At 38.2% G+C, this 60,948-nt stretch overlaps 3 protein-coding genes across 5 annotated transcripts in view; 1 reads left to right on the top strand and 2 right to left on the bottom strand.

Annotated features, from left to right (window-relative positions):
• Positions 1–415: 415 nt before the first annotated feature.
• LOC139135260 (TBC1 domain family member 25-like) lies at positions 416–31,381 on the top strand. Of its 2 annotated transcripts, none has more exons than XM_070702558.1 (4): positions 416–571; positions 11,395–11,504; positions 22,219–22,370; positions 24,292–31,381. In XM_070702558.1, exons 1-4 carry the CDS (start codon positions 518–520, stop codon positions 26,004–26,006), a joined length of 2,031 nt encoding a protein of 676 aa, XP_070558659.1. In that variant the 5' UTR covers positions 416–517; the 3' UTR covers positions 26,007–31,381. The 2 variants fall into 2 exon arrangements, with proteins under 2 accessions (XP_070558659.1, XP_070558658.1); XM_070702557.1 differs by having other exon boundaries at positions 24,088–31,381.
• A 5,958-nt stretch (positions 31,382–37,339) lies between these two features.
• On the bottom strand, positions 37,340–53,458 carry LOC139135257 (protein delta homolog 2-like). Of its 2 annotated transcripts, XM_070702554.1 has the most exons (6): positions 53,199–53,458; positions 50,961–51,044; positions 50,386–50,499; positions 49,363–49,476; positions 48,851–48,949; positions 37,340–38,488 (listed from the first exon to the last, which is right to left on the bottom strand). In XM_070702554.1, coding segments are annotated over exons 1-6 (687 nt in total). In that variant the 5' UTR covers positions 53,200–53,458; the 3' UTR covers positions 37,340–38,213. The 2 variants fall into 2 exon arrangements, with proteins under 2 accessions (XP_070558655.1, XP_070558656.1); XM_070702555.1 differs by lacking the exon at positions 48,851–48,949 and having other exon boundaries at positions 38,118–38,488; positions 53,199–53,452.
• Positions 53,459–60,494: 7,036 nt separating this feature from the next.
• LOC139135258 (uncharacterized) overlaps positions 60,495–60,948 on the bottom strand; it is a 9,260-nt gene continuing 8,806 nt past the window's right edge. The window contains exon 7 of the mRNA XM_070702556.1: positions 60,495–60,948. This exon is cut by the window's right edge and continues 2,086 nt beyond it. The gene's annotated coding sequence lies outside the window, so the exon portion shown is untranslated.

Genomic DNA, 60,948 nt, shown 5'->3' with positions numbered 1-60,948 from the left:
ACGCTTAGCATTCGTGTAATCCTTATCAAGTTTTTATACCGTGGAAATAGCTGTACTTAACATGCGTGGAAAAAAAGACACATTGCACATTACTTGGCTTCATGACATCATAATGACATCAAAGGGTGAAATTTACCTGTGAACACAGACAGTAACCATTGCATGTAATTAATATTTTATGACGTCAGACTCGTGTTTTCTGTCAAAGATCATAACACTCGAGGGATGATTAACAGGGTTGACGAGCATTTCAAACCATTCTGTATACGTGTTGTGGGAGAGCATTTTTCGGTATTTTAAAACCGTTTTTAAGGGAGAGGGGAAATCGATGATGCATTTAGTCTAAAAATTTGCTATTGGCCCTCCCTCCTCGGCTGAAATGGTATCTTCGAAACTGTGACCCATTTGACGTCACATGATATTATTACGCGTGCGCTGAATGAACTCGTGAATCTGACTTGCAGGGAAGTGGATTCACCAGCAAACCCGAACAGATGTGAGAGAAAATCGACCAAGAATGGCCACCGTTACCTCGCCTGCCGATCGCGAGGCAATTCGAATACGGGTTAAGGTGAGACTTGTGCAATTTTACTGCGGTTTTTGCTTTTTTTGTCTTCAAGTGAACGTAGTCCTGGTCTACGCGCAAACTGCGTCGGCGTAACACGGGCCCTACGAAACGGTAATGTTGAGAGGCCTATCATAAACATTACACACTGAGTAGTTACACGACTGTCGACAGCCGTCTGCGCCGCGCTGTTGTGTTGTCCGTTGAACATGATATTTTTCACCCAAAATGTCTGTCAGTGAGTTGGTTTTTGTGCCGTGTGTTCAATCGGGCACATTCGCTTGGTTTCTTTCCGAGACAGCTGTATGTAGTTACATGTAAATGTGCGGTGCTGCGTAAACTCCCGGCGTTGGCGTTTGTTAACTCGAACACCTTTCTGTCCGGGATGCGCAAGATACTAAGTTCTACAGTTTCTCAAAATGCAGCAAGGATCCGATCTCCTTTCATAATACTTTTAAGCTGTCCACTCGACTGTCTATATAATAACGAATGTGACAGAGACCGTTTTTCGTAACCATTTTGTCCCGCGTCCTGTCGAATGTCTAATTACACGGAACAGGACATTGGATATGAATGTAAGTCAAACAGTGGCTGTCGTGTCGCCTGTGTCGGTATACGTGTCACATCGTCGAAGCAAAGCTCCCGACAACTCCCCGTATGCCTCAGCTTCCTTACACAAACAACACAATTACAATCTCATTTCCTTCCCGTATAATTACAATTATTCCGCTACGGTCACCGCTGTCTACCATCTAACGGCCAGGTCGGGCACCCTTGTTTACAAATTACACTTCCTTTGTAATGAGAAAAATTATTGCCAGGTATTCCCCTGCAGTACACCGATAGAGGATGTGCATATGTTGCTTGATTAGCTACCCTTTCCCCAGACAGTAACCATGTCTGATGTCTACCAGTATGGATTAGAATTTTGGCACTCACACTATTATGTATTTTTCATAATTTACCAAGTTTGGCAATTACGATTTTAATATAAAAATGAATTTTCAATGAGTGTATTCACAATATTGTAGACATTGCTGGTTGTGGGTTGAAGGACTGACTCTTTCCATACACTTAATTTTATCTCACCTGTCTCGGGTGTCGTTCAGTTTATTTTAACACTCAAGTTACTGGTCACCTGTACATCATCTCTAAGGTGCGAATGCTATGTACAACTTTTACGCAGAATCTCCCAGACACACAAGCCAGGTTTCAGGCATTGCAGCAGCTTAAAAACACTTCACTGTATTGACTGTAACAGTATCAGTCATGGATATTTTTGCTCCTGTGTGTCACATAGATCCAAGACAGCTGCCGTCAGTTTAATTTGAGAACTGATATCACTGTCTATTCACTGCAATGTGTACCCAATGCCATGTAATCTTCTTGTAACCATGCCAAACGGTGTACAATACATCTTTGAACCATTTGACAATGTAGACTATCACTATCAGTACCTTAAGTGTAATTTCAAAAAGGGCATCAATGAAAGATGACAGTTGCTCAAGTTGGTATTCCCATAAAATATTAAATTCTTATGTGCGGGTATATAATTTATATTGCCATCATCAATTTCAATTGGTAGGCTGTGCATTGTTCACATCAGTGCTTTTGTACTCTTGGTTGTCTATAGCTCTCTATGCCAGGTACATGAATAAATGTAAGAAGTATAAGTCTGGTAATGTGGAATGGTTTGGCCTGGATATTGTGTATGGTGATGCGTTTATTTTAACCAAGGTCCCATATATCCTGATAGCAGATTACAGTATTGACCACTCAGTTCTAGAAAAATACAGTCCGGTATATTTATGCTCTTGGATATTTGTAAGCCCATTAAAGTTAGGAAGAAATGTGAAAGAAATTCTTTCATGGATGTAAAGCACTTGAAGATCACAAACAATAGGTGTAAACTGTTTTATGAAAATTGACCCATTTGTCTAGGTTAGAGATGAAAGGTCACTCTTCCAGTTGGCCTAGAATGATAAAGAATTCACTGACACTGAATAGATTCAGTGATTTGCCAGTGTCAGTTTTTGCATCAAGATAAAGATCATTAGAGAAAAAGAATGCTGTGCTGTCCCTATGTAATGAGTTGATTCAATTACTGATACAGAGAACATTGCACTTTCCTTCACTTCAGGGCAGGCAGATCATAAGTCCAAAGTGGTTCCCTCATCACACACACTTCTAATGTGAATTCAAAGTGTGACTTTGTTCTAGATGATAAGTCTCTCTGTCAGTGTAGCAGAAATATTTTGAAAGCAGATATCCTTAGATCCCAGTCCTTTTGTCTGTCATCTTAATGATAGACAGAAGAAAGACTGTTGTTATCAAGATTTATTATTTTTTAAGGATGTAACATTTTCTACTTCCCATATGATGAAAGTTGAAGTAAAAGCAAATTTAGAACACGTCCATTTAATGAACTAAGCTAGAGTGGATAGCAAACTAGATTCCAACCATGTGTGAAGAAGAAGATGTGTGTGTATGTGTGTGCATGGAGCTAAAAAATTTAGCTCCATGGTGTGTGCATGTGATGATCAGTGTCAACAGCCTATAGTGCTGGAATAGTTTGAAGTATTTGACTTACATGTACAAGGCAAAGGCTAAGGAAAAATTTATTTGGAATTGTTGATCTCAGTCACTGTTATTACATGTACTTCTTTCAGCTAGGTCATATTTTCAGTTGCTGCACAATGTTTTAGGAATTGAAGAGTTTGTGGTGTTGTCACTCACAGAAAGGTTCTGTATTACCAGTAGTATTTCTATAACAAAAACCAATTTGCATATATACATACTGGTATGCATTGCATTCCCCTAGTGACCTTGATGACCCATTTACCATCTCAAGGTACCAGTACTTTTCACCAGTAATTTTTTTTCTCCCGCTGATTGAGACATTATTTCTATTCTCACAAATTGCTTTCTGTCCGCCTGCCCTTTGGCCCAAACTTTGTCCCCTGTCTTGCCATTTAAAAGCTAGAAAGTTGAATTATTTATGGTCATTATAATTCACAACATCATAGTTTTAGTTGTGCTAAAATCTATCTATGCATTATTTACAGGAGCCTCCAAATAAACTATATAGATAATGATATTTGACTGGAGTTATGGTCCACCCTGTTGTTCCAGTAGCACTTATGTTAAATCAAATTATCATTTGATAGCCAAGTTTAGCAGAAAAAACTGTGGACTTGTCAGGTGTTTTGCAGCTGATATGGCAATACACTGAAGCAATTCCTCACCGTTTCCCTGTGAGGTGTGGACTGACAAGGGAGAAAGTTGATGCTTAAACTGCTGATATTGGATTCACATTTTTCATAGGCCCTGTCTCTATCAGCCTTGTCATGTATTGAAGTGGTATTGAATCTGTTATTGTCGTATAAATCTATAGTGATTCCAATGATATTTTGAATGTTTAAGATCCTATCAGTGTGGGACTTTGCATGCACAGTAATTTCATGGATCACAGCATTCCTCTGAGCAGTGTTAGAGCATGATGATGTATCAATGAAAATCATAATGTTAGATGTAATGTGCAGATTTAGTGCTTGTTCCATTGCAAAACATAACAAATGCAGTAATATGAAAGTATACTATATCAGACACTGTTGCCTAACCATTGGTGATAATCTTATAGATGGTCCATAGACTAAACGGTAGAGTATCATGATACAAGATAAACACATGCTTCTTCAGCTGCTAGATTGGAGCTCAGCTGCATGTCTGTCAGCTGAATGCCTCTCAGCATGATGTTAAATTTGAGACTTCCAAGGCCAGCCGACTGTAACCAGCTACTGTTGATACTGTGGTTACAGATGACCTGCCATTAGGAACAATAGGTGATTACTGTCAGGGTTTTCAAAATAATCCATCTCATTAAACTGTTATCTGATCACCATGATCTGTCATTGGCTATTTAGAGTGTCCTCTGCCTTCCTTACATTTACATCAATAGAAATCTGGATATTCTCATGTGTAGCCTGCCTTAGCCCTATGTTTGAAATGCAAAGCTATGAAATCTTGAGGTAGAAATTTTGGATGAATACAGTAGATGAAATATTATGATCATCATATGATGTTTTAGGATTGATGAAATGCTGTGGTATAGCTTTTTTTGACAATTTTAAATAAGGTCAGAGATCTTGCCATGGTATGCTGGTAATTTAAAATATTAATCAATAAATTTGTTCTTTGTGTTGCATGGTTCTTTCAGTACAAAGGGTCATGCTACATGTACATGTATATAATATTTGAACTTGAATGTGGCAAACTTCCTGAGCCAAAACTATCTGCTGTGCTGTTGGTAACTTTAGAAATACATGTAGTGCTGACCGCAATTTCAGATTTGTTACTTTATATAGCTGGACAACACCGCTGCCTGCAGTGTCATTGTTGTATGTGTGGCTGTTGTTGCAGCTTACAGTCTGAGCCATAAATTCAGATGAATGAGTGTGACTCTTATTATCCATTGTAACACTAGCACATTTCATTGTCATCATTCTTGCGTAAAATGTGGACAAACATACATTTTTGTAAAAGACATTTTCGATCAGCTCTATGATAATAATATTGTCTGGATCACTGTTATATACATGTATGTATCAAAGCGTCATGTCTGATGGAGGATGAAAATATTGGAGCCGTTGGAAAATTACAGAAAAGATTGAAAAATAGTGTGAGGGTCACTTTGGAACTTTCAAGTGAAGTACTGTAATCAACTCTCTCTGTTGAGATATTCATTGAACTCTAATTGGTGTGATAATTGACGGGGAAAATTCACAACAGCAAAGGAGCTGGTCAGTATGTAATGATGTGATATGTTTTGACCATAGTCCTTTTAATCGTCAATGGCATTAAGATGAAGATGTACGGTAGCTGGCATGACAGTGTTCAATCAAAGTGTGTGAAAGGTTGCATGATAGCAAGACACAAGATAATGATGACATGTATGCAACATATTTCATGTGTCTATGGACTAAAGTTTGTGTTGTGTTTGGATACACTTTCTCTTTCAATACGCGGGGTGCAATTATGTAAAACAGGCAGTATACAGTCTTTTGGTGAACCAACATGGCATTCCAAGTCAGGGCCGACAGGGAAACGCGCACTTGATACTTCCTTACAAGCATTCACAATAGAATGACTTGAAGGAAATTTTGTGAATTCCTTACTGGACTGATGACATTTCTGAAAATATTAAAACTTAAAGTTCAAACAAAATAGATGTAATATAACTACAGTTTTGATTTTTCCAAAATAAACATTACAGTACATAATCAGACAAGCTATTTTGCACCAAATGAATCACTTTTGAAATGGAGCTAGTTGAGGTTAGTTTGGTTTTTTAGGGTCATCTAAATCTGTAAATGAAGCACACATGCACTTCTGACAGAATTCAATTTGGTAATTGTAAACTGAAACCCCTTGGAGAAAAACAATGAACACACAACTTGATGAGTAATATAGCTACACAACTGAGAATTCATATTGTGCTTCTGAAAGGTAAAGTCTTTATATACATGTAGGATGTATGAATGCTTTCTCCAGCACCATAGGTATTGGAATCTGCAATTGTATAACAATTTTGTCTATGAAAGTACATGTATCATGATTGTGAAGGGTCTCAGAATATTACCATTCCATCTTGTAAAGAAAGTGTACTGTCAAACAGGCACACCCATCCTGCAATGCTACTTGGACAACGCTGTTTTCACAGGCATGTATAACATTTGATGTAAACCCCACTTTTTCAGAAATTTGACAGAATGTGAACTAGTCCATATTAACTACATAGGCATGCAAATCTTATTCGTCATGTTGAAATACCAGTACTGTTTTCACGTTCCTCACTTGCAGTTTCTCCAACAATCCTTCCATCAAGGACCCTCCAATCTATTCCGAGTAGCTGTCCAGGGACCGGAATAACCTTTTGTTTCCATTTATACCAGTAAACATGACAATCACATATTGCCAAACATGAACAGCAGGCTTGGATTATTTGAATTGGATCCATTTTTAGATCAACGTCATGGCCACACATTGTCACATGTGAATAAACAGACAGCAATGATACTCATTTATAAAAGCATATTTTTACAGAGTAATGAAATTTCAATTTATTGCCATATTTATCTGATGGCAGGATTGTTTCATGTCATCAACACAAAATATAAATACACAGGAAAAAATTAGTAGCTTTCAACTGACAATAAACTGAATGTTTTCATCATTTTCCAAATAGTTGAACTTCGCAAAGAATTTGCTTTATAGTAAAACAGTGACTGCTCTTCAGCAGTAGAAGTGAAGTCTTCACTAATTACATCCGGAAATAACTTGGGAAGATTTTGTACCATTGCTGAGAAATTCTAATGCAGGCTGACACGAAAACTTTGCATCCAGAGAGCTATAAATCCAGACCCTTCTGTACTTTTGAAGTTTTTGTAGTTCATCACAAATCTAAACAATTGACCCATGTTGGCCAGCCCGTGTGTTGAGGAAGTCATTTAATCATTTTCAAAGGGAATATAGTGACTAAAGGATTGGTATCGTGATGCAGATGCTATACCAGTTTTAGATATGAAAATTCTTGATCGTTGTCAGGAGTTTCTGATAAGATTTGATTTGTAGCAAATGTATCATGGAAAGCAATAGTCATTATGTTTCTAACAATGTATTTATGCATTTATCAATGTGAAAACAGGATTTTGGGATGGAATCTTTAATTACCCCTGCAAAGCTAAGGTTAGTCACCAATCAGTGTGAACAATACACTCTATTATCTCTAGAGCACAGTTTCTTTTTGTCACAATAGTACCGGTGAAAGCATGAGTAATGCCATCAAGCCGGCCAGATATAAAGATCTTTGGCTTACAGAAGGAAGTCTGCTACAATTCCACCACCTACTTCAGACACTGAAACAATGAAAAGCTGTCAACTGTTGATTCCAGGATATCAATAAGGAGTTGTAGACTTCCCATTTTATCTGAAGACTCCATTATGATCGTGTCAAACCTGAATTGAATGAGAAAGCGGCATCCAAATTTGTATGGCAATCAGTGAACAGCCTGATTTTCATCAGTCAATATAGGAAGTGATATGAACTTCCCTTTCTATGTAGAATTTATGATGTCTTTGATGAGTATGACTAGCAATAAGATCTATTCTATGCAATGGTGTTCTGTAAAGAAAATATGAAAGGAAAATATGAAAGTATCAGCATAAAGTATATGATGCTACTATGTGAAGTTAAAAGGATATTTTTCTACAGCAGTTAATCTTTCATGTCAAAAAAGTCCTGGTAAAATGCCTTTTTATCAGCCAGAAACTAAACTGTCATTGATACATCATGGGCAACCTGGCTCATCATGCATTTGTTGTCAAGGTTTTCAGTTTGTCAGAATACCCATCAGTTTGTTAGTGTGTATCAGGGTGTATGTCAGAAATATCAGTTTTGCCAGTCAGAGAATCTGAAGGGTATTTTATGATGACCTCCATTTCAATGCTTAATACAGATGCCAAATTATTTTTACTGTCTCATGAAATGACACAAAAATTGACAAAAAAACAATGCTGGTCACACAAAGCAGCTGTTTCCGGTCAGTGACACTTGTAGTTGTACATTTCAGCTGTTGACAATTGTTTCCATTGTCCCTCATTGATTACCTTGCCAAATCTAATCTTGAAAGGATACTTCTAATCAAGGAGCTTGGGATCAATTACAGTTAAATTGAAGGTTAACAGTGACAAAAAAAACATGTGAGTAACAATACAACTATCATAAGCAGTGATCCTTTCGTACATCTGTTACCTGTTTGGGAGGATACTGAGGATCACGTGATCAACTCAGTCTGATGCTCAGTGGTAAAACCATACCCTATTGTTTCCCGTAAAAAGGAAGTGAAAGGTGATGGTGGTGGTAGCCAGCTTAGTCTAAACATTCTTGCAAAGTAATTATTTTGTAAGTAACAGTACATGTAGTTATTCTGAAGAAAATTTAACAGTGGTTGTTGTTTGGATTTTGAATTTTGAGGTACCTAAACAAATTCCACTGTTGAATGTGTTTTCACGTTGCTGGGTTCATGGTTAGGTTGCCACTTGAAATTGGCTCAGGATTCTGGTCAGGATAAAACAATAGGAGAGGTAATGGTCTTGAGAAGACCTGCAGGGGGTATAAACAAAAGGAAGGTCAATCCCCTCTTCATGGATGAAAGGAAAATAACAACTTCCAAGGGTGTTTTGGGCAGAGACCCTCCTACCAAAATGATTTGGTAAGGGAGACTACCGTATGCGACGCCGACCTAACCAAGCCTTACAGACCGGATGATGGGGAAATAAACACAACCCAACTTTCCATCCAAATTTCCAAGTGTTTAGATGCAACGTGGATACGCCAGTTACAAAACTGACTTAAAGTTCAGTTTCTGCTTTTCTTTGCCCGGTTGTAATTCTGAATATTCACAATCTTCAAGGAATCTTCAGGGTGATTGCCCTCGTACAACCTAGTCATTTTCCAATGGTCACACTCTGTACAATTTCATGAGATTAATAAGTCAAACCAACCTTTCAACTTCTTCACATCAGTCCATATTAAGTGAATATGTGACTAATTTTATTGATGTACATGAAAACAACACAAGTAATTTGCTATACAGCATTCTAACAAGTATACACTGTAGTAGTTCATCTTTTTGCCAATTCAGAGATGTGTTCAGGTATTGTTGACCAGCCATATGCTGTTACTCACATGTATGATGGGGCTTCAGATGGACAGGTGAATACCATATGAAACTGCAGTTATTATACTGTGTTCAGACTCCATGAGTTTTTTCAAAAACAGATCAGAATAGTCTGTCGTGTTGTAAGGCTTTTTATATTCATGAGAAAAATTCGTAAGAAGGTATGAACATACTGTACGTGGGAAAGATTTATTGATATGTACTTCCAGGAGACTATCATTATAATACACCCATGAATCACTCTAAACTAGATGTATTGTAAATATCACATGATTGTTAGGTCTTAAAGATATTTTACTCTGTTCTCAAAATCCTTGTTTAGAAAAAAACATTTTATGTATAATTATTGTTATGTTTTCCCCCAACCTAACCAAACCCACCTGCACACAAACTAACAGAGTAATGTCTGCATGTTTCGGATTTGAAGATTTTGGAACAGGAGTGATTTGTGTCTGTGCAATTATGCTATATGTGTGTAGTATGATGGATGGAGGGTCAAACCTTGAATACCTAAGTTTCCTACAGGAAATATTTAGCAAGCGTGTTTAGCAAGCCTAACAGAGAACAAAAGAAAAAATGGGAATCAAGACATGAGTCAGGTAGGCAGGTACAAAGACCTTGGCACGAACACAATTGAATCATACCTTCCTTTATCATTAATGTTATCCCAAGCAAAATAAATGTGATAACAGATTAAATTCATCTTGCAAAACACTTGTTTCATTCAATATGCTGTAAAACTAAGCACAGTTATATAAATTGACTGGGATACTCAAATTTGGAAAAGGATATTTACCAGGACATTGACAGGAAAATCATAAAGCAATAAACAGTTGCTACAGAAGGTCAGTCACAGCAATACAGCCAAGTGTATGTACTCTTTCATTCCAGGAAAATCCATCAGTCAGTTGACATTTTCAGTATTTAACACTATTACTGTTCATTAAATTGTCTGTTGCATAACAGTTATTCTGTATGAGCTCCTGATTTGAGCTGCTGTTTGTTTTTTATGAAAATCCATACTTTTTTGAGATTCTTCTGCATCAAATGAATTATCGGGGAAGTCCTTTTATGTCCTATCTCAAAGTATTTCCAAAATCCTGACAAGGCCAAGACAATAATGTGGTTTTATTTTTTAGATCAAATATCGACAACTGTTTACAGCATTGTCTATAACAGTAGTTAAGCTATAGTTAATATGTGGATTGTCTGATGTTCAAAGCTCATTATTTTCCATCCATCCTGCTATCTGAATGATTTATGATCCACTGATATTTTGTAACAATACTTGATGGATATGTGTGCTAGCATATGTTCATCAATGTCGACAACTGTAAATGAACTGTTTTTGAAACTCATGATGTGGATCACCGCTGACCTAACATCATTGACGAATCAATGTTACCCATATTCTAATTTTAAACCACAATGACCAAGGTCTAATTTAGTCAGCTGTAATTACATTTAACGAAGCTGATCAGATAGCAAACAATTCAGGTGTTATAAACTGCTTGCATCAGCTGACTTCATTTCATGACACTTGACATTTTGTCAGGTAATCGTGTCAGTATTGTTTTGTGACATTGCTATAATTTGGTTCATGTATTCCCTTTTAATAGCAAGGACAAAGTTAGCCGGTTGATGAAGGAACAATTGGTTGAAATCCTTTTTGGTGCTGGTTTAGTGGTTTTTTAGCAAGATAAAGATGAGAAATTTGTGTTCAAAACAACAGTCTCAAAAATAAATACCAGAATCTCAAAAATAAATACCATGATTCAGAATGTTAGTCTCATTGAACCATATTGAATCTAATGGAACTCTTGGAAGATTGTTTTATTTATAAGTTCACCAAAAATTGGCAGAATTCAGTCTGGTAAATGTGAACTATAACCATTTGGGAGAAAAAAGATTAATTGACCAAACACAGCAGTGCTGTCTTTTCCACTTGGCAAGCTTCAATGAATTGACTACACATACATGTATCCTGTAGCTGTAGTTATGTACAAAATATTAGTCCCTTTATCTGTGAATCAGGTAACTTTCAAATTTTGTGGACGGAATACATTATTCTCTTGTTCTTCTATTTTTCAGAAATGTTCGGGATTGCTTCAGCCGGAGTACAGAAGCTTTAGTGTTGACCCACAGCTCACAACTTTTGAAACTTTGCAACAACTCCTAGCAAATGCATTCTATCTCAACAAGTAAGTGGTGGCAATTCCAATCCTTCATCTTCAGAAAATTTATCGTTTGTATGCAATCCAGAATTTCCAAGGAACTTTATATCAGCTTCCACATGAATAGTGAGGTGGCTGTTTTATGCCAGTACTGTCCAGTGTTTGAATAGTACACAGTAAGGATGCATTTCGGGGTGGTGGTCACAACTGGGGTAAAATCATCTGCAGATGGACATGGTGATAACATATTTACTCCTGTTACGATAGAATGTTGAAAGATTGCATGGTCTGCCTACTACAGAAGAAAATATATCAAATCTAACAAGGCAAAAATTTGCACATCATTCTGGATTATGCCTACTGCGATGTAATGGTTCACACCTACATACATGTACTTTGTGACTATACAGTGGCACTGACTGGGTGAAGATATACTCTCCGTAGTTGACTGAGGTGCCAACTGAGCATGCCCAGTGTGCCCACATATTTTCAGTTTGTGTGGTTTGAGGACAGAGCTCGCTTAGATTTATCTGATGAATAAATAATGAGTAGTTTTGATACATCAATGGTAATGTGATGCAGTCATTTTCCCAGGAGTAATAGGCCGTGGTCATTTCAGCGATTTATTTTGTGACGGGGATTACCGGTACTCCAATTGGTTTTGAAATGAAATATGTACTTTTTGCATACGTGTCAAATGCTCTAGGAATTTGAACCTGAGATAGAGGTATGGAAATGTGTGAAAAAATACATAATCTGCTAAGAAGAAAATACACACACACGCACATGCACACCTATATGCATGTAAGTGGAGTTTGAAATAGCGTATCATCTCAGCGACCCTATCAAATAACTGTTCTGTATCATATCAAAAGGAGCTCAGGTAAAATATCAGGGGGCAGTCAGGTTACATGGACTAGGCTGACCTCCCCTTGTAATAAAACACTGCCCATATCCAGACAGGATATTCTAGTAAACCATCTTGAGGGTAATTTTTGCTGGCTAGTGAAAGGAAAGGAAGATTTGTGTAGAGAGAATGGAAACCCAAGTACTGACTCTGGGGCCAGTAGATCTGACTGTGTGGACGGTAGATCCTCACTAATTGCCAGAGTTAGGGCTTCAATGTCTGTTAGCATAAACATAAAGCCTTTGACATTCCAGCTGGTTACTGTCATTAACGTCACTTTGAGTCAGACGATTCAGAGCTGAGCAGAAAATCTTTGCAAAATTTTTTTGTGTGTGTCTTCACTCTGAGAGACTGTTGAACAAGCACACAAACAAACACCCTGCATATTGCAGTATTGGGAGTCAATTTAGGCCCTTGTGATATATACCGCAGCAATTTGCTGGTTCATTCTAATCAAAGCTTGTACAATTTGTATTGAGAAGAAACACACATATACATCACCACAAAGATGTTGCAAAGTTTAATCTTTCAATCCACCTATCTAATCAGACATCTGTGTACTGTATATTGAAATTGAACATCACAAACAGATGGATCTTGTCTATGCAACAAGGAGGGCTGGATGCAGCTATTTCACAGCCAACAGTTCCGCTGTACAACCAGCAAAGTAACCATGGCGAGAGCAATAGAACCATTTCCCCATTCTGTATTTCCCTAATTCTGGTATATTAAATTTTATCAGATGTATACTATGTTTGGGAACACCATCACAAAGATGTTGCAAAGTTTAATCTGTCCATCAACCCTTCTTGTCAGAAATCTGTCTCTGTACTTTATATTGAAACAGCGCATCACAGATGGATCATGTCTGTATAACAAGGTTTATATTTGGTACAGGATTTTCATTTCCTTTTCTTTTTTTGAATTTAACTGTACTTTATATGATTTCAGAAATGAACCTCAGTTTAATTGGGGTAACCTGTTGATTCATGAGTTAGTGAATAAATAAGTAAATAAATAAATAAATAAATAAATAAGTATTGTGATTGTTTAACTTTTGGAAAATTTCAAATATCGTGATCTAAGGTCAGGTCTATCGAAGAGAAGTATTCCTGCAGGAAAAGGTGATAATCTTGATGATATTCACATTGCCCTTTACATCCATCATAATTGGATTGCCTGAATTAAAAATATTTTCTCTCACCAGTGTTTGCTCATTGTAATCAGGGTACATATGCTATTGATGTGTGTTGATTGGCATGTCCATGGCAATCCTGAGAGTGACGTCCATTTGCCAGGATTTTGACCGGAATTTAATCATGGAAGGCCTTGCCATCAGTGTTTCAGAGACCTCACCATAAATGTCAAAGTTCTTACCCCACCACTGTCATGAAAATGTCAGAAGTTCTTGTAAATATTTAGAGAGTATGGATGTCTCAGGTCCACATAATCATTCCAGCTGTTCTTTCCACGATGTCTTTTCAAGATAAATAGGTCATACTTTCTACGTGTCTTTTCAAGATAAATAGATTATAATTTACCTGTGTGGGAATAGAATCAGCAGTTCCTAAAGTCATTAATTTTAATTGAGTTTATACCAAATTATTTGCAGTTGTCTGTATGACTGTCTCTTGTTTTACTATTTGAATTTGATAACTTGGTTTGCTTGTAGCGCAGCAAATACAATGTATTTTGCTATTACTGCCAGTTGACAGAGTCTAGGAATATCATTGTAAATTGGTTATGAAGAATTGTAGCATGTATAACAATCTTCATGTTTAAAGCAATATCATGTGATACTTTGTAGCTGTCAAATATTACTATTTGGGCTCACAAAGTACGCTAAAATAGCAAATAAATGGGTTCCAAAAAGTGATTGCACCATTTCATACAGAGCAACGATTTCCGTGCGGTATCTTGTGAAAAGGCCTGTGGCATGGTGGGGACGTTGGTTGGTTGGAGGTAACTCGAAGAAAAAAGTCTGGTATAGTTTCATTATTTTGTAATCATGTTACATTTAGAAGTGCTGTTGCATAAAGTGACGTTGACAGAAACACAGATGGCGTACATTTGTATACTATTAAAAATACGCAACTGTACATGAGTAAAACCTGTGCTTGGTCTTGCTTGAGTGAAAATCCATGCCAGATACAGGCTACTGAGTCTGATGTTTATGCTGTTCAGAAATGCTGGAGGTTAAGAATGGACTGTTCCACAGTCTTGCTATTGATGGTACTGACAATTTGCATTCCCTCATCAGAGCTTAGAAGTAGGATCCGTCTCATAAGAATCAAAGCCAAAAATTACCATATTAACCCCAATCCTCCCAGATAGTATCATCTTCCCTTGTGCCAAGTCAGTAAAAAGCATGTTGAGGAAAACCATGCGTATTTTCACCAACTTGGCTTGATATGTTATTGCAGGTTTGGTCAGTAAAAATCAAATTTATATTATATAGGTATTCAGGACCTTCAAATATTGAAGTTTTCGTTCAAATGTGACATAAAGGACCTCTTATGCCTCACTGGTTTTAACCAGCTTGACCTGATGGTGACATATGAATTTTGCGAGATAAGAGTTACAGTAATATTTCCTATGGTAATCTCTCAATCATCATAGAATTTTTACAGAGTTAGTAATTTACGAGGACCACTTTGACAACTTTGAAGACTTTGTAAAGTCAGCAATGCCAAGTGTTTTACCATTGAACTTCACTTAGAATTCTGTATTTTATCTTGGATAATGGAAATTTTTAAAAGCTGTGCAGTCCCAAACTTTATTAATAATAACAACAACAACAACAACAATAATACAGTCATTATACTATTCACTTGGTCGAGTCCAACCATCATTCATTAAATTCATTGATATTGATGCTACAATGTAAAAAATCATTCATGCAGATATGGTGAAATGATGTGAAAAAATTAAAAATAATAAGTATATTGCATGCATGTTTGTAGGCTGTTTTGAATGATATTACTGTGAAGTTTTGAAAGGACATTCCACAAAGAAGTCGGCATTTGGCAAAAATTCTGAGGTCACAAATGTCTAAACATTTTACGCAAAACATGAAGAAAAGCCCAAGTGCACATCATATGTTGCCACAACATCAGCTCTGTCAAGTGAGATACAAAGAATTACTGATTTTACCATAACCTGTATTTGATATTGAGATTTACAGTAGCAAGGCGAAATGACAGCTGAGAACTTTGGTAATAAAAATACGGATTTATCAGGTGATACATCACGTTAATCATACTACCTCATACAATCTTATTACAATAAGGAGAAAGCTCCCTCATGTCAGTGCAATGATTTTATGTACCGGGTAATACAACCCAGAGTGGTCCAGCTGCCCGTAATTTGGTGAACATGCTCATGTCTAGATCTGCATTTTGTTCATTCAGAAACAGCATGTGCGTACATCAGTGTCGTCTGCACTTTCATTGAACTCTGAACGATATTTTTGTTATGTGTTTGTCAGTGTCGCTGCAAGTATATGACAACGATGAAACACGATTGATGACGTCTATAAAATTTTTGTTGTCCATGTGTTACATATGCAAGTCTATGGGGACATATGAATGTATGTGTCATGAGGTAATGTGAGGTTCCCCACAGCTGCTGCATATTAAACAGATGCTAATCACACTCACAAGCGACATTCTCCATCTCAGTCCACATCAGTGAAAGACTCCGAAGCTAGCAATACTCGTCTATTACAATAAACTCTCATTAAATTTCCACTTTCAAGCCTGTAAAATATGTTGTCAGGCAACTAAACTATCTATATCAATGTAATGAGATACTGTATAGTATATGACAAAGCCAATGTGGACTGTGTACAGCTTTTTAAGCCGTCATATGGTTGAACGCTCATCAAAAAGACTGTACACAGACTATAAAGGATCGTTTCTATCAGTACTTTGCAGTATTTTACTTTAATTTTGAATGTCAATGACAAATTAGTTTTAGCTTGTTCATTTGAAGTCGAAAGTCAAGAAGAAATTAATAATTTGGTGATACTTTCAACACATCAGCAAATGTATAATAGACCTCAAGCCCTTTCAGTTGTAATATATGCCGAATTTTTCCAGCAGAGCACTCTTCCAAATCAGTGAATGTTTCATTAGAGCAAAATAGAAAGCTGTGAATTTTATGAAGTGTAGAACATCTGGGCATGTAAATTCCATTGACCTTTGAGGAGAGAATTTCACTTTTACCTTAATAGCAGCCTATATTTCTTTCAATCATACATGTACCTTCAGAATTTACCAGTAGTCCAGTGTATCTCAAAGGGTAATGGGTCAATATTATCACACTTAGTGAAGTTGAGTATACACACCCAATCTTCAATGAGATTTTGCAATCCACACTGTTTGTGTTCCCCCCCCTAGTCCCACAACTGAGGAGTGACGGTAATTTTCAAAATCAAAGTTACCCCTATGATGTACATGTACCATAGTTAGTGATTGTGAACATCAATGTTTGTAGTTACAGAGCTGTCATTGACTGAAATAAATGTACAATAAATTCAACTTTATCAAGAGAAGATTACCGGAAAATTCATAGTGACTCTACTGGGACTTTAAAGTAATTTGGTACATTTCTAAACCATGGAGATCAAGTTCAAACTCTGCAGAATGCTATTCCCACAGAGAGGGAGATTTTAGGACAGTAACAGGCTATACAGAAAGTCAGTGTATATTGATGTGTGAAGCCTATCTGATTTGAAGCTATGCTTTCTAATCGGTGAAAATTCAAGGGCAATTGATTTTTTGCGCTTAGAAAGTCCAGCAATTGATTAGAAACTGCCAACAATGAACATATGCAGGATTGAGTAGGCGTGGGCAATAATGAAACATTTCTACTCCATGGAGATTGAAATAGCTCAATGACAATCATAGTTGAATTGTAGCATTGAAGTTCTAGATATATGTAATTTACGCAAAGAAATGCCGTTATCATTGTAACCTGTATAATTTTCCTTTGTATGACAGTGAAAAGCTGTCTGGTGTTCTCACTGCTTTTGAACTTGCTTTCTGTGGTGATTGGCCATGGCTGATCAGAAATTCCTGTGAAAGTGAAACGAAGAGTGACATGAGAATAAGAAAATATACTTGTTTTGGGGAACAAAAGCAAAGATAAATACCAGGGAAAGTTACAGCTACATGTAGTGTCCCTTATATTGAAAATATTATTCATATTTCATGGATATTAGTCACCAACACCAAGTAATGAGATAGGAATGCACTCTGATTTATGAAAATGAGTCATGAATTTTCAAAGTGTAATGAATCCTCTAAATTGAATATTTACGAAAGACATAAAGATGTGCATACTTATACCACTCTAGGTCATGTGACCTATTGTTCTTGCAGTGCATTTATTCTCGTAAACTCACACGGTTCCTATTGTATTTATGCAGATTATATTATCGGCCACACTTTTTCATTTGTTGATAAGATATCACCACACTTTTATGAATAGCGATAATTAACATATCAAAAAAAGAGTGGTGATAACTTATCAACATATGAAAGAAAGGGTGGCTGATAACAAAATCTGCATACAAGTAGAAACCACCTGAAAATTCAGAATTCCAACCATTCATACTATACGCATATACAATGAACACAAAAAGCCACATAATTTTTGAAAGGCATATAATTGACAGACACTGTCTAAAAATGGATATTAATCTTTTCGAGCAATATACAATGAACACAAAAAGCCATGTAATTTTTGAAAGGCATGTAACTGACAAACACTGTCTAAAAATGGATATGCATCTTTTTTTGGACCATGTTCAATGCGAATCAGAATACAACCTGCAGATTACTTTAGACACATAGAAATACACAGTGCAACTCGGCAGAATTGACTCAGAAAACTTTCTCCCACAACTTACATTCTCCATCTCATGTGAACAGCGGTGCTTGTTTTTGTCGACCCCGATACCACGTCTATCAATGATTTTCATAATTCGGTCAATTGTATGGTGGAAATCCTAAAAATGTGCGTATTGGGGTTCATAAAATTCAGGTCTCGTCGACGACATTCTACACTCAAATACCGCAGAATGGTACGACACAAAGCTCTCAAACTTTGCGATGGATATTCTGTCCCATCCGCTCGACGAACTTCAACCACGAAACGACAAAGCAAGAATTGAGTTCCCTCGCTTCGATATCATACGATAGTGCAGGCACAAATGTAAACACTTCACTACTTCCACAGCCTGATTTACTGATATGTTCATTCCTCATCCGCAGGTATCGCAGACTTTAACATCCCAATTATTCTCCTCGTGTTCTGTGGCACACGTAAACATTGAATTTTAGCAACATTTTCCGCGCCGGCTAAAACTGCAAAACGTGATTGCTCTTGTGTTTTGGTCAGGGTGAATGCTTCCTCCTCCGCTATTTCCTCGTTGTATCTGCTTTATCATATTGTGACACAAAACGTTCAATATCGCTGTCATAGTAGGAAATATCAGAGTATTGAGCAGCATCCATGTCTACTCTCCAGGAGCCAAACAGAAACTGAGAATTTTAGCGAGGGCAGTGCACGTGATGAGAACGTCATGAACAATGAATTGATTTCAGCCAATCACATTAATCTCTAAGCGTATGAAACTAAAATAAGCCAATCAGAAAATAATAGCCCATTTAGCACCACCTGCGCTTGCAAGGGACGATTAGAAAAAAAAGAAGGGAGCCTGTATAAAAGAGCCAATCAGAAAACTGTTTCCTTCCTCACAGATGCTCTTTTTAGTCCCCGCGGACGAAGTCCGGCGGGGACTTATAGATTGGGTCCCGTCTGTGCGTCCGTCCGTCCGTCCGTCCGTCCGTCCGTCCGTCATCAACAGTTTCTCAGACACTGCTGAACCAATTTTGTTCAAACTTGGCACAAAGGCATAGCACTATAACCTACAGATGCATGTCGATTTATTTTGTGATACGATCCAATATGGCCGCGAGGCGGCCATTTTGTTGCGATTTTTCATGTCTTTGGACCATAACTCAAACATCCTTGAACAGATTCTGTTAAAACTTGGCACAAAGGCATAACACTATGGCTTTTATATCCATCTTAAATTATATCACGATACGATCCAATGTGGGCGCGAGGCGGCCATTTTGTTGCGATTTTTCATGTCTTTGGACCATAACTCAGACATCCTTGAACATATTCTGTTCAACCTTGGCACAAAGGCATAACACTATGGCCTACATGTGCATGTCAAATTATTTTGCGATACGATCCAACATGGCCGCGAGGCGGCATTTTGTTTGCGATTTTTTCATGTCTTTGAACCATAACTCAAATATCCTCAAACCGATTCTGTTCAAACTTTGCACAAAGGCATAACACTATGGCCTACATATGCTTGTCAAATTATATTGCGATACGATCCAATATGGGCATGAGGCGGCCATTTTGTTGGGATCTTTCATGTTTTGGATCATAACTCAGACATCCTTGAACAGATTCTGTTAAAACTTGGCACAAAGGCCTTCATGTGCATGTAAAATTATTTTGCGATACGATCCAATATGGGCGTGAGGCAGCCATTTTGTTGCGATTTTTCATGTCTTTGGACCATAACTCAGACATCCTTGAACCGATTCTGTTCAAATTTGGCACAAAAGCAAAACATTATGCCCTTCATATGAACTCCACTTTATTTCATGATATGATCCAATATGGCCGACAGGCGTCCATTTTTTTGCGATTTTCTCATGTCTCTGAACCATAACTCAAACATCCTTGAACTGATTTTGTTCAAACTTGGCACAAAGGCAAAGCACTATGGCATACATATGCATGTATCAATTAACCTTGCGATAGGATCCAATATGGCTGCAGAACTGCCATTTTGTTGGAATTTGCATGTCTTTGAAGCATAATTCAAAGGTCATTAAACCCATTTTGTCCAAACTTGGCACAAAGATCAAGCACTATGGCACACATACATGTATACATGTCAATTTACTTCGTGACATGTTCCAATATGGCTGCCAGATTGTCATTTTTGGATTTTTTCATGTCTTTGAGGCTTAATCATATGCAAATATTCCTTATCCAATGTTGTTGAGACTTGGTACAAAGATAAAGTACTATGGCATATTTATGCATGTCTACTAATTTTGTGCTACGATCCATATGGTCAATAGACAGCCATTTGATTTCAATTTTATAAACATAGGTCACTGTCCTTCAATGGACTGATTTTGTTTAAACGTGATATGCCTGCATTCTTTTGCACATTAATTTGTTTCATAATATGATCCAAAATGGCTGATTACAACAACATACCTGATCCCATACCATTTCGAAAATTCCACCAAACCATGTGTATAGTATGTGCTGTCATGACACTAGAGGCAGTGAGGGCATCGTTATGTGTGATTTAATCAAAAGTTCCTTTAGTGGTCAACACCGGCAGAGATGAGTCTTTTATTGAACGTTCCTCAGATTACTTTATTATGCAAGTCACAGGCCTGATGCACCCGTTGCATCAATGTCATTCCACAGCTACCTAGACACCAAAGATTATAACAAATGGACAAGCGGGGACTGTGTCATCAACGATGACTTCTTATTACTTGGTTCTAATTCACATATAAATGAACGGTCATCATTCAAGTGACATTCGAAATAATGGCAAAGGCTACCATCACAATTATGGCCAAATTTGTGTGTTTGTCGTGGTATAAGTCGGTTATCACAACTCGTAACAGTGGGTTTACGGTTGTTATCACAACACTTTTGGTCATCAGTTTGTAAAAGTCACGAGGCCGCAGGCCGAGTGACTTTTACAAACTGATGACCAAAAGTGTTGTGATAACAACCGTAAACGCACCGTTACTCGTGCGATAACCTATACAAATATTGGTTGATAAAGTATTTCATAGTGACATACACCCCCTCCCCTTTCTGGGAGATACCTGGAGAAAACACTGCATTTGCACATACACATCATCCAACAAACAAACAAACAAAGTGCAATCAAGACAGTGTCACACAACAAAACAAGACAGCGATATAAAAATCAACCATTTTCTCTTCTCATAATTAGCATAAAGAGTGTGTAGACATGAATCAAGTGAACCATCTCTTAGAGCCACAGGCAGAGTCAAAGACATGTACTTTACATGCAGCAGGTCTGTTCAAGAATAGTGACCAAGATTTTCTGAAATAGCGTGTTTGGTTTGTTTTTCCACCTTTTCAATAGAGTCTGGAGAAATCCATTTGGAAGACTCCCTCTTTCCCACAGAATGTGTCACTGTGTTTGCTTTGTTTTTCAACCTTTTGAATAAAGTCTGGAGAAATCCGTTTGTTAGACTCTTGCCTGCAGATGCAGTTTGCTTAATAATAATGTGTACCTGGCAAAGTGGTCCAGATTATCAATGCCAACGTGGTGCTCGGATGTTTACTGAGACTAAATATTGCAAAGCAGATAGCATTGCAAAGTGGTGATCTATAGATAGAATCCGGAAATGTAGTCAAGTGTTTTTCTGATAGCAAATAGTTTAAAAAACAAAAATATTAAAGTATATCTTTATATGGAAAACTAATTTCATATTTGAGTTGATATGTAATTTACCCTCTACAAGTGATTGTGATAATGTATGTTGAATGTATTGTTGAAGCTTGTTTGGTCCAGGATCAGCATTTAGGTCAAGTGTATGAGGTTATCGAAGTCAATTCCCATCTTCAAAACTTACGGCCATAATTTTGACAGTGTGTACACTACAGTTATTGATGATTTCCAAGCCAGTGATAATATCAAAATTTTCTCTTCTCCCGTCTTGTAATTTTCAGTGATTTTACGATAAGTTACCTGTCAAGAGATGAGAAAGGTGAAGAGGTGTACCTGTCTCTGCTGTCTGACTGGGATGTAGACGCTGCTTTTCTCAGTGCATCACAGCCGTACTTACAAATCAAAGTCGACACGAAACCATTCGATGGTCCAGGTAAGCACAGGGAATAATAGGAATAAGAGGTCTTCTCTCATGTTTGTGGTGAAAAATTATCAAAATTTGCTAATACAGTTACCTAGACATTTTCTAGCTTTGCAAACATCAAAATACTGTCAAGTGTTCAGGGGCTTGCACACTGGTTTCTGGCCCTGCAAGCCCCAAACACCACAGAGGCTTTTGTATTTATTGATCAAGAAAACTACTTTGCGGTTGCTGAATATGAACCAAAATCCATACTGTTCGCGACTGTATGTTATATTATGGGAGGTCATTTGCAGCAAAATGTGTATGAACTGTGATTTATAGAAATGTTCATATTAGAGTATAGCAGTGGCACAGTCAAGGTCGTATGCTCCTCGAAAGTGAAAGACTTAAAACTTTTGCTGAAAATTTCCTAAACAACACTTTCAGCCATTTTCTTACCAAAACTAAGAATAAAAATCTAGGGTCACCATGCAAAATTTTGTACTAGAGAAACAAATTACCCAACATTTAGCGATATTTGAAATTCAAAATGGCAGCCATCTCTTTGTTTTAAACTCATGGGAAAAAATTAAATCTTAGATTTTTGAAAAACTGAGACAATGAAAATTTTTCTCTGACCAAGAACTTGTAAATGAGCCCCCACAAACTGAAAACAAATGCAGAAATTTGAGAGTTTAAATATCTGTCCCCAAGGAGCATTCTATCTTAAATGTAAGAATATTTGGGAATTAAATATATCTCATTGAAAAGATAACAGAATATCATTCAGTACAGTTACAGCTGAGGTGATAGTTTGCAGCGATAGCAATGTGATTTTCTCCAGTACATAAGTAACTGTCATAGTGTAGTATAACCACTGACATTTCTAGACGAAGTCATCAAGTGTACAAATGCAGAACGTTGATAAGATAGCAATGCTGAAACCACTGAATGAACACTACTGCAGAGCTCCAAGGATACGGATATCAAAATCTACCTACAGCTTTTTTTTCCAAATTATTTCCATCAATCCCCTCTAAGACAGTACCTTCTGACTCTTCCCTGTGCAGCAAGTCATTATAATCATTGCTTTTTAGTTGTTATCATTGCTTTTTAGTTATCAATGCAAGGCAAATTTCCCAAAACGTCATTCAAAATTTCCTTCTGAAGTTTTATCTTCAAACTCCCAGTCTGCATGATATTAGTTTTGATGACATCTTTGTGTATTAAAACAATGCCAAGGTGAATTGATAGTGTACGTAACTGTCCTCTTGGAATTTGAATAGAAGTCTATTTTAACATCATCAGCATAGTACGATGAAACCACTTCAGCAGAATGTGTTGTGCAGCTTTTGATGTTTTCACACAATGTCATTTGATGGTACATGTATATATATATGTCCCATGCATACACACATCTGGAACAGTATTTTCATATGCTGTGAAACTGTATCACACATGTGTCAAATTCGGAACATTTTTTTTAAGGATGTTGAATTTCAAATCAGCTAATGACTGTATATGTATGTGCATAGCAAATGTTGTATGGAAATGGTGTAGGTAATCCGCTTGCATGGTAGAAATTGCTATAGATGTAGAGAAGCATAATTTAGTGTGCTTGCCGTAGATAACATCTGCATGACCCACCTTATCGCTTCCATGTTTCCTCTACTGACATCTGTAGTGTGCATGGCTGTCACTTTCCTCTTTCTGTGTCCCCTGTGTATATGTCTGTGTGTATCTGTAGGCTGTCCTGCTCCTTCAACATCAGAAGACAACAATGACATCAGGCAAACAAGACACTCTGACTCCTGGCATATACTCACTCTCAAAGACTGTGACACAGTCAAACCTGCGATAGCAAAAGAGGCGTTTGACTCCGGGAGCTGGTCTCTCCTGGATACGCAAGAGCTCTTGAAAATCACTGATCAGTCCCACGTTGATTCCGCAGGTCTGGAAGACTGGGACATCGTCAACACCAAGGATGTCGTCGGCAGCGGTAACATGAAGGAGCGCAACATGGTGGGAATGCCTCTGGTCGGAGCCTTCGTGAACCAGGTAGAGAGAACCATCAACAGAGTGCAGCGTATCTTCATCACCACGGAGAGTGAAGATGAGATAGCCAAGGCTGCAAGACCTCCACTGAGTGATGCCGACTTCCATAGGTTCTTGGACCAGCAAGGTAGGCTGGTGAAACCCGAGGAGTTCAGGTTGCATGTCTACCACGGCGGTATAGAGCCCTCGCTACGCAAGGTGGCATGGAGGCACCTGCTGAACATCTTCCCAGATGGCATGACGGGAGAGGAGAGATTCTACTACCTGAAGAGGAAAGCCAACGAATTCGAAGACCTGAAAAAGAAGTGGCTTTCTGATGAACGCGAGGAAGTGAAATACATTATGAACATGGTGCACAAGGATGTGCTGAGAACAGACAGAATGCACAAGTTTTATGCTGGTGGTGATGAAAATTTAAATGTTAAAAAACTCTATAATATACTCTGTACATATGCGTTGTCACACCCAGATGTCTCCTACTGTCAGGGCATGAGTGATATAGCGTCTCCGATACTCTACGTTATGAAAGATGAGGCTCACGGATATCTCTGCTTCTGTGGAATTATGAACAGACTGAAGGGCAACTTCATGCTGGATGGAGTTACCATGACCCAGAAATTTGAACATCTTGCCAAATTGCTTGAGTGTTGCGATCCCGACTTCTATGTGTATTTGAAGTCGCAGAATGCCGACGATCTGTTCTTCTGCTACCGTTGGCTGCTGCTCGAACTCAAGAGAGAATTTGCATTCCATGACGCTCTGTCAATGTTGGAAGTGATGTGGAGCTCCTTGCCACCGGATTTCCCGGAGGGTGAACTGGAACTCTCCGGCCCGCCAGCACCACTGTCCCCCTGCTTGTCGCCAACTGATAGGATGAGGTTCAGGTTTGCCAGACAGAGGTCGTCTAGTCAGGTCAGTAGCTGCCCCAGCAGCCCCAAGTCCACAGAGACGTCGTTCGATGACAGCAGTGCCCCAAACACACCAAACCAGGTGTCAAGTAAGGACAACACACTGGTTTTGAAAACCCTGCCAAGCCAACGAAGTCGTATAGACTCAGACAAAAGCGAGGAATCCGGCTATTCATCCAAGACCGCATCTGGGCTGCAGGTTGTCAACCCTGATAATAATTGCAATAGCGAGGGCCTGGTGCTATCAGAGAATCATTTCAGCAGTGAAGATGATCAATCCGTGAAGTCCAAGTCAAGTAATGGAAGCACCAGCGTTCCCCACACTCCAGAATCACCGAAGGCACCTAGTGTCACCGCAACTAACGGGAACCCAACAAACACGGCCCTGGCTAATCTACCCTCCCCTCAGGAGTTTGGCGGGGGAAATCCATTCATGCTGTTCCTGTGTCTGACACTTCTACTGGAACACAGAGATCACATCATAAGCAATCAGCTGGACTATAATGAGACCGCCATGCATTTCGACAGAATGGTGCGCAAGCACCACGTGGAGAAGGTCCTCCACCGTGCTAGAACTCTGTTCGCGGACTACCTCCGTGCCGAAATCATCTCATCCACCAACGATGACAACTTGGATAGTCACAGCCCTGTCAAGAAGTCCATCAGCAATGAATCCAGTGTTGTCAACGGAGAATCCTGTTAACCACGAAATATAACATAAGCATTCATTTCACAAGCTTGTAATCTGAACTCAACCCAGTCATTTACGCCATTCTAGAACTTTTGTTTTTGATGTGGTTTTACTTATTTGCTTGAGTAGATCACATTTCAAATATTATTGACTTTGCCAGGGTCAAAGGAAGTAGTGTATATGTATACATTGATGTCCTCAATATGTGTACCTGTATTAGTATTAGACATTTACGTTCAGTTCACAGCTTCTGTAATGAATCAGCCATACATACGGTAGTACTGTCTCAACTGGGACTACATAACTCAAACAAGTTGTCTCACGGGATAAGTATCTATGTTTTAAAACCAATGAGATGAAAGCAGTTCAAGATGATGTTCTCAAATGCTATTCTTCTTTTAGACAACTGGAGTTTACAATTTTTGGATATCCCATCTTGGCCTATTTCTTACAAAATTTCAAATAGGTATAATTATACTTATGAGAGCTTTATGCAATTTTGATAAGAAAAATTGTATTGTCATTTTTTTCTCATACGTCCTTTGATAGGAAAATTTGTTTCTGATATTGTATGTAATAAGCTATTCCCAGCATGAAGATGATATGCACTTTATGCAAAATCTGAGTCAAATTTTGTTTTTTCATTTTACATATAAGATTACAAGTACATTGATTGTTGCACATCTGATAATATTTCACATCAAAACATTCATGTAAGATAAAGCATTTAGGACCTACCCAACATTTTGAGACATGATGAATTCACATAAATTATCTCCCACATTTTGCAATACCCCTTACTCATAATATGTGTTTTTTTTTTTTTCTCCAACATCCAACATTTACTCAGTGCTGGTACATGGGAATTTTTTCCTCAGTTGTCCATGGTTGATGAAATGGGTGAATGCTGAATGGGCCAATGCAATCCTTCATACAGACCAGCATCTGTAGTCAGAATCAGAATGAATTAAATAAGTTATTATAACTTTCTCTTCTCAGTACCTTCCTACCCTCATCCTGTTGATGGCCGTGACTGCAATGATTAAAAAAAAAAACATGAATAAGGTAATCCCACCCAACTGTGACTTTGACAGGGTCAAAGGTTAAAGACTGAGTGTATGCTACAGGCAATTGTCAGACTGAAATAATCCTAAATGCATTGAAAGTATCCCCTTTGAAGAAATGTGTATAAATCCAGACTTCAGTTGTCAACAGTAATAACAAACTGAGTATGTATACAGACTGTGTAGATAATTGAAACTTTGGACATTTCATCATGCTTTAGGGAGTTGAATACAATTATTCTCATTGAGTTGATCTTTTCAGGTAAATATGAAATTCAAGATTACCCATAAATCCAATGGTGATATGTATTTGTTCAAAAGGCCAGATAAGTTAATTGTGTTGAATTTTGATATGAATTCATTTCATCTGTCTGTTGAGCCCATGCCATCTTGAAAACTGTCAGAAATTCAAGTTAAAAAGTCCTCGAGATAGTAAGTGTAATTTGATATTTCAAGAGTAAACGTCCCCAATCAGACTATTGATGGCTGCTAACACAGACGACAATATCACTTCAAATGAAACTCTTTGAAGATAGCTTAATATGCAACTTTGCCCAAAATTAAGCATACTTTTAACTGAATTCAACCAGTCGTTGCGAAGTCTCCCCCAGAGAAAAAAAATAATAGGAGTGTTTATTAGTTTATGGTACTCAGCATGGCACTGGCTACCTTTGCAGTCATACATCAGTAAGGTAAGACATTATGTGTCCCCCAGTGGTGATACAGGCACACACTTGAACAACTCAAAAACTGATTTATGTTTGAGCAATAAACCACACCCAGCGATGGTATACCATTAAATTTTGACCAGTTAATGACGTATGTGCATGAGCGATAGTGAGTACATATGTGGAGTGAACTTGTCAAAATCAAGTGATATACCCATTGCTGAGGTGGTGAATTGCTGTTATATCATAATATTAAATTGAAATTATGGCGTTAAATGTCAAAAAGGGAATTTTTCTCTAACTGAGAGCTTGTGTCTGCTCCAATGGTACTATATTGCGAATATGGCACGGCTTTTGTAACATCTCCACCAATCAGATCACAGTATTCTGGCCATCAACTGTCGTAGATTTGTTTTATGCCATTCACATTGAACAGAATTTTTCCTACAAGTTCCAAAGATCTAACAGTTATTATTCAACCATATTATAACAAGGTAATTGTATTATCAGCTTTTGACTCATTGTCAAACTCATTTGTTCTCAGTTATTTATTGTACATGCATGTTCATCAGTTTTCCCAATTGTTAAGTTGAAACACATTATATTATGTGCAATATACATTATGAAATACTGTTTTGACTCCAACACCAATTACACATTAAACATGTGCATTATTTCATAGTTTTTGTTCCATTTATCTCAGTATACCAGTATCAAGCAACTACCATGAAACCTGTGCTTACTCACAGATACCTCTCTGAACAGAACGCCCTCTCCAAAAACAAAACCAGTCAAAAGTTGAGTAGACTTTCTGTTTGTCTATTTATGTTCTTCCATCCAAGTTGTCCGTATCAGACAGGTTTGACTGTAGAGGGATTTATATTGTTTATGAGAGTCCTCAGTGCCATACACAGAAAATCTAAATATGTCAACAAGGTCATTGGTTCGTACCCTCAAAAGGGTAAAGACATTATCATTTGTGTATACATTTTCTCTTTAGTTTATGGGAAAGTGAATTACATTTTAGATTTGGATTATGAATGTTACATTTATGCATGTTGTGAATTTCCTTGTAACTGTTATCTAGAATGTAACTTCCACAGTGTTCATGTTAGGGTCATTTAATACCCAGAGATACATTTTCAGACGACTAGGCCAGCATTAATGTTCAGTCATTTTAGTAAAATACATTTGCTCCAGTGAGTTTGAGTCATAGCAAGACTGAAAGAAAATTGCGTCTCAGCTCTTTTGTCAGTTTTACGTCGGTTTTTGCCACAGAAGATGCTGTAAACTTCTTCAAAATTCAAGGAGCAATAAATAAGACTGGGCTGTTACACACATTATATCTTACACCCTTTGTCAAAGGAAGGCCAGTCAAATTGTTCAGTTCTTTTTAATTTTTTGAGACACAGATAAAACGGATACTGTAGACTTCAACCTGTGCCTCTTCGCACAGAGGAACTACCTCCCCATTTGCAAACAGCAATGGTAGAGTCCTGTACAAGGGTTAAAGCGTGAAGTGAACTTTAATAATGTGTAATTTTCATTTTCTAGCTTTTCTTTCAACACATTGTGGTATTATAGCTTTATTGAGATGATTCTAAATGATTCACATTGCTGAGCAATGGTTGCCTAAGGAAGTTCATAAGTTGCCAGCCATAGACAGTGTGACAGTATATGCAAATAAGTTTGCTAAGTTTCAAGTAAGTGTCAGCAACACCAAATCTAAGGCAGAAACTGTTGAATTTTAAGAGAGTAAAAATCCCAGCGTTTGTGAAATAGTGATATGTGTAGCAAATTTTTTCAACAAAATCTCAGAAACACATAATTTCCAATGTTGAATTGTACTCATGCCTTTCAATGGGTCACTGAAACTTCTGCCAAAGAAAAAAATACTGCACCAATAAAATCAAAATTGATATATTTCAAAAGTTTTTACGGTCACATATAGTAATCCTTCAGTACACAGAAAGCTGTGGAAGTGGTCAGAATTGTCATATGCACAAGAGAAAGTGTCTTGAACATTCAGCATTAGCAACTATACATTGTTGAATCTCATAGTATCATCTTCACAAGATGATTTGCGTTCACTACATGCCAATCTGTAATAATGTGCAATGTTTGCTCTTCCCCTATTCCGTAAACAATCCTTTTGGAATGTTTACTCATTGAAAACATGAATTGTTCGACTGACACGATGAATAGATATGTATTTTTTAATGTATACTTTGGATTGAATTAACCAAGTCAAGAAATTGTCCATGTTAAGATGAATTATGAGAGATCCAAAATATGTATGGAGTTTAATGATACAAGAAAAGTAAAATTATAGTTTCTACAATCATGCAAAAATTCTTTTGAGTCACAAATGTTTTATTTAATGAAAATATGAAGGATAGGCATGGAGCAGTTGCCTTGGTGATCACATTTAACCACCATTGAGCTGAAAGACTTGCAGAGAAGAATATTCAGATGACATTTACCAAAGCTGTTATTGATGACATATTTGTAACAATTAAAACCCATAGTTGCCAGCCAGCCTGTATGGTGCTGTTGTTTCTTAAATATAGCTTTTTTCAATATATACTTAGTTACAAGTACCTTATACTTAAATTCTTTGATGACGTTTTGCATTGAACCGATCCAGATCTCTTGCCAATTCCACATATAAAATGGAGTGCAGAGGTCATAAGTCGAAGGTTATGAGAAAGTTCATATGTAGACATGATTTTATCATAGCTATAAAAACTGTACACCAAGAAGATAGTTTTTAGATTGATCTCCTGTAAAATATTTTTTTTCTGTAAAGAAATCTCATAAATATTTTATTTCTTGGGTTGAAATGATTTATCTGTAGTAAAAAGTTACTTGGGCAGCCCAAGACTGTTTACAGACATTTTGCCTCTGCAGAGTCACAGGAGAGGTCACAGACTTTCATGACCCCCACCAATTGTATGTAGCATAGTGTCTTGTGTTATCGTGTAAATTTGCCGACAAATTCAAAAAGTAATTTTGCTGCAGCTTTTTCAAAACTGGAAGTCTTTGTCCCCAGTGTACATATAAGTAATGTATTCTTTGTGGCTTTCGTTAACCTCTATTGATTTTTAAATGCTTGAATATACATGATGGGTGACAATTTACTGTCCATTGAATTCGTGAAGGTACACTTTACTGTGAATGTCATGTACGCTTGCAATATATCAGAGAAAGAAGAATTTCCAAAGAAATTGAAGAAAAATTACAGATTTACAATTATTTAATGGTTTCAGCTGTCATTTTGCCTCCGTTCAAGAAAACAATTTACCTACTTACCTAGTAGCTTTGTACTTGTCAACTTACCCAGCCAAGGAATTCTTATTTTTTTGCTTTTGAAATTTTGTGGGAGAAGGACTTTAATGGGGACGTTTTGAGATCCGTTGTCAGAGATGTATATACTGTGATGGTGTTGATTGTGAAAGTGACAGATCAGATGTAGATATTATTTGTTGATATCATAGATGGTAGAGAACTGCATTATCAGAAATGGATAATTGCCATTTGCAGCGTATGTGTATTCTCTGTGTACTCCTATGTGTTAGCTGTATTGAACCCACTGTGTAAGGCGATATTTTTCTTGTTCCAGAAAAAATAAAACAATTTAGAATGAGAAAAGAAATATGGTGGTTGTCTTCACTTTTCATTTTCATGCTCATTGCTGTTGCTCTATTGACCCGCAAGAAGCCATTCTCCATACTGTTGGAACACTGCCAAAGTTGTAGGTGACTGAAAACAATAAAGAAACGCAGTTGTTCCACTTCTGATTTTTTTTAGATACTGTCAAAAAAGTTTGGAAATTTATGTCGTCATCTTTGTAGTTAAGTTGAAATGCAGTCATGGTATACATAAATCTCTGTGATAGTGTAGATAGTGTAACAAATAGATGATATTTAACACTTTGAGAAGTTGTGTGGCATGGATGTTAACTGTTGTCAGAATGCCTCTGCCTTGAGTATGGCAAGAATCAACAGAACATGCTGTCTTACATGTATTTAGATGTCTGTGTCATGTAGCCGCTTACGTTCTCTGTAGAAAGGAGGCATTTATGCTTGCAGTGATCAAATGGGGGCGCTATTTACAACTGTGGTAACATACTCTGCGTATGATGTCGACTGGCATGATGTTAACTGTTGTCAGAGTTGCCTCTGCCTTGAGTATGACAAGAATCGACAGAACATGCTGTCTTATATGTATTTAGATGTCTGTGTCATGTAGCCGCTTACGTTCTCTGTAGAAAGGAGACATTTATGCTTGCAGTGATCAAATGGGGGCGCTATTTACAACTGTGGTAACATAGTTCTCCGCGTATGATGTCGACTGGCATGGCTCGTGCCCCTTCTACCCATGTGTGTTCCAAAATATGACTCATTGTTAGGGATTTCTTTGACAACTTTTGGGAATTTTCACTTTATTCTGTTACATGAGAAGGTGTTTTCCTAAAACATGGGACATTTGCTTTGTTATCGACCAATGTTTAGGGCTTTTCAGATGAAAAATCGACACACGTTTAGGGATGTTTTTGTGAAAAAAGTGACCCTTTCGGGCGGCATATAAACGTACACCTTTTCTATTGGAGTACCCCCGTCCTTGCCCGAGGCTCGCACATCGAGAGACAAAACAGTTAAAGGCCCATGAGCTGCAACTCGGCGAAATTTATCCAACCTCAAGATACCTTCAATTTTTTTCAGATATTCATTGCAATTTACAAATAGAACGATATAGTCATTGAATGTGCCTCAACAACGTTTATTACATGCGCTTGTAGCAGGATAAGCAAGAAATGGAACAATGAGATTTTAGTTCATTAACGATTTCCCACCATTTTCAAAATCTTGCTATTTGGCGTGAAAAATAACGGAGAACTCTTTGTCAAAGTGGAGTGAATCCCTTTCACCTCCTTTCAGTGGGTAGCACCATGCTGTATTTGTAAAGATTCAAATATATACATGTACCATTTACGCTGTTTTAATAGTTGGATGGAGGCGGCCATATTTGGGTGCGGAACCCGTTCACTAGTTTTAGTAACACCTCCCCATGCAGTGTCACTCAGTGAATTATACTTGAGTAAACGTCTCTGACCAAGAACATTTCTATGATCTAATTTTAATCTAAATATAAAATCATGAAAATAATGTCAAAAGTTGCAGCTCATGTGCCTTTAAATGGTCACATCTTTTCACTGAGAACAATCTAGGTTTATCGATGAACGCAGTAGAAGTTTGTAGACCTAGGGTGCAAATATAAAACATTTAGCGGTGGTCTCCTTGATATTGGAGACAAGACTGGGTTCTTTAAGAACTTTTAAACAATCTCCACAGCGATTATTATTTGACCACTCTTTTTTTGGAGGTGTCACCACAATTGTCAGTACGTTATTTAACTGTGGCCATTCCTAAATTGTAACATGTTCGATCGCCAGGAAAACCTGTCATGGGCTGACAAATTTCAAATTCGTTTTTGTGATAGAACAGACGCGAGAAACTGCTGCAAATTATCTCATCATTTAAAACTTCACCGACTTCAACCAAGTCTGTCGCGAACAATATAAAACGTTCGAAAAAATCATCGTGGATATATTAGAACAAGGAACACAAAATAAGCCCGTACATTCCTCATTCAATGGCATCTTTTCAATTTGGAAGGGGATAGTTCATATGTTTGGCTTGACTTTGAATTCAAACATTGCGTTACCCGAAAGGTCAGTATAACTAAATTTTTTTAAAGTTTGATTGTACCCGGGACGATGATGGTGTTCATGATAAAATGTTATTGGTGATACCTTCGTCCCTCTATCGTTAATCAAAGTATTGTTGACTGTTTGTGCAGGGTATTATTCTTGGGGTAATCTTCTTCTTTCAACATTACTTGATCTTACATGTAATACTTGGAACATTCTCGGATGGGATTCCCCGTCAGAATAAACTGCACTGTTGACAGTCAGTGCCTTTGGAAGTGCGCAGTAGTAAGTCAGTTTCTGCCGGATGCTATGATTCTGGGTGAAACTCCCCTGTATAGCGTTCACCCACGCGGTCCCTCTAGAGGGATCGTGGTTCACCCCAACCGCTCACGCGTCTCACATGAAAACAGGCACAAATCATCGCGTTTCCCGCCCAAACATTCACAAATTACAGACTTGAACAAAGTCTAAGGGAATGAATCTTGTGCCTTGTTTGATCTTGTTCATCACCACTGAAACGTTGTCAACTGAATGACTGGTTATCGTGTACGGGCAAGGAAATTGCCAGCCCAACAAATATGCTAAGAAATAGATAAGAGAAAACAATAAATTTGATAAGAATTGAAATAATTGACTGAACAATACATGTATGCGACGTCAGTATCACTGTGGGAGTTTCATGAGTAGTGATACGTCGCATCGTGAATATGTTGCATGTATTGTTCAGTCGATACGCTCACAGACTGCGAAAAAAATTCTCTCATGACGTCCAAAACCGTTGTTTGCTGGCGATGCACGGCCAAAGGCCCGGGGGGGGGGGGGTAACTCCCATAGATGGCTATACGGGGAGGGTCCGCGCGAAAGGGGTCGTTTTTTTGCACTGTTTGGTATCAGAAAGGGTATACTTTTCACGAGGTGTTGGTATGAGAAAGGGTCCGGTTTTAAACACAAACTGACATTTGTTAAAAAATCATGCTGTCAACACTGGAAACCCATGTATCTACATCCCAGATCTACCATCAATATTCCGATCTGTCGGTTTGACTGTTGGTACATGTAGCCTACCCCTGGTACGCAAGGCGAGTGAGTCGTATCTGTATACGTATGGTATTGTATGGTATATCTGTTGGCGGGGTAGCGTGAGTTGCTATGCGGGTCAAAGGTCAACCCCACGCTACCCCGCCAAGAGATAGCTACGTTTCGACAACTAGGTATCAGAAAGGGTAGGTTTTTTTGCTCAAAACTGGTATCACAACAGTTTGGGTTTCCATATTCGTGCGGAGCCCCCCCGTACTATTAGCCATGGAGTTACCCCCCGGGGCAAAGGCCCATGCAGTGGCCGGCCATTGGACACGTTCATGCGACGATTATACAGGTGTCCATGAGCTGCATTATTTCCCTTCGGGTCGGGGAGATGAAACTAAATCGCGATTGATTTATCTCTGTCGGAGGTGTCCAAAAAGAGACACTTGCCATAGATTATAGCATCAAATGTTGACCGTTCAGACTGAAACATGATGAAAGGTCTGAAGATCGCCGTGATGTCGTTCTTCTTTATACTAACACGATTGGAACTATAAATTTGGGATAATTGGATTTTCATATTTTGCAAATTTCTCAAAAGTGTTAGGTGCCATATAGCTGAATATTGCAATATCGCAAATTACTCATAAAAACAAGTGTTTAATACAAAAAGAAAAGCAGATGAGATAACATTTGTATATTAAATCGACATTACTTCACCATCCAATTATCCAAAATTCGTTCCAATGGTGTTTCTGAGCTTGTTTTTTAATAAAATTGCTATAATATTATCTGACGTTTTTTGAATTCTTTATGAACTTTTCTTTCCCAACCAGGGCACCACATTGCCTTTTTACTTTCATAGTAACCTAGGATTAAATTCGCAGATTAATAAACTCTTACGTTCTTCCTCAATTGTGCGCAACTGACTTTACTATGTCAATGCCGATATTGCGTTCCCACTCAGGTGTCTTGAAACTTACGTCATTCACTGAAATAGTTTTCGGACAAACTCAAGAATTTGACAACTTCTAACAAATATTCGGCAAAATTTACGGAGACTAGCAATAACAATTATGTTCACTTTAGCAGGTTCGTTCGGCGGAAGCAGTATATAACGATCTGAGTTTCCATTTTTACCCTACCGTGTGAGTGTAGTATTCGAACAAGTGAAATCATAACCTTACGCTGTTCTCGAGTGACCTGGAGATTTTTTATAATATACAATAAATTGACATATCAAAATTTCTCTTTTTTACATTGCTTGAATATTGATATTTTTTCTATACTTTTGACTTGTGATTTGAAGTATTTTTACTCTCCATTGGCGGCAGCATATGTACGTTTACAACCGTCATGTAATGACCGGAGTGTGATTGTAAAGTTGTCGGGAAGTTGTTCAGAAGAAAAAGCATTTTGTATTTAGAGGTTGCAGCTCGGGATTTTTCAAGATAAACAACTCATTATACATTTTCTACATCTTTGAAACGGGGATTACGGTAATCTTTCCTGTGATGAAAATTTTGTGAACGTCTTTGCAATGTGTTTCCACGATGAGTGGGAACTGATTCTTTGTTAGTAAAAATAGTCAGAAATGGTCTAGTGACCGTGATAAAATAAGACACAGATGTAAAGCCATTGCGAGGAAGATGGTAAGAAATTCACATTGCAATATTTTCTGTCGTATTTCTCAGCAGGAATAACCCATTTTTACACGTTGTGAATAAGAATAGCAAGCAGGTGTTCGGCGGTCAATTGCTTCTATCATAATAATCTTGATCCCAGCTATTTGGCGACAAGACAGAGGGCACTTATAATCTCGCAAAATTATTGATATTATGTCTTTGTGTTGAAAATTTTCGATCAACAGCGTGGTATACTGGGAATCGTGTTTATCACTGGACGCAGAACTACCTTGCCATCAACACTACGTACCAATGTACGCCTCTGAAAGTTATAGAGGAGGCAGGCTGTGGCATCGGCGGTAACACATTGGTCGTAATCTAGTCTTATTCTGCCCCGTCTTTTTTACCGTCTAGAAATTTCAAAGCTATAATTTTTTACCCTGACATATAATACAGCCACCTTGCACACAAGTGATCATTCCATCGTGACTGTTTCTGTTGGGATTTGTTGTTTTTTTTATTTGCCTCGTGGCCCCGGTAAGATCTTTTCCGTACGACACAGAGTTTGATTTTTTCAAGATGAGGCTGCGTTCACAAATAACGTTTGGGGGGGGGGGACTGGAGGATCGGGATTGAAATCTTTTTTTTTTTCAGATCCCCCTCAATACCCTAACAAATTTTCAAGTCCCCCGTCTATATGATCAAAAATTTCCAAGTCCCCCCATACTATCATCAGTTTTCTTCCCAGGATTTTCTGGTAGAGTGGGGACTAATTTCTTAACAATAAATGTAATGATTATGGTAATGATTTCTATTGTTTTACCGAAAATTAAAGTGTGGCGGCCACCACTCTATAATTGCTAAGGGATTAACACGGATCATATAGCTGCATATGTATTACAGATGCACGCAAAGAAAATATAAACATCTATTGGGCAGTTCTGCTGGGAAATGTTCAACACTACCTGTTATTAGCAGTTTGAAGAGCCATATTCCTAAGGCAAGTTCTTAAATTGATTCATTTTTAAAGACATCAGTGGACTTTTTTGATTTATCAGTCAAACCCGACTTAAGTTAATCCAACTCGACCTGGTCACGCCAATGGCTCCTGCTAGCTGAAGAGCACACAAAATGATGACCATGAAAGAGTATGCAAATTGTGAATTCCTGGCTACATTAAATGCTAGCTGAAATTTTTGGTGAAATAATGATAAATTTGGTAAAATTAAAATAATTCTAGTTACACATTTTTCATTTAAATTAGAGTCTTTATGTACAAATTTTATTTTTTAGTGTTATTTTACGATGAGAATATGAAAATTTAGAAAATCAAGCAGGGTGATCCCTATCATTTTTCTTTAATATTTGAAATATTTGATTATTCTCATATGCTAGAATTCAAAAATCCCTTTTCAAGTTCCTTCCATGTGTTGCTTTCTGGCCTGATCTTGTGTACAAGTATGCTTCAGGACAATCTCTGTACTGTTGACATTTCAAGAGTGTACACTTTACAAAGCAAAGTCTCTCCCTCTATACCAAATATATCATTGTCATTGTACATTCTACCACATAACATGTTGTTTGTGGTTTCATTTCAAACTTCACACTTCATGGGCATGGAAAGAACGGTAAAATGTCGCTCTTCGTTGCAATAACATCTATGCGACAAACTGATGGTATTGAAGATACAGTGATATTGGAGAAGTGTATAGCCTAGAACCTATTCTGCGCGTTTGGTTTTCGTCAAACACTCCTAAAATCATTACTAATGGAAAATGTACTCCTGGTCACTGTTTTTTAATCACCGCATATATAATTGGGATTGCATTTTAACAATGCTACATCATATATAGATGGGGGATTGCCTTCCCTAAACTGTCCACAATATCATAGTCAAATGACTTCTTCATAGCTCGGTAGACCATGTTCATCCACATCCCATGGATTGCCTTCCCTCAACTGTTCCCATGCTGCTGTTTCAAACGGTTGGTGTACCTGGACATGGACTACAACTGATTCAGAATACGTGCCTGGCTGATCCTCCAAGCGGTTTGCTTCATTGGTCGTCTGTAGCCCGCTGGAGTTATCAGTAAGTTCCTGCATAGACCCTCGAGAAAAACGAGGTTCTATAGTTCCTGTGAATTTCCGAGAGTATCTATTGATGGAGCACTGTGGCTTTGGTTTTGGTCATATGTCGGGGCATGTTGTCGATGGTCGGCTGGCGAAGTACCGAAGATGATCGGCATACGATGGTCGACGACTGTTTCTGGGATGCTCTCAGACAGGCTGTTTGTTTCCGAAGACAGTGAATTTTCGTAATGAAAACTCGGATTGTAAAATGTGTTCCCTGTACCGCTATCGGAATAACCACGTTTGATACTTGTCTCTTTGCCCTGTATACCTGTGGAAAAATAAGAGAATACATTTCATTTGTAAGTTTCTTCGGCCGGGGAGTATTGTTTGTTTGCAGCCATCAGAAAGTGGGTTGCCCCCGCCCCCAAAAAACCCAGAACCACCCAAAAGTGACTGACGGAGAATTGGATCTTCATATTGTTCAAATTTCTCAAAAGGTGCCCTATAACTGAATGTCGCAATACTACAAATTACTCATGATAACAAGTGTATAACTTAAAAAGAAAAGCAGATGAGCTTACATTTGCAGATTAAACCGACATTACTTCACCATCCAATTATCCCAAATTAGTTCTAATCGTGTTAAAACAGGATGACCCCATTCGAGCCAAAATAACAAAGTGTATTTACACATACACAGACACACACACATGGACAGACAGACGTTCTTTCATCCCATTGCTTCTCATTTTCAAAACAATAGGTCCTGATATATTTTTCACAGTTTGATGCAATCCCTCGAGAGCACCCTGGCTTTCTTTGTGATAGGCGGAAAACCCATACTGTTTAATGCCTATATGATCCATGACTTGTTGATAAATTCCAGACAAAAAGTTGGAAAATTGATCGGGCAGGATAAATTTAGGAAAGCCAAGTGAAGAATTTGACTAAAGCTTTAACTATAGTTTTTGTTTGTTTTGTTTCTCAGTGGTATGGCTTCTTGGAACCGAGTCGATACACACATTATGTCAAGCTGATCTAGTTTTCGGTAGGGGCCCAACAGTCTATGAGTGTCCTACTAAATGGTTCTTGAAATGCAGCAATTGGCTGCAAAGGGCCTTTGGAATGGTCTGATTTGGTTTTCCTACCATTTGACATGTGTAACAAGTTTTACAGAAATGTGCTATATCCTTCCTGAGATCAGGTAATAAAAATGACTGAGAATTTTATGATAGGTCTTCCTCGCTCCTAAATGGCTAGTCCAGGGAGGTTCATGGGCAAGGCACAATATTTCAGCACGATGGGACTTTTGAACAGCTATTTGATGACAATTGGATAATAAACCATCAAATAGCTGTTCAAAAGTCCTATCATGTTGAAATATTGTGCCTTCCCTATTAGCCCTGCTTGTTATTATACATAGTCTGGCATTCTCATGTGTAAATGGAGACCTCCAGATGTCTTGATTAACCAAGACAACTGGAGGTATCCATTTACGCATGAGAATGCCAGACTTTGTATAATAACAAGCAGGACTATCCGAAGTTTTAACTTCATCAACAACTTTGTCGAACAATCATGAAATGTCTGAGTCCTTGTGTTGTTCTTCAATAAGATGTGATCTAGAAAATATTTGACTTTGGTAAGTGAAAATTTTACTGGAGGTTTCAAATCCACAAGCGATAACATAATGTTCAGTATCAAACACCTGACTAAGAAAGGCGTAATTTAAGTCAACGTCTGTGACGTCAATTGTTTTATTTTCAGAATTTTTCTTTGACATGGCTGTAGAAACGGTACATGCAGGATATAATAAGGACTTTCCTGTTCAATTGGCTCTTGACCCTGATTTTAGACTAGGCTTATCGGTCACAAGTGGATTTGAAATTACCTTGTGCCAAGGAAGGTCGTTTCCAAGAAGGCGGCGAATCCTTTCAAAAAGCGAAAATGGTCTAATATCTGAAGTCATAGGTCCAGAAACAAAGTCCTAAGACAAAAATACTTTACGGAAAGGAACAGAAATATAGTCACTACAATGTATTCCTTTAGAACTTCAGATCCTGCAATGACTTTTCAGAAAACGGCAGGGTATCTGCTGTCCTTAATCCAATGATTGGGGTAAGAGAGGTTTAACTTTAGAAAATGTGTTGCGCCCATTATTAGACTGTAATTGAGATGGTGAAGAAATGAAGCCCGTGCGCTTATATCCACTTTAACCACTCTGACCTTCACAGTTTCTTTTCAATTTGAGACATTCTGACATTAAATGGCCATCTTTCTTACAATAATGACTAGAAGAAGTACTTGTCAAACTTGTTTGCCATAAGGGGACTGAGACGTGGGGTCTGAGGATGTAGGGTTGTTACTTGAACTCTGTGAACTGTTATCATTTGATTGTCTACTCTCCTTTAAGAAATTCTTTTATGGAAAAGAAGAGTTAAATTTTCCTGCACTGTTTCGGTATGTAAAGGACTGGGATGGTTTACTGATAAAGGAGGTTTTTTTAGTCAATGAATAATCATCTGCTTTTTGTTTATTGATAAATGTCTTGATGTCTCGATGGAATGCATCTTTTAAATTCCTCAATCAAAATGCGCTGCCATAACTTTGCAAACTTTCTCAGAAGAACACTAACGGGTACACATTGTTCTTTTGTTCGAGCATAAGTTTGATCTATTGCTTTCTCACAGTCCCTAAATTTCTGACGATGAGCTTCCAGAATCAACTCATAGACCTTCAGTATTAATTCTTTCACAGAATCGTATTCTGAAGCCTTTTCTACTGACAAACTGAATATAAATTCCTCTGGCTTTATCCATCAAGGCTGACCTTGATGACTAAGAAAGGCGTAATTTAAGTGAAGGTCAGCTTTCCGCACAAACACCGGACATTGATGTTACAAGTATTGAAACACGCCAGCCACTGGAATGTGCATGCAGCGCTCAGCAGTCTACAAGCAAGTCTCCCTTTGCTAAGGTACTCGCCGATATTGCTGATATTCCAAGACGAACAGACTGTTGCCCTTTGAATAGTTCTGAGTTGTGAGTACACCCCTGTCATCGCTGAGTCACATAACGCTTTAGTTATTTTCGTTTGTAGTTAATTTTGTACTCAAGTAGTCTTTGTAATTTTGTTATTTGATATTATAGGTCCTTGACCAATTTAAATATCATCCGCGTGTGCTGGTCTTTCTTTATTAATACTCGGTCCCTTCCCGCACCTTTTCGGCCAGTTTGAAATTTTGCCACAGAGTGGTTGACCATCTTGTGACAACTGGGGGCTTGTCTGGGGTTGAAAAGGTGATTTCTCTAAATTGTCCCACTTGTCTGCATATACCAGTAAGAGTATTGAGTGCCTGAGAAAGACTTGTACTAGGATTGGCATTGGTTCAAGCAGTTAACATGGATTTGGAAAAGCTTATTGCTCTTGGTACTCAGTTAGGTTATGAAGGCCAGGATTTAAATGATTGTGTAAAAGCAGAGCGAGAAAGTGAAAGGTAAAAGGCAAAGGTAGAGCGCGAAGAACGGCAAAAAGAAAGTGAGTTCAAACAGTGTGAGCATGAGCAACAACTTAAGGAACAACAAATTCTATACCAAAAAGAAAAAGACGAACAACAATTTGAAATGCAAAAGCAGAGGGAGGAGCGCGAATATAGTTTGCAAATGGAAAGATTAAAATTAGGTGTCGTCTCTAAACAGGAAGTGAGTGAAAGCAAAGATCTTTCTACTGCTGATAGTTCTTCTAGGGTGAAAGCTAGCGCGCCCAAGTTGCCTGCATTTGATGAGTCTAGGGATGACATGGATGCGTACTTGTTCCATTTTGAGAAATTTGCTACTAGCCAAAACTGGTCAAGAGCCACATTGGCCACAAGTTTAAGTGCTTTATTGAGTGGAAAAGCCCTGACAGTTTATTCCAGTATGGCAGCCACTGAGACTATGGATTATGATAAATTAAAAGAGGCACTATTGAAACGTTACCAACTGAATGAGGAAGGCTTTAGGGTTAAATTTCGCACCAGCAAACAGGAAAAGTCTGAAACTGTTAAAGCCTTTGTAGCACGACTAGACCATTATTTTGATAGATGGGTATCTATGGCTAAAGTTGACAATGATTATGGAAATTGAAAGATTTACTGCTGCGAGAACAGTTTTTGAGTGGATGTGATAGAGATTTATCCTTGTTTTTGCGTGAAAGAATTATGGTTGATGTTAATGAGATGGCTGAGTATGCTGATCGTTTCACTGAGGCCAGGGAACAGGTGGGCTACAAGGATCAGTTCCGTAGTAATAAAAACAAGTTCAAAGGTCAGGTATCTAGTAACTCTAACGGCAATAATGCTAAACATATGGACGGTCAAAGTAAATCAGGCGCTAAATATAAAGGCCCAATCATATGCTATAACTGTGGTAAACCAGGTCATACTAGTGCTAAATGTTGGAGTAAGGTAGGAGTCGATAAGGCCAAAAGTTCTCGTTTAGTAGCCACTACGGTACAGAAAAAACAAAATGAAGCTGTTAGCAAAGTTCAAGTTGCAACTTGTACTCAAATTGGTGAACCATGTATTGAACAAGACTGTTGTCTTAGTAGTTTACAGGACAGAAGTGAGGTCGAATTAAAATGTGGGCATGCTTTACCTGTAATTTCGATGACCAGCTTGTCTGAAAACCAACCATCAGTAAGTAAAATGCCTGTTGTTGATGGTATTGTCAATGGACAAAAAGTAAAAGTCCTTAGAGATAGCGGTTGTAATGGCGTAGTTATTAGAAAGGGGCTGGTCGACCCTTCCCAAATGACAGGTGAAATTCGTACTTATATAATGATAGACAGGACTTGTAGGAGAGCACCCATAGCTAAATTATTTGTAAATACTCCCTTTTATGTAGGTGAAGTGGAAGCTATGTGTATGGAGACCCCTGTATATGATCTAGTGTTAGGTAATTTAGATCAGGTCCGAGCGCCAACTGATCCTGACTTGAACTGGTTTGCACCTCCAGTTAGTGTTGACTCATTGTCTAAAAATGACCCTGTAGTTGGAAGTCAGGTGAACGATTCTGAGGTAAAAAGTGTGGTACCAGAGAATGGTGGGTATTCAAACGTAATTGTGCAAGCAGTACAGACTAGGGCTCAAAAGGTGGCTGAAAAGAAGCCAATGAAAAAACTAATTGTCCCAAAGATTAGGCAGGGAACTTGCAAGGAGCCAGTTACTGCGGAAGTACTGAAGGAAGCCCAGCAGAAGTACTGAAGGAAGCCCAGCAAGGGGACCCAACTTTGAAGCGTGCCAGAGAATTGGCGGGTTCGGGTAAACAGGTAAACACTGGTAGGGCTAATTTAGCTAGTTTCCTTAGGAGGAAGGGTCTGTTGTACAGAGAGTATACATCTCCAAAAATTGACCATGGCCAGGTGTTTACACAATTAGTGGTACCTCAGAAATTTCGTAACGATGTTTTGGCATTAGCTCATGATTCAATTCTTGGTGGGCACTTAGGAGCAAAGAAAACCTATGATAAAATTGCGACTCAATTTTATTGGCCAGGTATATATGGCGATGTTGTTCGTTTCTGTCGCTCTTGTGACATTTGTCAACGCACTATACCAAAAGGTAGGATTACTAAAGTACCACTTGGTAGTATGCCCTTAATTGATGTTCCGTTCCAGAGAGTTGCAGTAGATTTAGTTGGTCCAATTGATCCGGCAACTGACCGTGGTAATCGGCATATTCTTACTCTGATAGATTATGCCACTCGTTATCCAGAAGCTGTTCCACTTAAACGCATTTCTACCGAAGTGGTAGCTGAAGCTTTGGTTGACATCTACAGTAGAGTAGGTATACCCAAAGAAATATTGTCGGATTTAGGGACTCAATTTATATCTGATGTTATGAAGGAGGTAAATAGGTTATTGTCTATTAGACAGTTGACGACAACGCCTTATCACCCAGCTTGTAATGGCTTGTGTGAAAAATTTAATGCAGTTTTGAAAAGCATGCTGCGCAAATTGTCCTCTGAAAAACATAAAGACTAGGATAGATATATAAACGCTTTGTTATTTGCATACCGAGAGGCTCCGCAAGAAAGTACGGGATTTTCCTCATTTGAATTACTGTATGGACGCACTGTTAGAGGGCCCATGGCAATTTTGTCTGAATTATGGACCAAGGAAATTGAAACCCCTGAAGTCAAAAGTACATATCAGTATGTTTTAGACTTGCATGAACGACTGGAAGAAACATGCAAACTAGCTCAAACTGAACTTGCCAAGTCGCAGGTGCGATACAAAAACTACTATGATCGCAGGGCCAAGCCCAGGAAGTTCAAAATTTGTGATCTGGTATTGATCTTACTGCCTACAAATTACAACAAGTTACTGATGCAATGGCAGGGTCCATATTATATTACGGAGGTAGTCGGAGATTTAGATTATCGAATTGACGTGCTGGGAAAAACAAAAATATATCACACAAATTTATTGAAAAGGTATCAAGAGAGAAAACCTCATGATAGTGCAGGTGGAATTTACCAAGGTTACCAAGAAGGATAAGGTGTGATGCATTGTGTTGCTAGTGCTGTCATAGATAGTGACGAACCGGATGACACCACATCTTGGTTGAAATCTGAGCTTGTTGAAACCTTGCCAACTCATTCAACAGAGTCTGTTGCAGATGTTCATATATCCCCTGATTTGGATGAGACCCAACAGAACGAAATGAAATGTCTGATCACCGAATTTGCAGATGTATTGACAGATCTTCCAGGTCATTGTAATATTGGTGAGCATGATATTAAGTTGACAAGTGCTGAGCCTGTTCGATCAAAACCGTACCCTCTGCCGTTTGCAAAGACAGAGGAGGTCAAAAGTGAGGTCATCAAAATGTTGAACATGGGGGGTCATTGAACCATCCGACTCGCCGTATGCATCTCTTATTGTGATCGTCAAAAAGAAAGATAATACAAATCGTTTTTGCATTGACTTCAGAAAGCTGAACCGAATTACTGTGTTCGATGCTGAACCCATGCCAAGCCCTGAAGAGTTGTTTGCACATTTGTCGAAGGGGCGTTATTTCACAAAGATAGATTTGACCAAAGGTTACTGGCAAATCCCGATGAAAAGTACTGCAAAAGAAAAAACTGCATTTCTTACTCTTACTATATCAATTCCGTAGAATGCCATTTGGATTGAAAAATGCGCCCTCAACGTTCAATCGTGTAATGAGACTGTTGTTGTCTCAACTAGATGTTGTTAATATCCTGGATGACATTCTTGCCAGCTCTGTCACCTGGGATGAGCATCTAAATATTGTAAGACAAATTCTGTCTAGATTACGAGATGCAAATTGACGGCAGACCAAATAAGTGTTATTTCGGCTACTTGTCACTGCAATTTATTGGTCATGGCATAGGTAGAGGATTGCTAACCGTCATGTCTGATAAAACACAGGCAATTGTCGAGGCAAAACGTCCTGAGACTGTGACAGAAGTGAAGTCATTCTTAGGTTTGGCAGGCTATTACAGAAAATTCGTGCCAAATTTTGCCACAATAGCTGCCCCACTCACTGATTTGACACGTAAGGGACAACCAAAGAAAGTCCAGTGGGGTGAGTCACAAGAAAGAGCATTTCAAGTTTTGAAACATATGTTAAGCAGGGAGCCAGTATTAAGACTCCCAGATTTCAGTAAACCCTTTATTTTAAGAACTGATGCCTCCAGTGTAGCTCTGGGTGGAGCCTTGTTTCAATCTCATCCAGATGGGAAGTTTCCAGTGGCTTATGCCAGTACAAATTACTACCAAGAGAAACACGGTATTCTGTGATTGAAAGAGAATGCCTTGCTGTTGTTTGGGCACTTCAGAAATTCCAGCAGTATTTGTATGGCAAGCAGTTTATGCTGGAAACTGACCATCAGCCACTGATCTATTTGAATAAGGCCAAAATAGCAAATAGCCGGTTGATGAGATGGGCTCTGTATTTGCAGTCATTTGATTACACAGTTACTGCTATCAAAGGCTGTGACAATATTGGTGCAGACTATTTGAGCCGTAGTGTAACTGAGTAACCGTGTTCTAAGAAAGTACCAAAACCCAAGGTTATGGTATATCTGCTACACCGATAACAGAATAAAAAAAAAAAAACATTTTCTTTCATATTTTAGAATCTGAGAAAAGCTGTGATTATTTTGTAGGATATTACAATGTAAATGATGAAGCTTAACCTTAAAACAAGGGTACAAACACATTGGTGAGACAAAAAGTTGACTCATCCAATTTTTGTCTTTGAAAGGGGAGTAGTGTCAAGAGATGATTTTTTTTGTGTCACCAATTTCTCTACTGATTAAAATATTGATTTTGCTAAGCTTGTAAGTGAGCCGGAGGTCAAGTTGTTTTAATGTATAAATGACAGGTGGTTGTACTCAGCGAGGATTGTGTTGTACTCAGAGATAATTTATGCCGATGACAGGTGGTTGTACTCCATCGACATTTGCATTTTAGGATGTGTACACTTTGGTTATCAATTATTCGCCTGTGATGTGTGTGCACATGGTGTCGGAGGTATAAAAGACAGTGTTCGTGGATTTAGGGGCACTCCTATCTACTCCAGCTGAAGAGTCACCCTGCTGCTCAGCCTAGCCAAGTAACAACTGGAAAAGAACACTGTATTGGGACCAGCCAGTTTTCCGCACATAAACCGGACATTGATGTTACAAGTATTGAAACACGCCAGCCACTGGAATGTGCATGCAGCGCTCAGCAGTCTACAAGCAAGTCTCCCTTTGCTAAGGTACTCGCCGATATTGCTGATATTCCAAGACGAACAGACTGTTGCCCTTTGAATAGTTCTGAGTTGTGAGTACACCCCTGTCATCGCTGAGTCACATAACGCTTTAGTTATTTTCGTGTGTAGTTAATTTTTGTACTCAAGTAGTTTTTGTAATTTTATTTATTTGATATTATAGGTCCTTTGACCAATTCAAATATCATCTGCTGGTCTTTCTCTTTATCAATACTCGGTCCCTTCCCGCACCTTTTCGGCCAGTTTGAAATTTTGCCACAAAGTGTTTGACCATCTTGTGACAAGTAGCATATCTTTCATTTACATTAGAGTCTTTACCGTTCAAAGTTTTCATTCACTGCATGACCTTAAATGATTTTCGAGAAAAGTGACTTTTTAATGTACATTTGTAGCACTTAAAACATGATGGGGTCACCTTTGGTGATCCCTTTTTTCTCTAATATTTGATTATTCTCATATGCTAGAATTCAAAATTCCCTAGTAACTGTTAAGTCTCATAGTCTTCTTCCGTGTGTTGCTCTGTGGCCTGACCTTGTGTACAGTTATGTTTCACTGTCAATTAAGTGTCCTATGACCCAAAGTCTTCTTCAACAACATCAACGTCTACGCTATCGATGTCACTGCCAGTATGCAAAGACAGTGACACTGCCCGTAGGCAGTAGCAGGGCAGTAGCTGTATTAACTTTGTATTTTGTCAATATTTTTGTTCAGTTTAGACAAGTGCTCTCTTGTTCTACGCCCTACAACACGTCGAGCTGTCCAGTATTCAGCTTTCTTACACAGCCTGTGTATGTGTACCGTACATTTGTATCATTGACAAGTGACTTTCAGTCTAGATTCTAATTCAATCATCGCCAATATTTAGAAATACAGGCTTTGTTGACGAACTGAATATCGTGTATTTCAGCATGCTGTAGAGAGATACCAAGAAACAGTATTTGATACATTGCATAGAAACATTGAAAAATTATCGACAGTTGCAGCGTCTGCCCCGTTTTAAGGCCAACTTGTTGTTTTATGGAAATTTAATGGCATTAATACATTTTTAAATTTTTTCGAGATTTAAGTCATAAAATGAGACAAAACGGTTCTAGATTTTGTTAAATTATTACTAACATTAGAACCATTGGATGATATCAAAACGTTTGGAATCAAAATTTTTTCAGGTCTCCCCATAGGCAGAGCAAAACTTTCAAGTCCCCCCCACCACCCCCAGAATTTTTGAATCCCCCTGAATTCCTCCAGCTGGCCCTCGCAATTTTTTTAAATGCAGCATTATTTTTAAACAAAAAAGGTCCGGAAACTGTTAAACCACACGAACACGTCACACCTGATTGGATATCTTTTTCACTATAAATGATTTACCCTTTACGAATACCCTTCCAAAATACTATTGAAACATGACTATTTGTCTTGTCATTGATGAGTTGAATGTTCTTGATCCACAATGTTCCTGTCTTTAGTAACAATTACAGCTGTAAGTTAGAAGATGTTTGCTGAAGCTAAAACTGTCTCACATAGTTGTGGCACCGAATTACATGTAAAACCCACTGTTGTCTGAGCGTGACTGTATCATCGTAAACACCGTGTTAAAGGAAACTTCTTGTGAATTGTTCCATCTGTTCATTGTCAGGACAATTTACTCCATGAGCACTTTAGATGATGATGATAAGGACGACGATGACGACGAGACGATGATGATGATGATTGTAGTGGTGTTGGGGATGGTAGTGACGAGATGATGATGATGATGATGATGATGATGATGATGATGATGATGATATATGAGAGAGGGGGGAAAAGATGCGAGTAAGGAAATTCAATTGTTAGTGAAATAATAATCTCATGTATGTACATGTATGTAAGAAATGTACTACACACACCACCATTAATTGTGTGGATACGTACGGTTACCCCTGTAGAGAACTAAATAGCATAATCCGGGTGGTATGGTAATAGCGCATATGAAAATGGTCAGTCCGACTTCGAGACTTGGTCCAAACTTCTCTGAAAAAAGAACGATTGCATAAGTCACTATTCTTTAACCAACCTCTTCTGAATTTCATGTCATGGGCGGATTTTGTAACTATTACGATACATAAACCAATATCGGCGATCTGGCCTCAGGGGCTAATGAATGGTCCATTAAAGTAAAGAGTAAAGAATAATGCTATTTAACCTAGTTTTGTGTACAATCTGTTTTCCCTTGTTCTGTTCTCTCGCCCGTATATTTTCTCGCTCTGTGCATTGTGTCATGATGGTTTTATGTATGCAATATGTAGTGTACCCTCTTGGTGAACTCTTCGTATAGGATTTTGCCTTGACCTCCATACCAGATTTACGCCAAACCATTACGGTTTTTTTTCTGCGGTCCTCCTCTCACTACATCTTCTCTGTTAAATATAAATATTTCAACCAACCTGACTTTTCGTTACATTTAACTCCCTGGTATCCTGCGTCACAATGGCATTGACCGTCTATACAAGTGCCGTGTTGGCAAGAAACGTTTTGTTCCACACAGTTCCTTGAGCTGTCTGAAGAAAGCAAACACAAAATTTCATACTCCGCGGCCGTGAGTCTGGACATGGTCAAGTTTCCGCTTACAACCACTAATGTAATGTTTCTGTTGATAGCCAAGTATAATGATATGGAAATAGTATTTTCCAGTGTTTCTCACTGTTATTTGATAACTTCCAAATGTTGGGTGGAAGATGTGTAGGAATCATCTTTCATCTTCACCTTTAAAAATCATCTATGTCAATTTGAACCAAGCTCTCGTTTTGTCACGTGACTGTAAGCTCAATAAACTTCGGGAGTCTGAAGCAAGCAAGCAAGCAAGCAAACACAACAGTTCACATTATGTAATTTTTGCGATGGCAGTAGTCGTCATTTTAGTTGTCGGCCACTGGTTTTCAAAAATCTGCAAACGCATGTCTTCATCAATTGGATAATAACTATCAGAAGTTTCCCCTTTCACTTTCATCACCTTGGATGAGTTTACTATGAATAAGACATATGAATCGATATCTTAATCAGAGCTCTCTTGAATATTACTCTGTGTTCAAACCTATAGAACAATTGCTTCCTGCGTAACCGTCATCACAGATGCTACTACTAAACCGACAGGTACCATGGCCCGAGCAATTCAAATAGCAATTATCTGTAAAAAATGTCGAGACTGTATAGCAAATTAAGATATTGATCCAGTGTGGAATTTCATGGCATTGAGAAACCACGCTCTTGAGGTAATAGGCAATTTTCTAATCGTTGAACTATCACTGCTGATAATTTTCTAATAATCTTGACAAGTCGTTTTCCAACTCAATTGCAAGTAGAATTTTCTGATGCTTTTCGTCATTACTCGATGAATTTTCGATGTTTAATGAGCAACACGAATAAAGTGTCTTTCATCTCCCCTTTTCAACATAAATATTTCAACCAACCTGACTTTTCGGTACAGTTAACTCCCTGGTATCCTGTGTCACAATGGCATCGACCGTCTATACAAGTGCCGTGTTGGCAAGACACGTTTTGCTCCACACAGTTCCTGGAGCTGTCTGAAGAAAGCAAACACAGCATTTCATACATCATACTTCAGTCTGTTAATAACGTTTTAGATTCGCCGATCTGTAAATTTTTCTATGGCTACAATCGCTTCAAATCTGAAGTTCTGTTTTAGGCCAATGGATTTTAAACACCTTGATTGATACTAAGTCTGAGTTGTGCTTGACCTTACGAAAATTGGTATTTGTCATCACTATTTCCGAGAAAATACAAATTAGGGACACGACGAGCCTCATTTTATCAGCAATTTTTCCAAACCCGTTCACATGCCCACGGACACTCAAATGACTAAAGGTTGGGCGTGAGATTGAGTCAATGTTTCTTAGAATGGGTGAAAACAAATCTCCTCCCCATTTTGTCTTGGTCATATGTACATATATCTTTAACCGAATCCCGCTACTCCTGAGACATTAAAAGTATTTGTCACATGTTGATCGATACTCTCACAACTTACCCACTTTGTCTACGTGATTCAATATCACGGCTCCCAAAAGTACGAGAGATATTCGATTTATGACCATCTGGGTCTTCATGGTCACTGATTTAAAATAACAAATGTAAAATTGTGTAATTATCGATATTATACAGTATTTTCGTTCAGTTCATATCACATTGCAGTTCCAAAAGCTTATGGAAACAATTGATAGAGATCCACAATAAAGACATATATTAACCATTGGTTGCTCTGGTCGTGCCGTCATGTTTTGTGTGGTATACCTGTTGTGTCTTTTGTTTCTAGAAATGATTTAAACCTTTGCTCAAACTTTCCTCAAAGAATCTTTAAACCATTCTTTCGAAATTAAGAATAAAAATACGGGGTCACAGAACAAATTTTGGTACTATTGAAACGAATTACAAATATTTCCCAACACTTTAAATTCAAAATGGCCGCCGTGCCTTGTTAACTTTGTGGAGAAATGATTTTTCTACCTTCTACCTTAGAACAAACTGTTCAATTTTCAAGTCACAGATGCCAATTCTTACATTTTGAATGCCATTTATCATATTGAAATATGTATTAAAGAGAGGCAGCTTCAAAAATTGCTGTTCAGTCGTACAGTAACATTGTTCACAAGACTTTTGTCATCTGTACATGCTCCTTTTCTTGACTCATCTCGCCGTGCATTTTGAACCCTAAGATGTGGTATCTTCATCAGTCGTTCTGTTCTTGTCTATATCCTCCATACTTTGCATGTCCTTGGTTCATATGTAGGGTAGCTACGATCGGGATAATTTGATTGTTCGAAATGTTGTGTGATGTGGGTGTTTCTGGTGTCGACATTGCCCCGATTTTGAACGGTCTGGTTAATTTTTAGTAGAAATTGAGACCACGTTTTGTAGATCTCCGTTGCTGTTGAACTTTCCTTTGTTTAATGTGACTGTTCACATTTCGCGTACACGGTATTTCCAGTCAAACGTCTCAAGGCATACGAGCTCAGAAGGAGATATTCGTGACAGACACCCCTATTAAAGTTAAAATTGAACATATAGGAATCATAAACGGAACCGACCGAGTGACCAAACCCGGAGACCAAACACACAACAGTCGGACTGTCTCGGACAACTACAAACCGATTCTAGCCTGGCTCTTATTCGAGGAATAGCGGAAAACAATCGTACAATAACATTGACCTACAAAAGAAGGCAAGCGACTGATGAAATGGCCATAATGAGATTCCAAACACATATTGTGAGGATTAACAAATCCTTCTTTGTGACCTAAGGCCAAAGAAGAGAAATGTTTGTTTTTTTTCTCAAGGGAGAGGGGAGGGTCAGGTTTATAGTTTTATCAATATAGTCACATATATACTGTTCATGCAGTCACTGATCATGCTCCCAAAGAATTTTCTTACGCCACCAGTGTCCAGTGACCCTTAAACTTGATTTATAGATAGATGAAGCAGTACGTAGTTTGCCGCGGCCGCCGGCCACGAAACAGGAAGAAACAGGATGACGCGCTCTGTTCGAGTGGCGCCCGCGCTGACCAGAAACATTTCTTTTTTTTTTGCCTGAGTAATGTGAGCATGGTCAATGCCCAACTTGATTCTACTGACATATCGCCCCTTTATCCTAATTTCATACAACCGTAACGATTTAATAAATTATAACATCCTGAACAAGAAACAAGCTGACAGACGAAGTGGCTATACTTTCATTTAATGTTATGAGGATATTTTAAGTTATACTCAAAATAAATCTAAACACCTTGTTCCCGCCTGTACCAATCAAATACAGTAAATAAAGAATAGAACAGATACAAATAGAGTTAGCACAGTGGTGGAGGGACTGTGGAGTGAGACATGTAAATCTGACAGGTAGGTGGTACTAGTGTACAACGGCCATCATATAGGTAAACCAGACAACTACTGTATAGTTCGAGAACGTCTTTGAATTTACCACATCAGGGCTAAGTTTCTTCACAAGGTACTGTTATGCAAAGCTGACCGGTATATGAACCCGGAAAAAGGAAAGTGGATGCAGGTGAAGAATACACGCAATAGATACATATTTGCGACAGTACTCCTCACTCTCAATATGGTAACATTACATGTATAACAGCAAAATATTGGCTAATCACTGCTTAACAATTAAGGATAAATTTTGACATCAACGATGACCTAGCAGTTTGGGATAGCCAATTTATGCAGCCTATACGAACTGTACGATCAGCGTTCATGCACCATATACTCACTGCGTATTACTCAGTTCCTAGCTTTGTTGAAGCACAGACGCATGAAGACTTCAGTGTAGAGTAATGTAAAAGAACCGCATATACCACATCGACAATTCCAGGCACCTGTGTATTGAAGTTACAGAGTACAGGTTTCGATTGCGTTAATCTTGAATTCCAAAAAAATTGAAAGAAAGGCAACGAGTGCATTAATGATTTTCGTTGCCTGACACGATAAACAGGAGACTGTACTGTCTAAACTGTTACGAGTGAATGATTTTCGAATTGGTCTGAGCACGCGCATTAACGTGCCAATGACGAAATACAAACCATGTACCTGTGTTTGTTCAAGATCCGATGCCATCCAATGAATTCGTATTTGCTGGAGCAGTAGCTGACATTGCTTTCATACTATATTTGACGTGATTGTACAATGTATGTCACCTTGTCTTTTTTGTTTGTTTCATTATTTCGATTTTCTTGTCATAGAAAATTAAGATCTCATGTGCCCTGAAGAACTAAAGTTTGATACGCATATGTATAGAACTAGAGTATCTCGGAGGAGAAAGAATTGCAGTTATTCCCTAACTTGTATCACTTCATCTTTAAGGATCCCAATGGAAGATATATCTTTACTTGTCGTTATGTTATTATCTTGGTAGAAGCGATTGAGTGAGACAAGCGTGTCTTCTGTAAGTTATACGTGGGCGTTATGGTCTAACTTTTACGAGCTATCGCCATTATGGAAGCAAATTTACTTTTATTTTTACTTTTAAATCATGTTCTTACACGGGCATTCTGTTGTTCTTAAATGATGGTGTATAAGCGTATAGACATGATTTCGTATTAAAATTTTTAGTTTCTGTTGCCGCCGGGAACTTACATCGTGATTTCTTGTAAAAAAAATAATAGCCTCAACAGAAATGAGGTATCATTAATACAAAAGGGAATAGAAACAGTCGCATTCCGCTGGTTCACCAAATCGATTATTCTTTCTCTCACACCCGGTCTCCACTGCGGCACGGCAGAGTTCTTACTAGACTCTCCACAGTCGCTGTGCCTTGTTCGGTGCGCGCCGCGAAGGGCCTGCATTCGAAGGCTACGCTGTGCAGCTGTGAGAGGACGCGCTGTCAGATACAGCGACTGTCGGTTCTTGAAAGGATATAAATATTAATAAGAGTAATAAGAGTCAACAACGAACGCACCAGCAAGTTTTGTTTTACCCACAGGGGGCTGTCTACATGTCCGTCCCCAGGGGTGGGTAGGTGTTTCGTTGTATCGCTAATAAAGATATATTCTACCAACCTTTGGTGTTTCGGTCTTAACTTAGCACTGCCCTTGACAATCTTGCGTATACGTTTTTCAACATGCTGCGTCTATTATCTGATGAGTTTGAGTGCCTAATTAGCCAAAGTAATCAAGGGTAAATTACTAATCTGTGGACGCTCTCACCAGATTATCACCGGATTAAATTTGACAAAGTCAATAACGAACGCACCAGCAAGGTATAACTTCAGTTATACCTTGCTGGTGCGTTCGTTATTGATCCGGTGCGTTCGTTATTAATCCGGTGATAATCTGGTGAGAGCGTCCACAGATTAGTAATTTACCCTTGATTACTTTGGCTAATTAGGCACTCAAAACTCATCAGATAATAGACGCAGCATGTTGATAAAACGTATACGCAAGATTGTCAAGGGCAGTGCTAAGTTAAGACCGAAACACCAAAGGTTGGTAGAATATATCTTTATTAGCGATACAACGAAACACCTACCCACCCCTGGGGACGGACATGTAGACAGCCCCCTGTGTGTGAACATGGAACCTGTGACGATGTGCGTTACAAAAAAGGGGGGACGGGGGACAAATACTGTTACCCTCTAAAAGACTAATTTTTTATATTGCAGTGCAACTCACTGACAATAGAACGTAAAATATAGAATGAAAACAAAGAGAAAATGTGAAAACGTAACCCTTGACCTGCCAGGCTTGTTCACGTCCAGGACACTCAGTGTGACAGTTTTCGGACAGGGTAAATTTCGGCTAGAGCCGTTTCATAAATGACGAGCACTACGAAATCTTATTACCATTCCTTAAGAAATTTATTGTGTCTATCTTCAAATTGTTAACAGAACGGAAGTGGTATTTAGAGAGTCAGAGTTGCCAAATTGTTGACCCCGTGTTGAGTGCGTAGTAATCGGACTGCAATCGCAATAATCGGACGTCGTATTTGGAATGTGATTATAGGGGCTAAATATTGATATTTTGAAACTTCAAACCCCCGATTTTCAATTTCGATGAGTTTAGAAAACTGTTTGTAAAAATTTCGTGATAAATTCATTACGTTCAATCCATGGACGACGCAACTATATTTTAATATGGTGCCTACATTTCGGACATGGGCTGTCTCTCTGAGTTGCTTTCGACACCCTGTATCATACGGTGTGTATTTAACTTGACCAAGTTTGTAGCTCGAAATAGCTTCTACCGATAAAAAAATATTAAAAACGGGACAGCAGCGTCACCTGACTGAATATGCTGTCACATGACTTGTAAAACGCCATCAATGCAGAGCGAAGTGAGTAAAACGAACATGTCATAAATGTCCGAAAACGGAGGTCTCCGAAAACTGTCACACTGAGTGTACACGACCAAAACAGAGTGAATAAGAAATGCACAGTTGAAATAATCTTTATGGTTCTATTGAAAGAAAACGGGAAAAAAATAAAAACTTTAAAAGATTTTTATTACATTGTGAATAAAACTTTAAAAAATATGTCCTTTCTTCTGCGCATGACGAAACTACAGAACGGCATTTGCTATATTAGCGTATTTTGCGACGTTCGAACAGCATCCAAAGTCGCTACCGGATAACGGCAATTTGTAACGCACATAGTCAGGATTAGCGATGCATTTATTCTCGGTCATATTTCGAATACCTACTACATGTCTGTCATTTCCTTAATTTGATGTGTGCTATGATGCCATTTCAAATTTGATACGTCGTTTTCGCGACAGAATTCGACTCACATCATGGGTAAATAATATCGTCCTGAAATGATTTGCACACTATGTATATTTATAACACACCACATGATGCTCATTCCGTGTCGCGATTCGCCAGAAATACATCACGCGATAAAATAGATATGTCTAGTCCCCATCGGATCGACAAAAGTGACGTCAGATGCTTCCACGGTGATCTTTAATGAGTTGTTGGAAAATAAAAAAATGGGAAAGGATGGTGTGATTTTTAAAGGAAAGAATGATCAAATAAATTAAATTCTTGTTCCCCGATATCTTGAGTCTAATGTCTCGAGGATCATTGGTGGAGCTTGGATAACTCAAAACCAGAAGGGCTAAATTTAGGGAAGAGTCAAGTGTACGACCTGCAGCTGGAATATACTTGGTTCAAGTCTGTGATTTGTGAATGATTGTTGAGTTGAGTGAACGCGACGATTAGCGTTTTATTTTCATGTGAAACGCGTGAGTGGAGTGGACGCTATACAGGAGAGTTTCACCCCGAATCACACCATCCGGCAGAAATTGACTCACTACTGCGCAGACTGAAAGGTAACGCATTATATCGCTGGGAAAATCTGGTCAGGACTGCCGAATTCGGAATATAGATTTAATTTGTACGAAATAGGACAGACAAGAGAAACTATTATAAATGATTTTATTTTTTAAAAATCACCGACTTTGAATGCAGTCTAGACCTGGAATGAACAGAAGTGTTCAAAATATAACTATCAACATGAAAACGACAGTAAAAAGGTCTATTATGGATAACTTCATGAAATAATGAGTTAGAAAAAAGCAAAACTTTCCCTTCATTCAATCTTTTTTTCATCATCATGTTTTTTCATCCGTGTGTGTGTTATATATTTGATCAGGTGAAAAATGATTAACTCTTTACAACGTAAGTTTTTGACCATGACTTTCTGTGATATATTTTTGTTGACACGTCCTGTCATAAAAAATGATTCTATCAAAATCTACATGTTTAATCAGTAGGTAACCCGACCTACCTATTTCAAAACCCCTTATCCTGAAACTGTTACTCTTTTTGCAAGTTTTGCTCTTTCTTCATAAAAACTACCCTATTTTAATAATAATAATAATAATAATAATAATAATAATAATAATAATAACAACAACAACAACAACAATTTATTCATTTATAAAGCGACTAAATCCACACAAGAAGTGTGATCAGAGACGCGGGATAAAATACAATTAATAATATAAAAGGTAACATATTTAGAAACAAAAAAGCATCAATACAATGGATGAGTTCAGTTTAAAGCAGAACTAAAAAGAAATGTTTTATAACTTGATTTAAAACTTGGCAGACTTGGGGAGCGACGAACAACAATCGGAAGGTTATTCCATGAAAAGGGGGCGGCAATACTGAAGGCGCGGTCCCTATATTCTTTGTACGCGACCTGCTTTGACACAGTTTAAAATTGGTCAGCGGATCTCAGCGGACAAATTAACCATGCTAGAAGATAACTTGGACCGAGTGAATGGATATATTTATAGGTGAAGATAAGAATCTTAAAGGCAGCCAATGTAGCTGAAACAAAATCGGGGTGATATGCTCAGTGACTCTTGAGCGAGTTACAATTCTAGCAGCTATGTTCTGGATACGTTGAATGTGATTAACTGAGTATTTCGGAAGACCATAAAGAAGAGAATATACATGAATTAATGCGAGATGCCAGAAAAGCGTGAATCAAATGTTCCGTGTCTGATCTAGAAAGATTATATTGCGATTATATTACCATGCCATGTCCATCGCATTTCAATTGGTCGAGTCGAACCATGTGACTGACCTCAAATACACAGTAATTATTTTCTGTTTATGTGCTTGTGAGTATGAATAATATCGTGAACATCGTAACTTTACAGCCAAAAAGTAAATTGTAATTTGTACAAAGATCATAATCAATCACAATGGAGCACTTGTGAGCGAAGTTTAGACACTTTTTTCCAAAAAATATCCAGATTTGCAAACGTTTTACAGCAAGCGCACTACTCACTGATAAGTTATCGGGCCCGTTGTCGTCCGCTTGAATTTTCGTAAATTTTGACGGCTTTTTGGGGGGTTCGTTAATAATATAATGGAAATAACAGACTCCGCGCTGACCATTAAGGTTTATTTATGGACCCGTTAATTTTTGGCTTTCCCTCGCCCATGCCCATAAATAAACGTTATCGTTCAGCCGTTATTTCTATAACGTTTGCAATGTGTCGTAAGTGAAAAATAGCCGAGCGGCAGATATTGTTGACATGAGGGTAAGTCGTAAGACCAAGATAACTCCAAGACTCTTTGCCTGACTTTGAACAGGGATCAAGGTATCACTGTCACCGACCCGTATCTTCCTTATTCTATCATCCGAAGCATTACTGGAAAATGCAAAGAAAGTTACAAAGTCAGTTTTATCATCATTCAAACAAAGGATGTTTGCAGACATCCAAGACCTAACGTATGGAATACAATATTCAAGATTTCTAACCATCACAGAGGCATCATTGATCTTAAAAGACATATATAATGAAGAATCGTCGACATAAAAATTATAAAGGCAGCCATAACTTGCAACTAATTTCAGCAAAGGTGATGTATATACATGAAATGGTATAGGGCGAAGAACTGACCCTTGTGTAACCCCGGTATCAATTTGACGGAAACATGATTTAGTGGAATCGATAACAACACACTGATTATGGGTTAGAAAGATATGAGCGGAACCAATTAAGAGCATTCCCTGAAAAACAAAGAAGGTCTGACAACAGACTTAGTAAAATATCATGATTAACGGTATCGAACGCTGTGGAAAGATCAAGTAAAACCAAAAATACATCATGTTTTGCACCAGTGCTAACAAATTATATCATTAGTAACCTTTAAGAGAGCAGTCTCTGTGCTGTGACCAGCTTTGACACTTTGTACGCAGACTGTAACGGATCACCCAGGGAATGACTAGCAATATGATTGGTCAACCTAGTAGCAACCAGTTAAGTAGAAGTCCTCTCCACCATGAGGAGGTTCTAAAACCTTTGATAGAAATGGTAAGTTAGAAACAGGGCGATAATGTTTGAGAATCTCATGATCGAGAGATGGTTTCTTGAGTAGAGGTTTAACAACAGCATGTTTAAAATCTGTGGGTCAATACCATCACCTAAGGAGTCATTGAATAACTCATTTATGTACGGTAGTAACACTTGTAGGATTTCTGGCTACTTCAGGATAGGAATTTGATCTAAGTATACCATGTCGACGAAGGAGATGACCGAATGATAATCAAGACTTCCTCAGTGGTTGTTGGCATTAACGTTTCGAAACGATAATCAGGTTTCAAATCGCAGATCGGTGACGTTGATGGTGAAGATCGTCGGATGACTGGCTCAAGTTCGAAACTAGTGACTTTACGCTATGTAAAAAGAAATCTCCATAGCGATTGGCGATTTCTGACGGATTATCATGCTTCGGGAGATGAACAGATCCCCGAGGTTGGCCGATTAGCCGTTCAACGATATTAAACAACTGGTCTGTTTGCCCTTGCTGTTGTCAATCAAGCCTGAGTAATAATCACGTTTGGCATTTTCAATGAGGCGTGCAAATTGCAGCCTCTCTTAACAGGTGTCTTTCACGAAATCAGGATGGTCACTGTGAGCACGGGGCTCGTAGACAGTCCCTTGGCTTTTCTTGGCAGCAAATACTGGCTGGCCAAGCCTGCTCGTTGACCCCATGATCTACGCAACAACCTACCAGTATAACGCGACAATCAGCTTAAGTTATTCAATTTGTTAGACTTACATTTTGATATTCTTGGCACCTTTGAATCATCATTTGAATATATAAAACTTGAGGCTAGTAGAAACATTGAGCAGGTGTATTTCTCGGCAAAAGTATTTTCGTTTGTATAACAACTATGATAAAGGTAAACTAGCATTATGCGTCGCAAAGAGGAAATATTCAACTGTTGGATACACTTTCCCACTCTACATAAGAGAAGGCACTTTTAAAATCACGCAGTAAATTTTGGCCACCATCCTTCCTAATAAAAGGACAAAGTTGCCTATAATTGACCTGCGTTGCTTATCAATAATGATAACAACCCACTGTGTACACTTCATTGAGAAAACGAATCGTCAGTTTTTACGAGAAAGCAAAAGTGAAAACTTAATTTTCGCTTTTCACTTTTGGAAATGAAACTGCGAACATGGCAATGCAGTAGACGGTGCATGACTTCAACACCTTAAAGAATCCGGAGCGCTGAAAAATGAGTAACGGCGACCGGGTACAAACTATATTAATCCATGTACGATGTACCATGTTCATTTATTCATCAACACACATTTCGCCGAAAGTACAAAAAATTGTGTATCTTCTAATAAGGGTTTTCTACATTACAAAGTAAACACCCGCTAACTGTTGCTAAGTCCTTAATCATTTTAAGTTCGACATGAAAAGAAAACACTTTTAAGTTTAGTTTACCGTCAAGCTAAGTACCTCATAGAGTATTACCTTCCTTTTTTCTTTATTCCTCTACTTTTTAAATTAATCAATTTTTGACTGTGGTGACTCGCAAAACCTTAATAGGCGAAACTCAAAATTTGGAAGGGCGCGGTCGTTATTTTTATGTAGCATTGCAGAGACCCTCCATTTTGATCTAAATGGGATGTTATCTTACAGTAGATTTCAATTAAGTACCACAGCTCTGCATGTGAGGTAGGCACTTTTATTGTACGATTTTACTGA

The sequence above is a fragment of the Ptychodera flava genome, chromosome 6 (assembly GCF_041260155.1).
Source record: "Ptychodera flava strain L36383 chromosome 6, AS_Pfla_20210202, whole genome shotgun sequence".
Classification (NCBI taxonomy): Eukaryota; Metazoa; Hemichordata; class Enteropneusta; family Ptychoderidae; genus Ptychodera; species Ptychodera flava.
Note: the sequence above shows the minus strand (reverse complement) of the source record. Positions and strands in the feature narration are given on the sequence as shown.

Coding starts and splice junctions, on each gene's coding strand:
- LOC139135257 (XM_070702554.1), bottom strand. Junction 49,477..50,385: donor TAACTGTACCGAAAAGTCAG/GTTGGTTGAAAT, acceptor TGCTTTCTTCAG/ACAGCTCAAGGAACTGTGTG. Junction 48,950..49,362: donor TAAATGTAACGAAAAGTCAG/GTTGGTTGAAAT, acceptor TTCTTTTTTCAG/AGAAGTTTGGACCAAGTCTC.
- LOC139135260 (XM_070702557.1), top strand. CDS start 518: ATGGCCACCGTTACCTCGCCTGCCGATCGCGAGGCAATTCGAATACGG. Junction 572..11,394: donor CAATTCGAATACGGGTTAAG/GTGAGACTTGTG, acceptor TCTATTTTTCAG/AAATGTTCGGGATTGCTTCA. Junction 22,371..24,087: donor GAAACCATTCGATGGTCCAG/GTAAGCACAGGG, acceptor GTGTATCTGTAG/GCTGTCCTGCTCCTTCAACA.